Raw genomic sequence first — 61,703 nt, 5'->3', positions numbered from 1 at the left:
TCGATGACTGTCGTCTGTGTTGATGACATAAACTCGAACCTCTTTTGGGTTTCGATGATGAAGGTCATCTTCGGCGCAAACTACTGGATTCGATACAAACGGTGAGTCAGTAAGTAATGAAATTCCCAGGTAATGATAAGTAATGAGTTCACACTTACTTTTTCTTTCAAAAGATCTGTTAAGTAAAAGTCGATGAAGGTGAAGTCTCCATTCTCAATTGTAGAGGCATGTACATTTTGTACAAGATATGTACAAGATGGCCGCTATTGCTTAACCGACTTGAAGCAGCTGTTCTGTTTTTTTTGGTGCCGTTTCTCATGATGTATGTGCTTGTTGTCTGTCTTCTACGTTATTCTGTTTGTCATGCATTAGCTGTTCTGTATACCTCTCTCTCATCCAGGGAATTCCCATCAGTCTGACTCTAACTTACAAGTTATGGAATTGAAATTAAAATGCAAGAATGATATAGAGTTCAGAAAGCTTGTGCTTCAGAAGAGAAAATAAAATTATATAAAGAGGAGGGAGAGAGACAAATGCAGTTTTAGAAAGAGGAAAAACAAATGCAGTTAGATAGAGAGGAATGAAACAAATGCAAATGCAACTAGAGAAAGAGGAAAGAGACAAGCAAATGTAATTTCAGATGCAGAGAAGAAGAGAAAAGGATGAAAGGGAATTTGAACTTAGATTAAAAGAATTCGAGCTGGCAAGTGAAAAGCAATCCTCCACACTACAAATTAAGTCTTTAGGTTACTAAGAATATTAGGTTAGTACCACCTTTTAAGGAAAAAGCAGATAATTTTCCTCACTTTGTAAAAAAAATGCTGAAAATTTGAAATAGCAAAGATAGCATTGGAATGTTTTTACAAAGTAGACTTTTTGGCAAACCTTGTGACATCTACACTTCCCTGTCAGCACAGCAAAGTGCTGATGTTGATCTGGACACGGAATTTATCTTCAAGGGTTATGAGGTGGAACCTGAGGTTTATAGAACTATAAAAAAACTGGACAAACTCATGCTGAATTTGCAAGAAAAAATACAATAGTTATTTGATAGGTGGTGCTTAGTTAAGCAAGTCAGTCAAGATTATGAAAATCTCGGACAATTCATATTCGTTGAAGTTCAAGAATTGGGTCATATTGACGTTACGACTTATCTAGATGAATACAATGTCCAAACTTTAGAAGCGCTGCTCGTACAGCTGACAAGTATTCCGTAGCTCATATAGTTTCTTTTGTCAGTACGTTTTCTACTCAGCAGTATTCTGTTAAAAAAACAATTTCAGTTTAATACGAGACTTCCAAATCTCAAACTGGCACATTTAGAAATATAAGGTGGATTAGAAATCCTTATCTCTTCCTACGTGTACATATTTCAATAAAGGGTACATTTCATATTGCTACATATTGAAAATAAAGAGACAGAATCAAGAAAGACCCATTTCAAATTCTCTTACTTCTATGAGTCAAGGTCATGGTCATGTATTCAAAGCAATACTATTGTTGGGTCTTATATTATTATGGAGAATTAAGAATAAATCATTCGAAGGGTTCTATATTACTCATGGGTGATTCGGCCAATCCTAACCCTGTTAAAATTTTAAGGGACGCTGGAGCTTCTTAATCTTTTATTATCAGGGACTTTGCCTTTATCTGAGAAGTCAACTTCTAATGAAAGTTTCCTTATTCAGGGAGTTGAGTGCGATTTTCTTTCTCTTCAATGTGTAAAATGTCATCAGGCTTAGTCTCAGGACCAGTGACAGTTGGAACAGTGACATCTTAATAAATTGAAGGTATTCATTTATTACTAGTCAATGACCTAGCTGGAATTAAGGTTGCAGTTCACCTGCCTGTAAATGACAATCTTGATATCCCTGATTTATACCCAGTTTGTGCAAGTACTAGAGCTATGACAAGGAACGTTCTTGACAATGATGTTGATCAAGAAAGTATTTAAGTAGCTGACACGTGTATTGATAAGGCTTTTGATGCTGTAACAAGATAACCGGGTGGGATATTTCGGATTGACAACAGAACACGTTTTGACGACACATATATATATATGGTTTAATGTGGTGATTTATATGAGCAGTAGATTATGAAGATGTGTGCGTATTTATAATCCAGATATTGGATTTATCATAAAACGCACAGATTCAAAGATGGAAATAAAAATACGAATAAATTAGTTCAGTAACAAAAAAAACCCCACAGGATAAATGATTCACAAATGATTCAATAATGGAAAGATGAATATAGTTCACTCAAATAGTAAACGATGTAAGCTTTTTACTCATAGTAAAAATGTATTCGCTCAGGTAGCGAAATTATGTTGCTAAACACAACGGATATACCATCTATCTGTCCAGTCCTGAATGATACGCTGGGTCTTACTAACCCAAAATTAGCCTACAGCTAATAAAATACATGTATGGAGATATACTCCGTTACCCGTGCACCATATCCGCTCCACAGCTCCTACGAATCAATTTCACAACTGTCACAGACTCCGGACCCTCGGAATACTATGATCACTCGGAAAATTAGACCCTCCTGACACTCCAAATATTAGACCCTCCGGACACCCTGGTCCTTTGACGGCTCTACAGCTGGGTCACCTTAGTCACTCTTGAAATTAGACACTCCGGAAACTAGACATTAGACACTCCGGCACCTTAAACGCTCCGGACAAACGGACATTTCTACACTCAAACACCGGACACCACGGATATTCCTACCTTCAGACAACACCGGACATTCCTACCCTCAGACAGCTGAAAATATACCCGATACAATGTACTAAACTTGATACAGACATAATAACGTAAGGACGTCATACATGGTAAGTTATAAAGATTATATTATTATGGCAATTACAAAATGACAGGTTCAATAGTAAACCTAACCCTGCTCGATAAGACTATAGTAAACAATTCTTTAAAAAAAATGTAGCTTTACATTGCCAATATAAAATCCTGTACTACGTCGCAACAAGAATAAAAAAATGCACGCATTATGCTGTATAAAGAAAACTATATAACAAACATGCAAAGGTAAATATGGTAATACACTAGTTATCACTTAAGACCAAAAAATTACCTACCCCTACAGCTGGAGTTGTGCGAATCCTTTAAGCAGGCCGCTTGCTGACAAAACCATTAGTATTGTAAAGGCCCTTTACATACAGTAAAGTATTTATACGTTTAGACTTTTCGTTTTGCCGTATCGAAAGCACCTTGCACATGTGGCATAGGACGAATCGTACTCACGATTTCGAAATACAATAGACCATATACATAATCACCCTCGGGTATCGTTGTACAGCGAAAAAAACGAAACCCGAGTACATGTATTTAATGAATAACATTTACACCATTCCGTGATAGATGCAGTCACTTATACTCCTCATCTGGATCAATCAGAAGGTATTGATCAGTGATTCTCTTTTAACTACTTCTTATCGGGGTGAAAAACGACAATCACTTGACACTGAATAGGAAAAAGATCCCAAGATCTCGTTTTTGTTTCAGAGGCAGAGAAACTGAATCCACAGAAGTACCTCTTTGTCATTTTGGTAAAAATGGGGTTCTTATAAGAAAATGGAGACCACCTGAGGTACTTGATGGTAATGAGTGGTCCATGAACTATCAAAATGTAGTTCCAAAATCATAGACAGGAAATTCTTAGATTGGCCCATGGAACTCCTTTGGCTGATCATTTAGGGATCAGTAAGACTTATTACAAGATCTTGAATAATTATTTATTTCCCAAGATTTAAAGGTGATGTTTGCAAATACTGCAGATCTTGTCACAAATGTGAAATGGTAGGAAAACCTAATCAGAAAATACCCAAGGCTCATCTGCAACCTATTCCTGCATTTGACAAACCATTTAGCAGAATAATGGTAGATTTTGTCAGTCCCTTACTTTAGACTATAATGTGTGCCTCTACAAGATTCCAAGAGGCAATTCCAATGAGGAATATTAAAACTAAAGCAATAGCAAGAGTTTTTGTACAGTTTTTATAACACAATTTGGTCTTCCCAAAAATCTGTCCAATCGGACCAAGTTTCCAAGTTTATGTCTGGAATTGTTCAGCAAGTTATTCATGAATTAGGCATCCAACAATTCAAGTCTTCTGCCTATCACCCTGAAAGCAAAAGGGCTTTAGAAAGATTTCATCAAACTTGGAAAAAATATGATTAGATCATATTGTTTCAATACTGGAAAAGATTAGGACAAAGGCATTCATTTACTGTTGTTTGCTGTTAGCCTAGGGAATCATTTGAGGAAACTTTTGGATTCAGTCCCTTTGAACTAGCTTTTGGACACACTGTGCATGGACCAGTGAAGTTGTTAAAAGAAAACCTGCTTTCAAATGAAGATACAGAAATTCATCTTCCCGATTATGTTTCCAATTTTAAATACCAGTTATCAAAGGCTTGTGAGGTTGCAAGAACTAATCTGCACTCTATTCAATCAAAAATTAAATTAAGTATGACAAAAATACAAAGGAAAGGAGTTTTCAGCCTGGTGATAGAGTTCTGGCTCTCTTGCCCATACAAAAAAAAAAATACTCTTCCGGCTAAGTACAATGGTCCTTACACAGTTGAACCAATTTTCGGAATTCAGAAAATATGAATATTCTGGACCAGAATCTTCACATCAGCAGAAACAAGAATCAACTAAAACAGCGATTACTTGAATATGAGCAACTGTTTCCAGATGTTCCTGCAAGAACAAATAAAATTACCATGATGTTGAAATTGTAGATTCCACACCTGTGAAACAAGCAATGAACCCTCTCAAACAGTAGTTTTTAAAAAGACATTTTGATACTATTGGAAAAAAAATTATCGAATTTTTATATAATTGCTGAACCCCTGACAAATTTGTTGAGCAAGAAAACCAACTTTCATTGGTCAGAAAAAATGTTAGGAGGCTCTTGATAAATTAAAAGCCATACCTAAGAGTGCACCAGTTCTTTCAGTCCTAAATTTCCCATCCTTTAAAATGTTGATGCAAGTGATATTGGGGTTGGTGCAGTATTGATTCAAGTCAACGGAAATGATGTAGATCATCATGTGTGCTTTTTCTCTAAGAAATCCAATAAGCAACAGAGAAAATATTCAACAATCAAGAAGGAATGTTTGGCTTTGATATTGGTATTACAACACTTTGAAGTCTCTATTAGTTCAGCTTCTTCAGTGGTTGTTTATTGATCACAACCCCTTACTTTCATTGGCAAGAAGAAAAACAAAAATCAGAAATTATTAAGGTAGTGTTTGATATTGCAGGAATATAATATTGACATCAGGCACATCAAGGGAAACAGCATTGCAATAGCAGATGCACTTTCACATGTATAAATACATTATATTTTTTCATGTATACTTTGTGTCATTCATAAGATTTATCATATGTAATTTTTTATATGTAAATTTCACAAATACAAAAAAGAAATCTTTACTGCATAAATCTTTCTTTTTCTTTATGAAGGGAAGTGTTTTGTGTATTTAAATTGCATTGTTAGTTTTTTTTTCTCAATCATTTTTTAAATTTTATTTCATTATATGCTATTGTGATATAACAATGTATCAAGGATTTAAGCTTGTCCAAATCAAGTTTATTTTCTACTTAACCTGAATTGTTGTTTTTTAATTCTGAAAACAACTAATACATAGCTAAAATAATCTCTTTATTTATGGGTTTAATATTATTACCATTATTAATATAAGTAAACATGTTTATTTGAGTCTGGGCCTAGGTCATTGGGATTCCCCTGCAGTACCTGACATAGTCCAGGTTTGAAATTATTTTAGTAACATTCTAAATAAAACCATCAGTATTATTTTGTAAACAATAAATTTCTAGAAGGTTATTTTCCATTAGTAATTTTCTTTTTTTTTCACTGGAAAATTATCCATATGTTCTTTGTCATCCTAACAGAATCATGTTGTTGTTGTGAACAGAACTTGATTTGGAATTATTCAAATTATTTCTCTGAAAATACAAAAGTGCTCCTACAACATTTTTGGAAAAAGAGACTTGAATTTATACTAAAATTTCAAATAAGGATTTCTTCTTGGATTGGATTATTGCAACCCGATAACAGATATGGCACATCAACACTTTAGAAGCCATCACAAACACAAGAACACTTTCAGTGTTGGAGTTAATTTGGATTTCCACTAAAGTTTATTCAGAACTTAAATTATTGACTTGTGTCTGTAACCTGGGATTATTTGGGATTATATTTACAATACTATAAGTTATATTTTTATACATTTTATAATTTGTATTCTAAGGAAATAAATTATTTGTTGAACTTTCCAAAGCGTGTTGCTGTGCTTTTTCATTCTTTTCTGTTACTCATTTTAAGAGCATAGACTTTTAATAGTAATATCAAAATAACTAAACATCCTGACCTTTACCCACACACTCAGCTGATAGCAGAGGAACATGAAACGGCTTGAAAAACTGTTTCATGAGCAACTCATTTCAAGTAAAGTACTGAATTGCAATACAAGTTACACTGTTTTGCCAAATAATGAAAAATCAAATATTTCTCAAATCAAAAATCGTTGTACCTGCATTAAAGTTGTTTATTTACTCACCTGCTACACATTTAGCAAATATGTATGTGAGACCAAAAGGGAAGTGAAAATAAAGGAATACCTCAGGGATATCCATAAAAACAAACGGTGTTCAATTTCAGATAACAGAATTTATTTCACACATCTAAGCTTTTTGAGTAGCAAGATCGAGCTTATAAAGATATTTTTGGATACACCAATAACTCACTCTGCAATTCAGATAGGGACTGACATCTATTTTTAAATAGGAGTCCAGGCATTATGTTTTAATTACTAATATTACATATACTACTACCTCTCTTGAAAAACCATACCTTCAGCCAAAAAATCATGGTCTCTCATCACAGGTCATAACTATTTATAATTAATAAATATGTGTAATGACAACCTGTTCTCTCAAGACAAGTAGTCTCTCAAACCAGTAGTCTTTCAAGACAGGTTTAACTATACTACTAGCAGAAACAGTGTATCATCCACCGTTATAGCTATGGAGTGATGGAAAGTCTAACCTCTAATTCATCCAAAAGCTGCAGGGAGGAAATAAAAAACTGAATAAAAGTAAGTTGGTGTGAAAGCACTTTATTCTAAAACCATCAGCAGCAGAAACAGGTAACAGTGAAAAATAACAGCTGTAACATTAACAAGTTATATAATGAAAACTGCAAATGTAATTTACAAGTTTCAACAAAACAACACAGAAGTCAAATTATTGTACAGTAAAACTGTAGATATAATAAGTGAGTTTATTTGGTTATGGGATTACTATTGAATAACAATCTGATAAGAACCCATTTTAATAAATAAAAATTAAAATGTCAACAATTTAATAATGCCAAAAGTAAAAAGATACATAATGCATCCCTCAAAAAAAGTCTGATATAAAGGTCTCAAAAAATTAAAACCAATAGAAAATAGTATTAAAAGTTTCTAAAGTCTAAAAAAATGAATTTCAATATGATATTGAATTTTTAATGACAAAAGCATATATATTCATTCAAAAGTCTGTAAACAGTTGAGACTAGCTGGTAAATCAACAATACAGAAATGTCACCACATCAAGCAGTGTTTGATGAACGTTAGGTCATGCTTTTTGCTCAATAAAAACACATAAAGAGTGTCCCAAACTTAATGATGGTTAAACAATCAATCAATCAAATTTTTGCTGTATTTCTCGTGAAAAACCAGATGCTCCTCAATAACACGTGGATCTGTTTTGGCTGGGAACTTCATTCTGCATGTCTGACAAGTTTCCACTTGAGATGGTTCCATATGCAACTTGGAACAATGCTGTTGCCTTTCATAATTTAGGGTTTGGTAAAACTTGCGTATTTGGTTTTTCTCCTGCTTTGTGGCCTTGGTTTTTGATTTTACTGCAGGACTTTTGTCTCTAGATGTGGTACCATCAACACTACCTCTGTTTGGCTGCCAATGAGTATACAAATTTAAATTTATAAATCACAAGAATGATAGACATAGGATGAGTTGTGAGCAAATACACAAATATTTTGTCAAAATGTAGTTTTTATTGCTTTAGGGGGTTTTCAAGAAAAAAGTCTTTGATGAATTACCTGAAAAAGAGACAGTTTAACACTGGAAATTCTGTGAAAGATAAAACAAGTTTTCAACATAAAATATTAGTTTTCGGACTGAAAAACCCCCACATAAAATGTACTCTGTTTAAAAAAAAGTACATTATGCAAACCATAAGAAGTGTAAGTCCAAAACAAAAACAAACAAAAATGTTGAAGATTTAAAAGGCATTATAATGGCATTAAATAATTAGTTAACCTAAAAATTATGTAAAAACATGCTTAACAAACTTCATTTGTATATCTCATGTGGTCTTTGCTTTAATTTTTCTACCAAACAATTTGAAAAATTTGCCTAAATGGCATGAAAATCTACTTAGGCCTGAATTTCACTGATGGATCTCAGGTCTAGACTGAAATTTAAATTTATAAGTCTGACTTAAATTTGACCAATCAAAGACATGATTTATCTTGATGAGAATAAGGCCTGGTCTAAAACATACAAATCAAAACATGACCACCAAATTCCATTTGTTTACCCAACATGAATGTTCTTAACTGAGCTAAAAGTAATCCCAACAAAAAAAAATTCAAAAATGTGCAAAAAATATTTGTTATATAAATTAATTAAAAAGGCTGCAAAGTTTAACCAAGTCATCTGCTTGTGATCACAATAGAATGGGTACAAATTCATGGCAGTAAGTTAAATATTATTGTTCTACTGCACTAAAAGAGATCCAGGATGGACATACAAACAACCAGACATGAAGTAGTACTGATGGACAGCAGGGCAACACGATATCCCCTTCTGCTACTGCAGTGGGGGCATGAAACCTTGATGAAAAATATTTCTTGGAGAAATTTTAAATATATATTTTTGTATATGCCCGAGTTTATCCAGGAAAATGAAATTCCTGGTAGATTCCTCCCAGTGCCCAAATGGTTTAACATGGTTGTAATTTTAATTACTATTTTATGAAGTGTGTCAATGGTCAGGAGAAAGAGTAAATGGGAATGGCATACAGATGTCTTACACCCCTCTATATGTCTGGTTGATGCATTGAAAGACATGGTATATATAAGATAATATTACAATAGACAAAAATTCCTTACAACAATAACCTGTGCAGTGGAGTTGCTCAGTTTACAAGTATATTGTCTCCATTCATTGGTCAGACCTTTGGCTCTGTTTTGCAAGGTGTTCTTCAGCTGGACATTAAGCTGCTCTATCTGCTTGACACATCTGGATGTGTTTTCACGTTCATACTGTAGTAAAAGGACACAGAAGATCTCACATGAGTCTTCAATACATATAAAACTTAGGAAAGGTGCTTAACAACATAGTATGCTGTGGAAGTTATGACAGCACAGAACTCTTTCACTAATTAATAATTTAAAAAATTACTTTATTTAAAGAGGGTAACATAGTTAGCTGAAAAGCCTATTCTACCTTGAGACCCTCAAAAAAGAAACTTATTTATATACAAATGCACACATATATAGACACATGCATACAGAAACATATTAGCATGAACATGTATAGACAACAATATATTTACTTTCTTTCCTTTCACCGGATGGATACTCACTAATACATACTGAACCCACATAGTCAATATACATGCAATATGCAATTAGTGAAAAATAGATGGGATGTATATTTATTCATGAATACAAAATACAATCATTTTCATACTCATTTTAACTATATCTCTGAAGCCCCTAAGCACTGGAAATTGTTGTTGAAGAATCCCTAATCTGGTTTGGAAATTTTATACAGCTTGGTAGACATGGTTCACAGGTGGGGAGTATTAACAGGTAGTCTTAACTGGAATAGTGACTGTATACAGGAGCACATAATTGGATATCCTGTACATTAACTTGGCTTTTCTCAAACAGATTCGGTCTTTAATAGGTAATATTTTAAACTTGCCAGCTACGTTTTTCCTGCTTTCTGTTTGGACTGATATTAACCTAAATGCTCTTTCTGAAGGTTTGCTAGCTTTGTTATCTATCTATCATCTGAATTACCCCATACTGTATTACAGCAATCTAAACAGGGTTGTATGTAACTGTAATAAAATTGTTTTCAATGCCTTTCTGGGAGAAAATGTCTTATCCGTCTGAGAAGCCATAAAGATGAATAAACTTTCTACTAATATATTTTATGTTTAGTCCCGGATAGGTTATATATCAAAACACCAAGTAGTCTGTCACAACAGACAATTTGCAAATTTGTATATTTCCATGTTATACATAGTTAATCACTATCAAGAATTCTTCTTGCGTTGAGATAAGTAATATTTTAGTGCACTAGTATTTACTACCATACCACTGCATGTGCACCACTGTCCAGTTTTATTTAGGGCATCCTGTAAAAAAAAATTCAGTTTGTGTTTTGTGTTTTGGACGACTGACTGTTGTATCTTCTGCATAGAAATCTACAAATGAAATTGAGTACCCCAGTAAAAGTGGTAGGTCATTAATAAATAATAAAAATAGTAATGGACCTAGAAGTGAGGCTAGTGGGACTCGTATCTAACTGTTTTAGGTTCAGACAGAATATCATTTATATAAACATGTAGTGTTCTCTCATTTAAGTGTGGAGTAAACCATCTAACTGCTTTCATCACATTGGTAAATTTTCATTTTCCACAGAAGGATTTCATGATCCACCAGGTCAAAAGCTCTCCAGAAATCTACAAAAACAGACCCTATTAATCTACCCTGAATAAAGCCATTTGTCAGTTAGGGAGGAGTAAAGACAGACTCACCAGTGCTCAAAGAATTTTTTTTAGACACAGACCCAGGGCTGATGACTTTAAAAAAAAATCACAATCCTTCCATAAACCCAAAATTTTGCCATTTTTTAAATACTATCTGTCACTGCAACTGCTACTATTCAAATATAAATTCAATAGGGTTCAAAAGGGGGTTTGAAGGCAATGTAAGTGTCATTAGCGTTCATCACTAGTACACTCACTAGAGACTGGATGGTCCTGGTGTTAAAAGTTCTCTGATGGATTCTCTGAGCAAATCATGGTCAGAACCAACTTGATGTATGTAGATATATTTGCAGTATGTACAAAGAATTAATTGCCCTGACCCCATATTGTTTGTTTTTTTGCTGGTAAAACTCAATTGACTAAAAGTTCTGCACTTATTTTTGTTGTTTTTTTTTTTAATAGCTAATTGCTGCATGAATCAGCTTAAAAAATGAATCATATTTAAACACTATTCTCACAATTTAAATGATTGTGCTTTTCATTTTATATATGCAGTAAAATCTGAGTTCAAAGAAATGTTACTGCTGTTCACAAACTTGTCAAATATCTTTCATACAGATGGCTTAAATATTTGTACTCATAGCAATGATATGTAATAACTTTTGTTCACCTACAGGTATCTAGGTTCTCTTTGATTTACCTATATTGGGTTGGTCCATGTCCTGATTGTACCTTTACAAATTAGCAGAAAGGGGTGACCCACTGCAGTCTTTACTCATATCTCTCTAACTATTGTCAGCCAATTAAGTTTAATATGTGAAATGGTGGGTTATATAGGACTTAATTGCCTTTTAATTGCTGCTATTTAAACTGTCCAAAGGTTAGTTTTACATCGTCTCCAATCATGATTGTTAGCCATTTATTCATGCTACATGTAACAGGCATATACTGAAAGTGGTGGGTTTTTTCTTGCTTTTCCTTCTATTTTTGAAGATTACAGAAAACTGTGTTTTCTCGAAACGCAACCATGTCAGTAGGTTTGGGAGTATTACAAAATCATGTTGAGCGGGATGCATTGTGTTACAGTTTGATTAAAACCACATCTCCAATTCACGTAAGACAATAGTGATCTGATTTAAATCAGATTGCGCAGTGTTCTGGCAGGTATGTCAACATCTTGAGAATACATGTCCACACTTCATCAGCACCATCAAAGTTTTCTCTAGCAGATTTGATTTTTTTTATCAACAAGCCCGATGAGCAACACTCTTAGAACACAGGATGGGCCTGATCTGAAACTGGTCAGGAAGAGGGGCCCTGGGGAACAGGCTATCAGATATTTTGAGCAATGCTCACGTGAATGTTTCTGTATAAAGCCTGATAGGTTAGGGTGTAATACCGAGTGTTTGGTTAAACATGGGATGATGTCAATCAATTCTGACAAGTTTGGTAGTACCAAGATTGGTTGGTAGTTATAACACGGATCCTGTTATAATTCTAGTATGGTCATGGATCCCATTTCAATATTCAGTAACAAAACTAAATTTATTCTGCACTTCTTCATAACATTGTATCACTGTAAGACAGCATACTCTTTATGCTATGGACAGTGTTATAATGAGGAAGTACATGATAAGTGCTGGGGACCAATTCGTAAACTGGGGGATAAGGATTATCATATGACTAAGCTCTCTCAATTGTAAAATCTTTGTAAAACTTTTAAATTAGTGGGAAATGGGATTATCGTCAAGCATGGACATCATATATTCTACCCCCCCCCACCACAAAAAAGCCACGTTTGCTTTTCCACTAACAGTGAATTTTTTATAGGCAGTAACAACGTGTTTAATCAACATCTAGGATTAATTATATATTGTGCAACTGTAGGATTCACACTAATTTGTAAACTAATGTACTGAAAAATCAACTGAATGCATTAAAATTGTGCATTATATTTTCAAGCTCTACCTTTCTCTTCATTAAATCCCTCTTATATTATTTCCTTTTTAATAAATGGAGAGAAGAATATCTTCCCTTAATTCTTGAATAGACCCTGAGCACCAGTACAAGTCCCATCTGTTCTGTCTCTGCAAAGGTAGGTGGTTTCCCAATGTGTTTGCCACCTTCCTGGTCATATTTTCATTCAAGTGATATAAAGTACAAAGTACAGTGCTCCAAAATTAAACTTCCTCTAATTTACCTCCTATAACATGGAGACAAGAACCAGATATAATGTGATATCACATCACTAAATGCACTATTTTTTTTCTATACAACATGCTCTGTTATGGCACAACTGTACTGGGAAATACCTCAGTAAAATGTGACCCCAGTTATAATGAGGGTCACTTCTTTGGCTCCCATGAACAGAATAATTACAAAGAGACAGCAACATTGCAGTATTATTTCAACTGTTATAACTTCTGGTATGATCAACATGGGGAATGAAAGAAAAACAACTTGAACTTTTTAGTTTCAGAAGATTTAAAATGCATAAGACACACACAAACCTGCAGCTGTTTTCGAAGTTTGTCAGTCTGAGCCTTGTAGTTGGTCAGCTGTGTCTCCTGATTCTTCAGACTTTGTCTCAGACAGTCAATAAGCCGACCCTGATTGGCCAGACTGCTCAAGAGACGATCTGGAATGTCAAGAATATTTGACAAATTAATGTTGCTGTTTTTTTCCTTTAAACTAGGAAAATTCATTTAATTCCATTTAAAGCTATGACAACAACACAATACCTAAATTGTGGGGTTAAAATATTGTTATTGGTGTGAATTCCAAGCAGTTAAATCTAATTGTAATAAATGCATACCAATGATTTCAAAAACAGCATCACTGGCCTGTATATACTGAAGGGCTAGCTATCTGGAAACCTTTTGCTTTGAAGGTTCATTCTGTCCCAATGGTTATGCCCATGAAAGCACATCATGTATGACAGATATATTTCTGAGACTAATTTAACTGATAAGGGTAAGTGGTCATAATATCTAGACAAATTAAAATCAAATGATCAGGTTGGATTTAGTAGCTGCTCCCCTTTCATGAAGAATGACAAGATTGAGAGATGTTCACTTTACTTTATGAAATTATAACAAAAAGCATAGTAGGTACTTAGCATCTAACCGTTTCATTTTCTAGGAGGCAGGACCCAGATTTTGTTTTTCTATTTTCTCAATAATTTATATTTTCAAACTAATATATTGGACATAATTAGTTCTTTTTAACTACATGTCAGAAGAATAATATTTTTTTCAAACAATTTTTGATCCCGACTTCCCCCCTGAATTAAGTTGGCAGTCCCTTTTTGAGGCATGTGTGTGTATTATGACGAATATGGTACATTTAACTAAGATTTATCTTTACATTCACAACCATTACAAATAGGCCAGGGCCTGTATGTTGAACACATTAAACTGCTGCTTCAAAAATATGTGACTTTGACCCAAGGTTAAAATGTAGAGCAAGCATGTCAGAGAATGAACTGTTTTAGTTTCAAAATGAATTACCCAACAAAATCCATCAAGTGATTTAGGAAATATATGCAAATGAAACAACTTTATCCAAAACTTTAATGCAAATTTCTTAAACAGTGACTTTAATCCTGAGGTCAAAGGGGTAAGCATGCATGTCACTAAATGATTGTTTCAGTTTCATAATGATTCATTCCAAATATGCAGAAATTGCATCTAGGAGCTTAGGATATATAGGCAAATAAAACAAACTATAACCAGAACCCTAATACATATTTCCTTGGACTTTGATCCTGATCCCCAAGGTCAAAGGGCAAGTGAACATGTCACAATGAACTGTCTTTTTGCTTCTCGATGATTAACATGCTGCTAGCTAATATAGGAAAGCATCACCCTAGTTTTTTTTCTTCTGTATTCGTAGCATTCATGTCACATCTCTACAATTTAGCTCTGTTATTACTTACAGTACTGTTTGTGTAAAGTGTATAACATGACTTTAAAATATTTACCTACCATTTAATGTTTAAAAATGTTACATACTTTTTTGTTTATGTAATGGATGTTTTCAATTGCAGCTAAATATATAAAACCTACATATAAATATTCTTGATCTGTTCGCCTATGTGCACTCATCCCCCTACTAATCCATTAATTACAATGGGAATAATTGCTTCACTACATATATTTTCACTATATGTTGTACATTTGATGCACACATCTTTGGCATTAAATGGGGTATGCTAGCAACCCCAGTCTAACACGGACAATATGACAGTTTACCTGGAAATATGATGAAACTGTTGATCAAGTGTAGAATTTTCATTGCAGCATCAATACATGACTTCTGATTGCAACACATTTTATATATTGTAAAAGCTAATAAATTTATCTATAATGGGTATGTTTTCTTTTTTTATATCTGATGCTATATTAATGGAATTATTACTTTATAATCATCAAAAGTAACAGATTTCAAGTGCCATTGGAAATTAGCATTAATCATGCTGCAGTCGCATGACAACTCTCTCCTTTGTTACAAAGTGCAGGTTATTAAAACTTCATGAATATTCATGAACTTTTCAATCCAATCAGAGGAGATGTAAACAATTCCATCAGTGGTTGTAGCACGTTCCTATGATATTCCTACACAAAGAAATAATCCCTCAAAATTTATTCAGATTTGACCAAAAGTTTGGCAATTTAAATAAATGCATTATATATCATCAAAATTGGCATATAAACCAAATGCAATGAGTATTGAATTTGTAAAACACTGGAATCTCCCTGTGTCGACACTGTCCACCATATTTTAATTTTCTAACAGCTGAAAATGATGTTAACTTTTCCACAACTTATGTTCCAAAATTAAACTTATTAATTTCATACAAATTGGTGTGCCAGAAGAACATGCTAAGATGATTGTTTTTAGTTTTTATCATATTAATGCTTGTTGTACGGTTTAGACAGTATACAGTCACAAAACGAACACGCAAAGCATAGATTTTTGTCCACTATAAATAGGCTCAAGTAGTCGACTCTGTAAATATCTGAACTGACAAATGGTCATTGGTTTTAAGACATGTGCAACCTTACATTCATTATGTTACTGCAGTTGTTTCAAGTTTGTAATGGGACATTGTCTGATGAAACAATGATTGAAAAAACTGCAAAGTAACTAGATGCACACATAAAGTGGGTTCTCAAGTTCCCAATACATTAATAAGATTTGAAAGGATCAAAACTGTTTTCAAAAAACAAAACAAAAAAATACAATTTGAAGGTGATAAATTATTTTGCAGGTATATGATATTGAAACTTTAGTTATAAGTGAAAGATGGCAGCAATCCCTGATCTATTCTGCAAGGAGCTAAATATAACATCACAGGATTTAGAAGATGAAACCAACTTGAATCCTATTCATGAAATTAGGTCTTGCAACATTGTTTCAATGACAATTATGAATAGACATTGCATTTTTGTTGTTTTCGAAGTTGTTTTACAAAGACATGAACTATTGTTAATGTGATATATTTGTATGAAGTTAAATGTCATAAAAGTTGTGAAATGTTTATATGCTTTTCATTTATAAATGAAAATACTTAAGTCAGACAACAAATTTAATGAGGGCAATGAATTCAGCAGGAAAAATGCAATCAAAATATCAAATTTCATAAAATATCTCAACAAAAAAGAAAGTTATAAAAAAATTTATGGAAAGAACATTTTACTTCGGTTCCATGACTACCACATAATCTGAATACATTTATATAAGGCACAAATTCTAGAAATTTGTAAATAATTTGGAACTTAAAAGTTGCATAACCTTTTTTCAAATAGAGATATTTAAAAAAAATAAACTGTCTTGGAATGCTTTTAAACAGATCTATATGAAAAAATCAGAGTTTGCAGTTATTTCAATATCAGAAAAATGACTGAGGTTGCTAGGCATACTAGTCTAAGCTGCATCTTCATATACTATATTATTGGTAAAGAGTGTAATGAATTTAATAATTGCTAAGACTGCTGTACTTCATGACAGTGTTTCTGAATGTTTCCAGCCCGCCATCTATAGTTATGCAAATATAATCTAAGTAAAAGATTTTGCTCAACATACATTTTTGCTTATTTTAGGCAAACACAAAATATGAGCTTTGGATCTTCTAATCTGTGCTCAAAATGTGAACCAAAGACATTTGGTGACTGTTAAGCACCAGGGTTATTCAAAGAGAGTTATGAGAGATGTTTAAATCAATTACATAGATAATATTAAAAAAAGATAGCAATAATTTATACCTGTTCTTTTGGATTCCTTTGTGAACCAGCCATCCTTTTCAGATAGTTTTCGAACGGCATCATAAAGCTTGATTTGCTCTTTGCCTGAAACAAGAAAACACATTACAGTGAATTGATCAATTATTTTCACCAGAGATTTATATAATACACATGCAACATGTAACCTTTCTCTGAAGTTTAATTGTCATTAAAACTAAATATTTAAATGAGGGATTACTTGAAACCTTGACTCTTATTGTTCAAATAATGTGTAAATGTGTTCTTTGTATTGTGCAATATTTTGTGTTTGTATGCATGTGTTTCACAGAGAAAGAAAGCTTTAAATGCATCAGCACTCTAAGTGCAAAGGCAAGAAATTTCAAACCAGAAAGCAAACTGAGTATGCTATAATATCTAGTCTCCAATTATTATGTAACCAGGATTTATTCTTATAAAACCAGAGTGAAAATTATGCAAGAAGGATTTATTCCTATACAGACAGGGATAAAATTATGCAAGAAGGATTTGTTCCTATACTACCAGGGATAAAATTATGCAAGAAGGATTTTTTCCTATAATACCAGGATAAAATTATGCAAGAAGGATTTATTCCTATACAGAAAGGGATAAAATTATGCAAGAAGGATTTGTTCCTATACTACCAGGGATAAAATTATGCAAGAAGGATTTTTTCCTATAATACCTGGGATAAAATTATGCAAAAAGTATTTGTTCCTATACTACTGGAGTGAAAATTATGCAAGAAATATTTATTCCTATACTACCAGAGTGAAAATTATGCAAGCAGGATTTATTCCTTTACTACCAGGGTGAAAATTATGCAAGAAGGATTTATTCCTATATTACCAAGTTGAAATTTCTTACCACATTTTAATAACAGTGTGTTGTAAGTTTTTCAAAACAGATGCATAATGTTGAAAAGCACATAATATTATAGGCTAACTGTTGATTTTGTAATGGCTTAAATGTAACTTTGCATCCATCATTTCCTTTTTTTCTATTTTACCATTTTTAGTAGAGATCCTTTGTGGGCACACAAGGGGAATTTACTATTGTATGGCAGTACATAAATTCATAATTTCCACCAAATCACTGCTGTTATCAGTTTCCCTCTAATATGTGAGCCTTCTTCAAATAATATTTATTTGTTTACAAATTCTAAAAACAAACTGAATGCTCTCTAGGTTTGTATTCAGAGCTGAAAATTAAAGGGGTGAGCAGAATCCTTTCAATATAAATAAAAGTGAACAATTTTATATATATATATATATATAAGACATTTATGAAGAAACAAAGATAGATTAGCTTTTAAATGTCTTGCAAAAAAAAATCATGCATGACTTTCAGCACACTAATTGATATCTATTATTTTTAAAATCTAAATGAACCCTACAATTAAGCATCCTAGAATAGGCCCTGCTGTATATTGTAAAAGGTTTATGTAGAGTGACTGCTAACCATTGCACGCATTAGCTTGGGCCCAAACAAAAATTCCAGAATCTACCTGGTCAGTGACGGGAAAGTAGGAAGATTCCACCACAAGCTTTATTTTGCTCCAGCACAGAAATGCATACATGGGAAATCTGTAAAATTCCTTAAAATTCTGTCACAGTAAGTAGAATCCAATTAACCTGGCAAAAGATTTAGGTGCTAACTTGAATACTCAACTTTGACAGAATCCAATCAGGAAACTTATAGCCTGATTGAATATGGTATTGAAAACTGACTATTTCTTGAACAGATTTTATAGTGTAAACTTTTGCTCTTTGGTATGTGATATTTTTCGTATTTGTTTAAAATAAGACAATTTCATCACAATTACTCTTAAAATTAATAACGCATATTACGAAAGTAAATAACAAGCAAAACAACTATAATTCTATTTACTATTTAATATTCAGTAATTTAAACCTATTACATCCTAACCAAAATCGGAGGTTTGTAATCTTGGTGTGGGATAAATATTGTTTTATGTTACATGATTTGGCTCTAATAAACAGCAACAAAAGAAAGTGAAAACAAGAAGCTTTGAAAGATTCAACAAATAATTTATTTCCCTGGGAGAAAAAAACAATGTCAAAATGAAAAAAATAAGAACTTACTGTTTTAAGAAATCAAATCCAAAAATAATCCAAGAATTATCCACAAATTAAATTTTAGAAGTCCCAGTAATGAAATGTTCTAATGAATTCAAGTTTGAGTCCCGACAAAAATTCCAAAATGGAAGGCAATGACGTATACTGTAGCCAGTATAGTGCTGATGTGTTTACAGTTCTTTGTGAACCAAAGAAAATAACATTCCGGTGTTCGAATTCCGAATAAAATTTAAAGAAATGTCTTTGTCCAAGAATTCTGTATGAGCACTCAAATATTTCCAGGAAAACAAATTAATCATTTAGAATCCAAATAATTTGAATAAAAATTAACATGTAATTCCAAACTGGTCACAAACACTCTTCTAGTGTCCAAGGTAAAAGCCCAGACTGAGAAATATCTCTCTAAACATCATTAAATCCAAATATTGCACAATTTTGGAAAACCCAGAATTGCAAAATAAAGGCAGTTACATCTAGGTATGACCTTAATAAAAACCAATCATTTTACTCTGAGAATAAAATAAAAATAGAAAGTTGTTTACTTGTCTCAGTGATTTCTGAATCAAGATTGGAAATTAAGTCAAAAGTAGAAACTGTATTTCTATTATTAGGTGTTTATGAAAAGAGTCAGGTCAAACTGAATTTTGTGGAAAATATCAAATTCCTAGTAAACAAAATGACATTATTTTGACATATAATGAAATTAAAAATAAAAACATTTTAAAACTTACAAACAATTAAATTAAATCAGATATACATAACAATTGACATGGCTAATATTACAATGATTTTGACTGCCAACATCAAAATCAGACCTGACAAGCTAACACCAGCCAGCACCAACACTGTATCAACATTATATCAAAAACATATTTACAGTAGTCAACAAACAAGATTTCATATTAGGTTTGAAAAATGAGATTTATAGATATGTTTTTTTTCTGGACATGGTATATAATATTCAACAATAGAACTTTTTTTCTTGATTTCATAGCAAGACCTTTTAATACAGTCACTATCTTAAAAAATAAGAATGTAATTATTTTTGGATCAAGTTAATTTTTCAACTTATTTAAAACTTTCTTCTCAAAATTAAAACATTTTAATAAGTTATCTGAAGAAAGGGATGCAAAGAAACTGTACTATTTATCTACTGCAGAACCACTGATTCTTAGCCTTATAAATTTCATGTGCAAACTTGCTCATATTAAAGATATATTCACTATGGCATGTGTTATTTATTTTGGCTTAGCAGTATGACTGCTAAAATGACAGAATGAGTTTAATCTAAACTTAAGTACCGGTATATGTTTTACTGTCAATGTAATTCATATTACCTCCATATCATTCTTTAAGGTAGTTTAGTGGATTATAATTCTGGAGACAAATGTAATTCATATTATCTCTATATTGTTTTTTAGGTAGTTTAGTGGATTATAGTTCTGGAGACAAATGTAATTCATATTATCTCTATCTTGTTCTATTGGTAGTTTAGTGGATTACAGTTCTGGAGACAAATGTAATTCATATTATCTCTATATTGTTCTTTAGGTAGTTTAGTGGATTATAGATCTGGGGACAAATGTAATTCATATTATCTCTATATCATTCTTTAGGTAGTTTTGTGGATTATAGATCTGGGGACAAATGTAATTCATATTATCTCTATATTGTTCTTTAGGTAGTTTTATGGATTATAGATCTGGGGACAAATGTAATTCATATTATCTCTATATTGTTCTTTAGGTAGTTTTGTGGATTATAGTTCTCGAGACAAATGTAATTCATATTATCTCTATAGTGTTCTTTAGGTAGTTTAGTGGATTATAGTTCTGGGGACAAATGTAATTCATATTATCTCTATATTGTTCTTTAGGTAGTTTAGCAAAAGTCCTTGAGACAAATAAACAATTTCTTCATAATGGTGTTTTGGATTCTTTGTGATGAGTTAGTTTTAAGATCAGATTGTATTTAATAATTTAGATCATAAAGCAATTTTCTACCCATGAGAAAAAGGTTTATCATATGAACAAAAAATGATGTTAATGATGACACAATAGAAATAACAACAACAATAATAATAATAATGACTTTATTTAAAGAGGGTGACACAAATAGTTGCATGGAACTAATCCTCCTTGTGGCCCTATATCATATGCATATTTACATTATCAGATTTTACCATATATATATGGTGATGATGAAAGTAAAACATCAGTTCCATGTGATCTAATGGTAAAATATGCAAAAATTCCATTCAAACTGCATACAGAACATGCCAAATGCAACAACTGAATATCTGTGTCTGCAGAACCTTCTTGATCAATGAGTATAGAAATACATGTACGAATGTTTAACTTTTCACTAATTTATTAGTCAAAATGTATTTATGACCAGTCATACCAACCAAAATGTTATTGATAGGGGTGCACCATGATGCCCAAAGTTCCAAGGGAGTACCCAATCATGTACATCTGTAATATTTATTTAATAGACCAAAGATTAAAACTTGCTTGATGCATTATAGTGTTAATATGATATATATTTGAACACCCTTGACAAGGCAAATCTGCAATTCCTAATTTTACCTTAAGGTTTTGAGTCAGACCATAATCAACTCTGAAAAGATGAATCCGAAATGACCAGTATTGGAGTTAAACATAATTCCTAATATGAAGTCAAAACAAAAATATTTTAAATTATCAATATATGTATGACACATAATTCAATGGTCAAACAATTTCATTACCTTTTATATTACTTAACTTCATATCCCATTCTCCATTTGATATTTGAAAGGATAAGAGATGCTTTTTCAGTTTTGTTAGATTTTGAAATAGCTTATAAATAAACACTCACATTGATCTTTCTGTGTCATGGCTGCCAAGAGGTTTAGAGTTTGAAATTTGTGGCAGCATTCAAAATTTTTACACTTTTAAATTATTTTTTTTATTATCAAACTTTCTTTTAAACTCACTCATCCCATTTTTAAAATTTTTGTTTGATTCCCATCCTAGGTCAGGCAATTAACCTAGCTTAGAAATAACAATAACGTGTTCCAATGACCATTTAAAAATCTTAAAATTTCTGTATTTTTTTTTATTAATCTAAAAGATGAGCTCAAAATTACTTGTACAAATTTGAACATATTAAAGTAACAACACATTTCATCTGATGAATATTCATTTAATTGAAGGATTTATTTTCAGAACCATTGATGGGTACTGATCTTCCTAAATTATGCACAAGAAGATGCTGCGAATCATGAACTCTTAAACTTTTCTCTCTTTTCTGCAGATTCCTTGCATGGTTGAAGAGTTAATATCATTGAATTATGTGAATACAGAGTTTTGCATGTGACATCCTTAGCTTACTGTGTAAAATGGAAATGAAAATGATCAGCTGTCACTCATATGTAGGAGATTAACATGACATAGCCAGCTTACTGTGTAAAATGGAAATGAAAATGATCAGCTGTCACACATATGTAGGAGATCAACATGACATAGCCAGCTTACTGTGTAAAATGGAAATGAAAATGATCAGCTGTCACATGCAGGAGATTAACAAGACATAGCCAGCTTACTGTGTAAAATGGAAATGAAAATGATCAGCTCTCACATGCAGGAGATTAACATGACATAGCCAGCTTACTGTGTAAAATGGAATACAAAAATGATCAGCTGTCACATGAAGGAGATTAACATGACATAGCCAGCTTACTGTGTAAAATGGAAATGAAAATGATCAGCTGTCACATGCAGGAGATTAACATGACATAGCCAGCTTACTGTGTAAAATGGAATACAAAAATGATCAGCTGTCACATGAAGGAGATTAACATGACATAGCCAGCTTACTGTGTAAAATGGAATACAAAAATGATCAACTGTCACACGAAGGAGATCAACATGACATAGTCAGCTTACTGTGTAAAATGGAAATGAAAATGATCAGCTGTCACATGTAGGAGATTAACATGACATAGCCAGCTTACTGTGCAAAATGGAATACAAAAATGATCAGCTGTCACATGAAGGAGATTAACATGACATAGCCAGCTTACTATGTAAAATGGAATAAAAAATGGATCAGCTGTCACACATATGTAGGAGATTAACATGACATAGCCAGCTTACTGTGTAAAATGGAATACAAAATGGATCAGCTGTCACACATTTGTAGGAGATCATACATGACATAGCCAGCTTACTGTGTAAAATGGAATAAAAATGGATCAGCTGTCACACATGTAGGAGATCATACATGACAGCCAGCTTACTGTGTAAAATGGAATAAAAGATGGATCAGCTGTCACATATATGTAGGAGATTAACATGACAAAGCCAGCTTACTGTGTAAAATGGAATAAAAATGGATCAGCTGTCACACATGTAGGAGATCATACATGACATAGCCAGCTTACTGTGTAAAATGGAATAAAAGATGGATCAGCTGTCACATATATGTAGGAGAACATATATGACATAGCCAACTTACTGTGTAAAATGGAAATGGTAAAGTAGAAATGCATCCAGGCTTGTTTTCAAAATTTGAAGGGGCACTTAATTCACAAAAGGGCTCCCAAATATCTAGTTTTAGACCACTAGGGCTGCTGCCTGTGTCAGAACAAGTTGATGTGCAACCAGCTTTTATTCATAAATTTAAACTGATTGATTTTGCAAAATATACTGATATCACTTATGACATTGCAAGTTTCATCGTTCATGACTTGCATCCATACAATGTTGCATCAAAAAAGAGATTTTTAAACATGGCATTCATGGCAATCACTGACAGGTCATTCTCTTTTCATTCATTTTCCTTCATTTTATTTTTTAAATGCATGCAGTCAAAATCAGAAACTGGGTTCATCACCTAAGTTTTGTGTGATATACAGCAAATGGAAAATAAATATGAATTTGCATCATACTAAAAATTGAAGTGGGAATGTCACAACTGCACAGCCTACATACATCACTGCAAAAGGACAAGCTGTCACTTACATGTAGATTATACATGACCTCCTCAGCATACAGTGTAAAATGGCAACAGAAAAGGACCAGTGGTCACTTATATGTAGGAGATTTCACATGACATATATTATAGTGATATAATAAAATGGAAAAAGACCAATGGTCATTTACATGTAGGAGATTATACATGACAACCTCAGCTTACAGTGTAAAACAGACACTGAAAAGGATCAGTGGTCATTCACATATATATACAGTATAGGAGATTATGAGATTGCACATGACATCCCTGGCTTACATTGTAAAAGAGATATTGAAAAGAACCAGCTATAATTTTAGGTGTCACTCTACAGTTTTGTAATTTGCATAGGGTTCTATTTTTAAAGAAAAAGTCATTCCCATGATGTCCTCTCCAGGCTTTTAAAAAAGACCTTGTATTTTCAGATAGTCTTACAAGAACGTTTTAATTCCCTTTACTTTGGTGTATGACTGATTTTGTAATTGGGGTTACAGAGTATACTGCTTGGCCTTATATCAGATGTATACCTATAAAAAAACTGCAAGTTCCACTTGGTCTTTATCACTTCCTGAACTTAATTTTATTTATTCATTGCACTCTCAGAATTCAAACTAGTATTGTATAGTCTGGCAAAACTATTTTTCCCTATTGAAATAACTGCTAAAGATAGTATACTTTAAACTAATTCAGGCAGATTTTTTTATTACAAGGGAGCTGTTATTTTGATTACCTGTTTAGATCACATACAATTTCAACAATTACAATGTACAAATATTTTTTCAGCCACAGTACATCAAAGTAACACAGAGGTATGCCAACATTCTTCCAAATGTACATGTTACAAATGCAAACAACTTCACCTTGCACCATACAATTTCCCATAAGTATGTAATATTTGTAGAATGCCCCCTTTCATATAGGAAATTACAAGGCAATCTCAGCTTACATTTTTAAATGGATATTGAAAAGGACCAGCTGATTACACCTGACAATCTCAGCTTACAATGTAAAATGGAGATGGAAAAGGACCACTTATCATTTACATGCAGGCCATTGTGCATGACAGCCTCAGGTGACAAGAAATAGTTTTGTAAATTTTGGCCCCTGAAAAATTTGATGCGACTTTTTTTTCAGATATTATTGTTCAGTAATTAAAAATATAGATATATTTGTTAATTAGGTGTTTGGGGCTTGTGCTGTTCTTGAAACTGATATAAGTCATGTGCACCTCCCATAGTTACTTCACAGTACAACTGTTTTAGCAAACTAGAATCTTGTGGAAGCTTATTTTACAGTGAAGAATAAATTTGATCAATCAAATGGAATAATTCTGCAGTTAGTTCTACATGGTGTAAAAACAAGCATTCCTTTGGTCAAATAAAGTTAATGAGGAAGTTGGAAAGTTGCTGCAGCAACTTAACCTGTACAATATAAGAATCATGACATAAAAATCGAGACTAAATCAGTTGATATTTTAAGTGTTTTAAATGTAAATTTTGAGAGCAAAAATCTTTTCAAGTTCCATCTTGCAAGTACTGATTACAATCTGATATTTAAGGTATTAAAATGTAGATGTTTTCTTTTCATTATTCACTAATCAATGTCAGGTTACTGATGATGTTCTATACAAAGGAGATTTCCTTTTTATGTTGGAGAGTACAATGTTTTGTATTGGTTTAACATAAAAAAGGTCCACAGATTTTTATTTCTGCAGTTATAACTGTCAGATTTCTGCTAAATTCAAGGTCGATTTATTATCTTGCATATGATTCCTGCTAGGAAATTTTCTGTACCTTCTGGCTGGAAAAATCTTCATATGCCACCTCATTCTGAGGCTCATTCATGCCACATTTTAATGGATTCCATCTTGAATTTCATTCTGGCTGGAAATTTCTAAATTATTCATACATGGAATTTCACAGTATAACCCCATATACTTGAATCCTGCTATGATCCAGTTGGATTATTTTGTTCAGAGAGTATCACAGAGATGCACAGCAACTCAAGCCCGGGCCCCTCTGTCATCAAAACGTTACTCAACACCAAATCTATCTGACCAATCAAAACAATGCGTTTGTTGATCTAAGTCTTCATTAACATTTATTACTCAAAATGTTCGGTAAAGTTTTATGATGGAGGGGCCTCACTGAACTGTGAACCACTAAGTCAACTCACCATCCTCCTTGACGAGGGCAGTGAAACCTTGCTCCTGGAAAGAAAAGATAATGCTCTCAATGTCAGGTGTGCTGACTGCCTCAGTGTCAGGTGTTTTGACTGCCTCAGTGTCAGGTGTGCTGACTGCCTCAGTGTCAGGTGTGTTGACTGCTTCCAGGTCAAGTGGTTTACTGGCCAGATCTTTGGCTGTCTGTACCTTCTGCTGAAAAAAAAATGACTGACATCTGAATAAATATATTACAGTAAATGCTAATTTCTATGATCTGATTTTTATTTGCTCATGAAATCTCTCTCAATGTGTTCCTTGAAAATTTAAATTCACTAGTAATTTAATAGTGATTATCCAGTAAATCAATTTTCTATACAAACACTGTCTCTATGTAGGTCTTGATGGTGGACAATGTCCTGTATTGGTAAAAATAACATTTATAAAATATTGACTGATTAAAGTACTTAAAATGGGGAACATGTTGTACATACAATGACACATGCAAAATGTCACCGGTTTGTCGGCTGTTGCTGCTGTTTAATAGTCTACATTCAGATTTATTCAATGTTGATAAATAATTGAATGCTACCTTTTAAAAATTAAATAGTAATATTTAATATTTTGTAATTAATATCTTTAATTTGATGAAAATTATCTGAAGCCCCCAATCAGCACACTCTCTAAGACAGCTTAAGTGTTATATCCCCCTGTAATAAGTCAGATTACACTTGGAAATTATGCATCACTTTCAATGGGATGTTCATTCAAAAGCAACAAAAAAATTAGACATTTAACCCATCTAGGAGTAAACAGCAATTTTACAAAATATAACTGAACTTCTCTAGTTTGATAGTACAGCACTCCTTCTCTAAATAGTACCTCATTATAGCCTCTTATAATTCTAGTATGGTCATCGATCCCATTTCAATATTCAGTAGCAAAATTACATTTATGTACTTTTACAAAAACATAATTATAACATTGTTTATTTTAATGTGTACTTGACAAAATTGCTTCTAAATGTAGACTGTTTTTTCCCTAATCTGATCTTAGGAACTTAACTCTACATCTCATAAAATGTGTAGTTAGTTTATTGAGAGGAAGGATTCTCATACACAATGTACTGACTTTAAATGTCATTTAGAGAAGCCTTAAAATTCAACATGTTCAGACTGCCTATTTATACTATGGTACTGGCTATTAGCTATGATAATGAGCTATATTTTATGTAAGATCACATTACAGTAAGTTATAACTTGTGTTTGCTGAACCTAGTATGTTATCACGGTCGATGCATTTACGTATCACCACTATTATCTGATGTATGAAGACTATAGTATTTGCACCCCCTGCTACTGATTTTAAATTTAAAAAATGCATCAAGGATATAAAAATTGCACAAAACTTAATCATTTCAATCATCAATTTTTTTTATAACTTTTAACCTGATTTTTAACAGTTGTTGCCCAACACTGTCAACCTATTGGTATTCTGATTCAAGAGGGAGTTTCCTTATTAACACAGCTGTCATTTTTGCATGGGTGAGACTGTTTTCAAGCAGTATATGTAATGTAGTTCACCACCTTTGATAATCTCAATAATTCTGTAAATTTTGGAGTTATATATCTATGAATACATTTATACAAGAGTTCCTTGTTTTTTATTTGTTCAATTTGTTTTATAAATATTAAAATAATATATTGCAGACAGCAGTTTTTACTGAAATGGACTGTTTTAGAAAACAGAAAAGAACAGTGAATAGTATATTTGCTTGTTTACATTGAGAGCTTCCATTTGGTTCAAAATGTCAATAATTTGACAGTATTTGGGGGCCCCTGGTGACAATCCGGTTAGAAATTATAAATTGACGAATTAAATAACCAAGTTTTGAGACTTTTTCATAACCTTGATGATTTTTATTCCTAAAATCAGGAGTGAAGTACAAAAAAATGGGAGAGTGTGTGAGAATATCATAGCACAAAACTTTAACAATTTTGACACCACTGCCAATGGAAAAGTCACACACACACACATGCTAATGCTGGTCAGACAATAAGCCAATAAGATTTTTGGTGAAATAAATAATCATTTTGAAAATTAAAATTGACTATGTTAGATCTATAAGATTCTGCAAAATGAAATAATCATTTTGAAAATTAAATTCACTCCAAAAAAAAGGGTTCATTCAAAGATTGTGTTGTACAAGGTAACTTACAGTGAAGGGTCAATGTCTGAGGCTCTGTTATAATTAAATCATACCTGTTTGTGTGCTGATTGAGCAACAGCAGCTGCCTTCAATCCTGAAATTTTTGCTTGGAGCATCATGTTTTCCACATGGGACTGGTGGAGACAGCTTTCAAGAAAAGACATGTCCATGATGACCTCTTTGCTCTCCTCTCTCTAGTAAACATACACATATAGTTTATCATAATCCCCAATAAAATAATTATTATACATTATACAATGAAATAAATACTCAAAACACCATAATTCCATAAGATTAAAATTCTTGTATGGTCCCAAAGTTTCCTTCTTTAATATCATCATGTTTTCCCAGAAAACCAAAACTCATCTACTTAAAAAAAAAAAAAGTCTTAGGTCCCAAATTACAACTGTATATTTTAAAAAAGAGTACCATCAAGCCAAAACCCACTTCAAACTTGGAAATATATATTAGCTCCTAAATTGGGGCCCCGAGTGGCCGAGTGGTTTAAAGCGCTCTCCGTTACGGATCACTGCCATCTCACCTCTGTCTGTGTGGGTTCGAGTCTAGGATTCGGCCAATGTGGGTATGTGAGAAGCTTGCCAGTAGCTTCTCGTGGGTCAGTGGTTCTTCCCAGGGTTTTCCCGGGTTCTTCCTCCACCATTAATACTGGCCGCCATGCATAGCCTATCGTGTGCTGAAAAATGGCATTAAACCCCACAACAACAACAAGAAGCCCCTAAATTCCATAAAACATTTGTATTTATGGTACAGCATGTGTCATGAGTTAAGTAAAATACACACCTGATATTCTGGACTAGTTGAATTTACCATTAGCAAACAAGGTAGTAGGCTTTCAGGTGAGTCACTGTGTCCAATGGGCATGCAAGACAGAAACAATATTTGACATGCAAACCAATAGTGTGTGTGTGATTAAGATTTTTAAGGTAGCTTTAACAATTTTTCATATCGCTACGATGTCTGCAGTGTGGCAGTTTATAGTGTTGTCTAGCACTGGGGCATCATGCCACAGACATGTAGCATGATGTCCCACCCAGTCACATTTTCCTGACACCAGGCGGACCAGTCCTAACACTAACCTCTTATTGCTGAGCACCAAGCGAGGCAGCTGTTAGTACCATTTTTGTAAGTTTTTGATATGACTCGGCCGGGGTTCGAACCCACGATCTCCAGCATCCGAGGCAGACGCTCTAATCACTAGGCCACCGGAGCGGTCAAACTGATAGAGATTAAGTGTGACTATACGCAAATCCAAAGGGTCTGCACCTTAAGAAATGGCCAGTTTTTAATGTAACTTGCTAATAACTAAACATGTGTAGATAAATGACAATTAAGAAAGATTGTATGCTTATGATCTCATTAGTTTTGATGCTCTTTGTTTCTTTAAATGATCAATAGAACTTTTATATAAATTAAATACCCAGTCTTTAATAATCAGGCTGGCAGTCTCATTCTTGATACTTTGCCAATGGAGACTGGCCAAAAAAAGTATTCTAAAAGTCAAATTCACTCAATTGGTTTCATTAAATTTAAGCTACCATTGTAGTTGCTTGTTGTCTTTAGATGTCAAAATGCCAGCTAAGCATTATAGGGCTGAACTATATTTACAGGAGGAAATGACTGATCAAATAGTATGAATCTGTGACAAAAACAACATTGCAGAAGTAGAGGAAAAATCTGGCAATAAAGTCTTCACAGTACTTCTATTTATAAATACATGTAAAAATATGTATTTTTTATGTTTGTGAAACTGAAAACCTCTCAAAACTGAAAATTTTATTTGGTTCCAAGGGATTTTTATTTTGAGGGATTGACGTTTACTAAGTTCAAACATGTGAATGTGAATGATTCTGAAACCAAATTTTTGTCAGAGCAATCTCAGAAATGAGATGGGGGTGTTTGCAAGTCCAAGCTTTTTTAAAAACTCAATCACCTATTTCAAAATAATTTGAATTTTGAACTAGATCAAGTTTTAACAAATATATTGATTTGAGGTTAAAAATAAATTAATGGGCCTCAGCTCTGGAGGGAATTTTTTAAAGTACAATACAGCAAATTTCTGGTTTAGACTCAGATCTTTGGACCAAGGATTAGATTAATGGTGTATTATAACAGATTTTGTAGTCATTAACCTTATTATATAACAATAATCAGAATGGGTCCACATGATACAAATGTCCATATCAGCCAGGGGCCAAAACTATAGAAAAGCTTGCTTGAAAACAATGCAAATCAAACTTGACCTAGATCTTCTCTACCAAATTTGTATTAAAGTATTCTTCACAAGTTACCAAGTAGAAATGAAAAGTGAAACAAACATAACTTGAAAGAATGAGATTTGATGAGATGGACGGGCTTGGGTAAACATTAATGGCCCTCCACAAAAGGTACAGCTGGCATAAATAGGGTCATATTAGGATTACTGCCCCTCCATAAAAGATGACACAGCTGGCATAAAGACTGCATCAGGACTATGGGTAATACTTTATTGCCCCTCCATAAAAGATGGTACAGCTGGCATAAACAGGGTCATGTTAGGACAATGGGTAATAGATTACTGCCCCTCCATAAAAGATGGCACAGCTGGCATAAAGACTTGTGTCAGGATTATTGGTAATACTTTATTGTCCCTTCATAAAATATGGCATAGCTGGCATAAAAAGGGTTATGTTAGCACTAAGGGTAATGCATTTTTGCCCCTCCACCAAAGATGGCACAGACAAAAGAGTGGATATGTCAGGACTATGGGTAATACTTTATTGCCCCTCCATGAAAGATTGCACAGACAAATAACGGGATATGTCAGGACTATGGGTAATACTTTAATGCCCCTCTATAAAAAATGTCACAGACAATAAAAGGGTTATGTCAGGACTATGGGTAATACTTTATTGCCCATCCATAAAAGATGACACAGATGACAAAAAAGGGTTATGTCAGGACTATGGGTAATACTTTATTGCCCCTCCATAATAGATGACACAGATGGCAAAAAGGTTTATGTCAGGATTATAAGTAATGCATTATTGCCCCTCTACAAAAGAAATGGCACAGCCAAAAAAGGGGATATGTCAGGACTATGGATAATACTTTACTGCACCTCAATAAAAGATGGTACAGACAAAAAAGGGTTATGTCAAGACTATGGGTAATACTTGATTGCCCCTCCATATGACACAGATGGCAAAAAAAGGTTATATCAGGACTATGGGTAGTGCCTTATTGCCCTTCCATAAAAGATGGCACAGACAAAACAGGGGATATGTCAGGACTTTGGGTAATACTTTATTGCCCCTCCATAAAAGATGGCACATGCACAAATGGGGATTGTTGACTTTAAAATATCTACTTTACAAGTATATTTAAATCAACATACAGGTCAACTTATATTTTTTGTCTTCACAATTACCTGATTAGTATTATTCAAAGTACTCAGCTCTTTCTCTATATTATGAACCTTTCTATGGGTCTCTTCTAAATGCCGAAGAAGAAGCTGTACAAAAGATTTGGCCATATTACAGTTGGGGCAGACAGTACTGGAGCTTGTGATGCCAAGCAGGAAAGATTCCGGACCTGGAAGGATAGACAGTTTTGTCGGGTACTCAATTGCTTGCACTGTAGAGCTGCTCTTCACTGCACTGCCATCCTGGATCATTTGGATCTAATTGAGACAAAATGAATATGATAACACTCAGATAATGCAATAAATCCAGCCTGGATGTTTTGATTAGCTGTTCTCTAAGCAATGACCAATGTTGCATTAAGTCCAAGTATGAGTGAGAAGATCTTTTCATAACTAGACAAGGATGATAGCTTTTGTCTTAGACAAACAGTGTAAACCTTTATAATATAGACAAACCATTGTTCCACAGAAACATTCTGCAAAGAGCTTTTATATTTTTTTCTGGTCAATTCTTTTACATGGGTCTCTCAAACATATTTTGCATATATATGTAAAAAAATTATATATGAAAAAGTGAATAAGTTCATGTGATGTTTCATATATAGAAATAAGTTTGCAAATTCAATAGGTTATCATCAGTTTTGTTCATCCTTGATTCATTCAAGTGTTTCGTATCATCATAATGGTTATTCCTCAAGTTGAATACACTTAAAAAATATTTTGTAAATAAACAATCTGACAGATATATGAACAACATAACATTTAAACAACACTTTCATACAAAAACACATTTGTAAGACCAAAAATGTAACCAGCAAAAAATCATTTGCTGTCAAAAGCAAATAAACAAATTTTGCTGACAAAGCTGGGTTCATTGAGACACCATGGGCAGACTGAGTCCTAAGAGTACCAGTACATTTTCTAAAAAATCATCAGTCATTTTAATGAAAATTACTTCTAAACTGTACAGAAGATGCTTCTAGAACCTTCTAAGGTCTTAAGGCCAAAACAAAAATGTGTATTTCCTATTTCACTGATTTTAAAAATTAAGGTAGGTAGGTAGGTAATTTGTGTTTTTTTAAAACATTTACACATTATATATAAAATAATAATTTGTATATATAATGTACTAAGTGCTTCAAGTACACAGGCAAAACCAGCTGAATTAGATGTAGAAATCAATTTTTGGGAATTTATTTAAAATAAATTTACACTAGGGTTAGTGCTAGGGTTGGCAAAAAAATCAGATGGTCAGCCAACCAGAAACATATTTTTTAGGTGGTGGTGCTAAACAATATAAGGTCTTAAACTCAACCTAAATGAACATCAAATGATAACTTACAAACAAGACAAAAATCATATACACACTAAAACTCATCTATCATGGACAAAAGTCAAATACACAATTCAAACCAAATATATATATATATATATATATATATATATAGAGAGAGAGAGAGAGAGAGAGAGAGATGGATGGATAGATAGACATTTACACCTAAAGTTGTTGAGCATGATGACAAACAGTTTTGCTAGATAGGGGTTGGCAATCCACTTTGATCCAAAATGTTGATGTCTATCTATCTATAAATACGATGATGCAGTCACACTTGACTTTTAAGCAATGGGTATGTGAAACAATGTCAACAATGTCAGTCAAGTTATAAATCAAGTTTTCACAAGCTGAAAAACCTAAAAAAAGTTGCAAACAAAATAATGATGGCATGAAATAAAACTTGTCTTAAAAGGCCACTGTTATGACCAGATTCTCAATGAACAAATTTACTGATTATATATTATGAAATCATGATTTTTGCCTGAATGGGGTGGACTGTTTAACAGAAGATATTCTAATGTAGTATATACATACTAACACCAAGGGGCTTAACTCTTAAGAAACAAATCAGAGAATGTCATCAGAATGAAAACACACATGTTTACCTCATGGCAAAAATATCTTCCAAGCTGCAAGGCCAGTGATCAACAGGTGTGAGACTAGCTGCATACATAAGAGTTATCACCTATATTGTAACGAATATTTAAGTGAACACCAACTAAGACAAATATTTAATGGAATGTGACATGTCAATAAAATCTGCCAACTTTCAGCAATTTCCATGAAAAGATGTTATAGTAGTTGCACATACAAGAATTTTGTGATATACATTCACCAATGTAAAGGATGGATGACATACTATATGCCCCTGCTATATTCATAATGGATGCATAACAAATTTGTGAACAGCTGAAAGTAGAATGAAAATAGGAGATTTGTCAACTTTATCATTGTGGTTGCAACAAAACAACAAAATTTGTACATGTAAACAGTAAAATACAAAGCAAATTTTTAACCATTCAATTATAAAATTCACAAATTGCCATGTGTTATGTATATTTAATTTAATTTATATTTGATTTGATTTAATTGTTTGTTTGTTAGTTTTAAATTTTATTAAATTTCATTACATGCTATTGCAATGTAACTTTATTTACTGGATTTGACATTTTCCAGATATTAGTTTGACCTGATTGATTTTTCATAAACACCTAATAATATAAACTTTGTATCTAATTGCTGACCTAGTTCCTGACCTTGATTCAGAATTAGTGAGAGTGAAGTAAATACCTTTATTTTTTTTGGGGGGGATGGGGGTATTCTTTCTAGAGTAGATTCATAAAGTTAAATCAAGGCCATGATGTTAGGCATGTAAAGCATCTATCTGGTTCTAGAAACATGATCATGTGACCCTCATACGGGAATCATTTTTTGCATCTTAAATTAGTGTATAACTCTTTTCTATAGAGAATTTAGTCAGACTATAAACCATTAACACTTAAAGGTGTTTTGTTGTGACCAGTTTGAGTTGAAATTCTAGTTTATGGAAATATTTAAATGCTGCTATAGAATTCTTGGACAAAGACATTTATTGAAATTCCATTTGAAATTCAAAACTGGAATATTATTTTCTGTGGTTGAACAAGGAACTGTTGACACATCAGGACAACACTGACCACAGCATGTCATTCTCCTCAATCATGGATTATTTTAATCAGGTCTCCAACTAAGATTCATTTAGGACTTTTTCTTACTAGGACTTCTATTTTTTTAAAATATTCTTTGATTAATTTTGGATTTGATTCGTAAAACCATAAGTTCTTTTTCTCATTTTTACCTCATTTTTCGAGAGAAATAAATTATTTGTTAAATTTTACAAAGTTTGTTGACTTCATTCTTTTCTTGTTGCATTTATTAAGAGCCAAAACGTAACACATGAACTAATGCTTGGTGTAGTTTACAGAGATTAGTAAACTGTCACTATAATGGTAGTAAATATTATAACAAATTTCAAATCACAAGCAAGGTATAGGGCTTTGGTTTCTGAGCAAAATCATTCAAGTAATGTCATGCATCTGAGATATTCATATTTGAGAAAGGGAAGTTTTATGTAACATTCTGATGAATCAAACTCATTATATTTGCAAACTGTATAATTATAACGGTCAAGTACATGTAACTTTATACTGTATTGTGTAGGCTTGTTCATCAACTTTTATTTACAGATATATAAAGAAATCAAAGATAAAAATTCCTATATTGTTTTAAGAAAAGTCTGGTGTCATGTGATCTGCATGTCTGGAAATAAATGTCTCATGCATGCATAATGCTGTTTAAAAATTCCTATATCATTTCAGACAGAGACCTGAAACACTGAAACGTGATTAGCTATGGTCTGTATATCAGTAGGACAGATTTGCAGCTTTGATGCACCCATCTAGTAAAGGGTGGAGGGGGAAGTTGATGGTGGTGGATGGGCACTTTTGCCTGTATATAAATACATATTAATTTCAGGAATTTAAATTATTGCACAACTTGGAAACTGGAAAATTTAGACAGGATGAAAAATTGTATATAATTATGATACCTTGTTTTCTCTTGCCACATCAAACACAGGAATGACTTGATTGCGGATTGGAATTACAGCCTTTTCATTGTTTTCTTGGTACTCTTGCATTGCAGGGTGAACAAAAATGTTCTGCATATTATATGCCCATCTGGAGCTTGCTTGGCTGGCATCAGTGAGAGACTGATGATCTCTCATCACAGTCAACATTTTATGTTTTCTTTTACAAGCCATACTTTGAGAGTGAAGTGTTATTTTGGGTTTCTTGAGCCTGATGTTTTTTGCTTTCTTAGCCTTGATTTTAATTACATGGAAAGGATCTAAAAGAAAAGAAATTTTGAAAACATTTTATTGTAGTGAAAGATTTTCTTAGGTGGATATGTAAATGAGCAATATTCTGCAATAAAACTGTTTCCTGAAATCAAGGCAAAATAAAGTATTTTTCATCAAAGTTTTATTTAAATAATGGTGGCCTACCAGGTTGATTTTATTCACTACAGATATGAAACATGCACCAAACCACTTATGCTGGGTTGTTTATGAAATCTCTCTCTCTGGCAAGCAACAGCCAATAGGAAAGAAAATATAAATATATTCAACAGGAATTTCCCAGCCAGCCAGTAGATAGTGAATTTTCTACCTGTTTTGTTGTTTCATTTCAATATGGCATGTTTCAAACAAGAAAATACCCCAGAAACAAGTAAAATTGCACCATTGTTAGCATCTTTGATTCCAAATTTTCTGGAGATACATGCACACAGACATCCTTTGCAAAGCTGCTAATTTTACTTTGTAGTCTACATGAACAGCCATAGATTCTTAAAATAGGGATGCCTCAAATCAATTACTGTAATCAATTGCTCAGCATATTCAACTTGACCTTTGTTTAACCAATCATAGCATATATGTATCATACTGATTTTATAGAACAGATCTCATTGTTGTTAAATTAAAACAGCATATCTCTGATTTATGTATTTTAAGTTTCAGTTTTATCTTTATCTGCAAAAAGTTGCTCAAATAATATAAAGCACAATTAAAAATCAAACCTCTATATCTCTTCCCCCTGGGTTTAATTTGGTCTGTGGACTCCAAAATTGGTTCCCTCATCAAGATATCAAGATGGAAATTTCCAATTTCATATTCCACCTGGACATGAAATGGTGTGCTGACTCCCACGATGTTATCACCATCAGAGAGGTACAGAAACTGGTACTGAATCTGTCTATCAGGTGACACCTGTTTTATATAGATTTACAAATAAATTCATTGCTTTTATTATTTTATGTCAAATGTACTCAGAATTATATCATCTTATAAAATGAGAGCATCAATTGTTTGTATAAAATTAAATTCACTTTGTATTCTAAGGAAATAAATTATTTGTTGAATTTTCCAAAACTTTTTAGTTTCCACTCTTTTCTATTACATAGTTTAAGACCATAGAGTCATAATAGCTGTCTAACACCCTCCTTACAAAACAATAACAAAGAAATTTCTCTTACAGACACCTGTCCTTGTCCTGGATGAATAAGGAGTCAAGAGACTGATCATTGACAAGTATAATGCAAATTATTTATTTTCATTTAATAATAATAATAATAATAATAATAATGACTTTGTATAGCGCCTAATCTTTAGAAGCTCTAAGCACTTTACAACATTAGACAACACCTATAAGATAAAAAACATAATGATATGATTACAAAAACAAACACCATGAAATTAGAAAACATAAAAAAACATGCTGAGAATATTTAAGGTAGGAAACATTATTAGGTCTTTAAATTTGTTTTTGCAGTCGAAATAAGTGAGTTTTGAGAGCACTCTTGAATGAGATCACCGTGTCTTTGTGTCTGAGTTCAGTGGGCAATTCATTCCATGTTGCTGGGCCCTGGTAATGCAAAAGAACGCTGTCCATGTGACTTTATTTTCATAGTGTGAATAATGAGTATACGATTGTCAGAAGAGGCTTTTTGTTGTTGCTGTTGTTTTAGGGTTTAATGCCATTTTTCAGCACACGATAGGCTATACATGGCAGCCAGTATTAATGGTGGAGGAAGAACCCGGGAAAACCCCGGAAAGAACCACCAACCCACGAGAAGCTACTGGCAAGCTTTCTCACATACCCACATTAGCCGAATCCGATACTTGAACCCACACAGACAGAAGTGAGATGGCAGTGATCCGTAATGGAGAGCTCTTCAGACCACTCAGCCATTCTGGGCCCCTGTCAGAAGAGTATCTTGCTGGTGTGTACATATGGGTGAGGTCGGATAGGTATGTTGGACTAGAGTCTGACAGTGAAATGTAGCACAGAGAACAAATTTTGTGTTTGATTCTGGATCGAATGGATAGCCAGTGTAGGATACAGAGCAGCAGGGAGGTGTGCTCTGATCATGGTACTCTATAAGTATGATCCGAGCAGCTGTGTTTTGAACTTTTTGAAGTTTCTGGAGTAGATATTGAGATGAACCAGACAGAATTGAGTTACAATAGTCCAGTCTTGAAAGTACTAATGAACACACAAGTGTTTTAGTGGCATCAACTGAAAGATATTTGCAAATTGAGCTGATGCGTCTCAGCTCAAGATATGCAGCCTTGCATATGTTCATGACATGTTGGTGCAATATGAGAGTACTGTCCAGAGTAACACCTAGGTTTTGTACTGATTGTGTGAATTTAATGTTGGTGTTGCTGATATTTATTGTTTGAGCTAAAGGATTTGAACGAGAAAGTCTTTGTGTTGTGATCAGAATGGCCTCAGTTTTATCATCATTCATCTGCAGCTTGTTACATGTCATCCATGATTTCACATCAGAAATGCACCTCTCTACACCTTGGATGGTAGCATCAACTTCAGTTGGGTGGCTAGATTTGTATATTTGGGTGTCATCAGCATACAATTGGTGAGACACTGGATGATGATCTATGACACTTGATAGCAGCTGAGTGTATATAATGAAGAGAACAGGTCCAAAAACAGACTCTTGTGGGACACCACAACATAGATCAACTGGGCTGGAGTGTATTCCATCTGCAGATACAATCTGTGTCCTGTTGACCAAGTAGGACTTGAACCACAGTAAGGATGTATCATGAATGCCAAATACATGCTGGAGACAGTGAAGTAATATATCATAGTCTATTGTGTCAAATGCTGCAGACAAATCAAGGAGGGTGAGGACTGTAATCTTTTCGCTATCCAACGCAGAGAGAATGTCATTATCTACTTTTAGAAGAGTATAAAAAAGTGTCAGCACAGTGGCAAGGGCGATATGCAGATTGTACATTGCTAAAAAGACTGTTTGAATTCAGATGAGATACAAGCTGGGATAGAACAATCTTCTTTAAGATTTTTGATATGAATGGGAGATTAGAAACTGGGTGGTAGTTCTTTAAATCCTTATGGTCTAGTGTTGGTTTCTTCAGCAGAGGCTTTACAATGGCAGTTTTGAAAAATGATGGGCATTCCCCGGATGAGAGAGAGGTATTAATAACATCAGTTAGTGATTCTTATTATAATGGCAAAACTTCTAGCACATAAGCCATCAAAATCTGCATATAAAAATGACTTTTCTATTTCGAACTTATATTAGCTTCGCTCTTGTTTTTGAACCATTGATTAATTACCTTGAATTCCTCTGATGTGAACAATACTCCTCTTCTTGCTGGATTCAAGGCATCGTGTGGCTTTACAGGGGCCCATTTGAAGGTTATGTAGTCTCCAGTGTCACGCCAGCCAGTTTGGAAAATGCCAATCCAGTCTCCTTTCAAGGGTATCAAATTCTTTCCGAGGGTATAGATGGCAGCCACATTCCTTCCCCAGGGGTAAGAGTTTGGTATGTTCTCAAAAAGTACTAAATCAAGCAGTGGATTGATTGCATCAATATCAAAGTCAAAATTATCGGACATGCTAGAAGCCCTGCAAACAGACAAGAGTCATAAATGTCATAAAATTATGTTTTAGGAAAGAAAGAGGAAAAATATTAGTCTAAAACAAAAATCCTCAAAACAGTATTCCAAAGAAAAGATTATACCACCAGTATGCCACCAATCATTAAGGAAGATTATGAAAACCATACTGGTACCACCATGTTGGCCAATTCTGCGAGTCAGGTAATTCTGCGCAACGATACGTCATTTCTGTAAACACTGGATCACGTGTTATTTTGGTTCAAAAATCCATTTTGTATCAAGAAAGAATGATAGTACTTTAATAAAAAAAGTGATATTCATAAAGTGTACAAAAATATCCCACATTTAGACTCGAAATGCACATGAAAATGTGATTTCTAAATGGCAACGTGAGACCCACTCCATGACCTTCCTGAACCTGTAAACCAGAAATTCCGATTTACAATGCATCTTTTGGAATCATACAAATAAATACATTATATAAAAGATGAAAATGTGTACCTTAAGACAATACTGCATTTTAATCCAAGTTTCCAATTTCGCAAGAAGTTGTCCCACATGTACAAAATCGTCTGCTACCCAACATGTCAACTTGCCGCTAGAACATAAATTCTCAAGAAATTCCTCAGCTTAGTCTGTTTCTAAATTCTGTAATTTTTCCCCATCAACAAGACGTTGTAAACACATTGCGTCCTATTCATTGTTGTTTTTCTTCCACATAATAGCTTATTTTTTAATAAAATGTTGAACTTTACTAACTTTGTTACAAGATCGGTCTAGTTTACTTAATATCTTTTGCCATTTATTGGCATTTTTACGCTGAATTTCGTAAAACTAAATATAAACCTCACCTAATTACTCGACTGAACTGCTGACAGAAACAATCCAAAGTAATATATTTAATTTCTATAGTCCGATGGATAAACATTACATCTTTTCAAACGTGTGCGCAGAATAGGCCGACATAACACGAATCAGGAAAACACCGGGGTGGTATCCGTGTCCAAAATTAATATTATTTTGAACAGAATATTCTGGTGACAACTGCCTCTTTTCAAATGGTAAACATTGCTTTATTTTATTTTCGTCAATCGGTCGAATTCGGTATGTGTTCTGCTTCAATATTGGTGACGGAAAGCTTAGGTGCGCAGAAATGTCCGACAGCATTGCAGCACTAAGAAAAATAAAAACGGCGGAGGGGGGATAACCCTAGAATTTGACGGTAAAATGGTAGTAATAAAAGAAAAAAATTCCTTTAAAAAAAAATTCTGTCACATATTTAAGTGTACACACACGTTACTGCAAGGATATTGGAAATGTACATTATCGATCTTTCGACCTAAACCCACCTCACCCCATCCCCGCCTCCTTTCATTCAATATGATGCTCAGTATAGTACCAAAATTACTTAAGTTTTCCTTGTTGCTTGAACTAACTGCTCTTCTTTTAAAAATATATATATATATAAAAAACAGAATATTGCACTTTTGAGTACTGAAACTTAAACATTTTTGTGCTTTGTATTAAAAAGTAGAGGAGGCAACGAGACGATAATCTTACCTGTTTGGATTTCGCGGCCTCAACGGTTGTCAACTACGTCACACTATTGTTAGAAATGTTTACAACCAGCATATGTATATTTTTATAAATAGGAATAGAAACTGTACACCAGTCTTGTTTTAATTTGTTGTGGGGTTTTTTTAGGTATCTGGTACCGAGAACTGAAATTAAACTACGTGTGACAACCAAGACCAGAAACATAAATTACATATTAAGCTATACACGGGTAAATGTCAATAGAACTAAACACGAGCAGTCTAATGTTTTTGATTATGGAGATTGTGGAAAGTGCTCATGGTACTAACACTTAAACCTCTCTCCATCACTTGCACAAAACGTGATACAGTTCTGTGCGGACACTAATGGCTACTCTCGGCACAAAATCGAGGTATGATCTGTGTGTGTGTGCGATTCGGATTTTTAACAGTCATGCAGTTTATAGTGATGTTTAGCAATGGGGCATCATGCCGCAAACACGTAGCATGACGTCCCACCCAGTCACAGTATGCTGACAACAGGCCGACCAGTCCGAACACTTACCTCTTAATGATGAGCGCCAAGCGAGGGATGTTAGTACCATTTTGTGTAAGTCTTTGGTATGACTCGGCCGGGGTTCGAACCCACGGAGGTATGATTCGTAAGATTGACCTCGAAGTTGCGAGTGCAATGGACCTTCTTTTTCTGCCATAATAAAACAAAATTTAAAAAAAATGCGTCATACACATGTCTTGATGAGCAAAACTCGTACCCTACAGTCTCTGTCCCAGATCCGCCTCAATAAATAGTGAACTTACATGTAATAATAATAATAATAACAGTTGATTTAGTACAGAGCAAAATCTTTAAAAGCTCTAAGCGCTTTACAATATTACAATACAAAACGACAAAATTCCAAAAACATTCACATAAAATTACAAGATATGTCAATATTTAAGGAATTAAATATTATTATCTCTTTAAATCTATTCTTGCGGTCGAAATAGGTGAGTTTTAATAGCACTCTTAACATCTTCACTAGCCAAGGTTCCGATATCTTAACCCTATCTACGCCTTGGCAGATCGAACAGATATTTCATTAGGACTGGCAAGCCACCGCATGTATTCAAAATCAATTTGTTCAAATTTGAACACTTCTACTACGTGATCAGACAAGTGGAACACACAACTTGAATGGACTCATAAATAAGCAAATTTCCATTGCCGGTCCGTGTTTACACAAATACCTTTCACTCAAATAAACGTGTAATGACTTATCTCTGGTATGTAGTCATACTTTCGATGTTAAACTTACAAAGTATCCTTTTGAAGTCAATTGTCTCCATCATCTTCGGCCGATGTACAACGCACAGCTGTTACAAGCTATTGGTTAATTGGCATTATATAATATGGGAGGCAACTCATGAAATCCAATCGATGGGGGGGGGGGGCGAGGTCAGATAAGTATATTGGACTGGAGAAAGTTAACGAAATGTAGCATAGTGAACTGATTTTGTGTTTGATTCCGGATCGAACGTGTAGCGTAGCTGATGACTATTAAAGTGCAGGGGGAGTCGTTCTAAGGATGATCCAAGCAGCGGTGTTTTGAACTTTATGGAGTTTCTATCGTAGATACAATGAGAAACCAGATAATAGTGAATGAATAAAGTTATGTCTTGAAAATACTAAGGAACACGGTGTTTTAGTGGCATCAACTGAAAGAAACTTGCGAATGGAGCTGATGTGTCTAAGTTTCAGATATGCAGCCTTGAATATATTTATGACATGTAGGTATAATGAGAGCGTGCTGTTGACAGTGACATCTAGGTTTCGTACTGACTGTGTAAATATAATGTTGGTATTGCTGATACTTGATGCTTGAGGCAAAGGATGTGAATGAGAAAGTCTTTGTTTGGTGATCAGGATGGCTTCAGTTTTATCATCAATCATCTGCAGCTTGTTACATGTCATCCATGACTTCACAACGGAAATGGACCTCTTTACACCTTGGATGGTAGTCGCAGCCTCAGTATGGCAGCTAGATTTGTATATTTTAGCGTACAACTGGTGAGACGCCATATGTTGATTTTTGACACTTGGAAGCAGCTGAGTGCATAGAATGAACAGACTGAGGACAGAGCCTTGTGGCGAAAAATATCAAACGGGATGGAATGTTTTCCATTTAAGGACATACTATGTGTCCTGTTGACTAAGAAGGACTTGAAATATCAAACACATGTTGGAGACGGTGAAGTAGTATATCATGGTCTATCGTGTCAAATGATCTTTATACCAGCCAAAGGGCAAGAATGTTGTTAACTAATCTCAGAAGGGCAGTTTCAGTACTATGGTAAGGACGATATGCAGACTTAAAAGACTTTTGAATTCGTATGAGATGCATTGAGAAACTGAACTTTTGTTACGGACGAAAGTTTCAAACAGGTCCGGAAGTTGGAAGTGGTGTACATTTATTCCTTGACATTAGCTTGTTCGTAATCTCGAAGAGCTCTTTGCAGCTGAATTTTTCAGTGATCTTATTACTGTAGAAGGCTGAAGTTTTGCTGCATGAACTCTGTAACATTCTTCTTAGCAACTTTATAAAGCTGCTAATGAATAGCGAGGCTCGTGAAAACCCAGATCATCTCAGCCGTACGGTGTTCTTTTTTAGCAGTGCGTAGCTGGTCCATAACACTACTACACAATAGAGAACATTTCACTCTGCAATTGGTTACTGAGGCATGTTGGTCAAGCAATAAACGCAACCACTTTTCAAGTTGTACTGCTGTAAGCGGTAGCAGAGTTGTTAGATTAGTTGGATTTTATTTTTCATACGGAGGTTTCTTTAGTAGGAAACAGAGATTGGGGGTTAGGGACTGATACGTTGAGATGGCGTTTGATGCAGAGGTGATCTGATGCAAGGTCGTGGGAAGACTGACATCAAGTCCATGAAGAATCCAGTCTAAAATGCGACCATGTTTATGGGTAGATTGGCTAACCGACTACGGTTGAAAATGTGAACAGAATCTAGGAGGTTTGATGTGTGTGGGTTTAGAGGACAATCAAAGTGAACGTTGAAATCTCCAAGAATAATCAGAGTGCCATAGATCGAATTTCGATACTCCAGGAGGTTAGGAAACTGCTCCAGACAGAGAGATTCAGAGAAAATAATTTAATAAAGATAAACCATAGGCGACTGTATATAATATTATGTAGTGTATTATTACATAGCCCTAGGCATTACTATATGGTGGTACTACTTCTTGAAATTATACGATTAATGAATATCAGATCTTATTTGAATACAAATTACACCAACGTCATTCATTCGCTCTTGTCATCTTTATCCAGATAAGAATTTTTTTTAGCTCAAATTACATCAATCATTCACGCTTGAAATAACTATGTACCTGAAAGTGGAATGCAACGATCTAAGATATTTAGTCTGGTGCTTAAAAGCAAAACAGACGAGTGCTGCTGGGTCCACTCCTTATGGAGTAGGAATAGAAATGCGAGATTGGTATTAGCACTGCACGTTGCATTGCCCACTCTGTGTGTGTGAGTGAGCAGCAGAGAGGGCGATCAGACCACTTAAGGGAGTGGTCACCCTTGTGTTTGGACCAAAAAAAATAGTGACCCTTCATAGAGGTCAATACCACGTCTACGATTATTGTTTGTCCCAAACAGAATTGTAGACGCCCCCTCTCTGCTGCTATTCATGTTGTAAAAGAAATTTTAAGTTTGATGAATATTTTTCTTTTCATCTGAATCATGGGAATCTTCGGAATCTTCGGAATTTGTTCTATGTTTCAAGTAATATTCAAGTTCTGATGGTGGTTTTTCTATTTTTGGATTTATGTTCTTTCTGTGTTTATAATATATCATCAAACTTCTGTATCGATCTCCACCGCAATTTTTACAAATCTGATATAATCCTCTAACGCCGTTGTTACATCCAACACAACTTCGTGGACCAGCATGAGGATTTTTCTTTATAAGATAATTATGTTTCTTGCAATATTCTCCACGGCCTTTTTTATCACATTTGTTAGTGGTTCCTTGACGCAGCCACGCACAGTTGTTCATTATATGAATGATATCTTTTTAATTAAATTTACACTCCTTCTGCTGATATTAATTAAAAGATTGTTATGTTAAAAAATAATGGTACATTCGGAATCTCATACTGCAAGAATAGCTCGAGAACGATTAGAAGCAATTAAAAAATTTCTTCCTGTCAGAGACTCATTCAGAAGAAATCTGCAAGCGCAGCAAGAAGCACAAGTTGAGTACGAAGAAGACACTAAAAAACTGTTTAAGCCCGTCACTGCAGCCACTAAGAAAGTTAGAACTGTCATCAAAAAGGATCTTCTTCCGGTATCAAAACAAACTGCAGCGCTGACTGAACAGACAATGGAGATTTTACGAAATCTTCCAACTAATATAGCTGCAGCTCAAATAGCTGCAGCTCAACCTCCACCTGTTGGTGAGGAAATACCTGAAGAAATTGGAAAACTTCGTACTGAACTCGCCGACGTTCAAAAAGAACATGTATCTAAACCCAAACCAGCAGGAGAAAACTTAGAATTAATTGCAAGATTTAACGAAGGGGTTGTTGATGTTATTAGAAATACTGAAAGAAAAAAATTACCTGAGATGATATTAAATAACATATCTGATAAATCTAGTATTTTAAAAGCCCGTCATGAAAAAATAAATGATAATAATTTCATTAAATGGATATATCGCGTATATTACAACAAAAAACAAGCTAGAGGTCTAGAATACGAAAGTCTTAATAGAGAAGTAAAAAGACTTTATAGAGAGAGACTGAAACAGCAAGAACAACTCGCCCAGCAGAAACTTCCTCCACCTTTACAATAAATAGAACAACAGCAATTGATGTTAAAACCATCTAGAGAGAAAAGGAAGCAGATGGCAAGGGAAATGAAGCGAAAAGCAGAAGAAAAATGGGAACAAGAAGAGGAAATATTTAGAGATATAGAAACTAAACAACGGGAGAAATTACGTTCACTGGATAAAGAAATAGATCCTGACGATGATCCTCCGAGCGCTGTTGGAAGTGGTTTTCTGACTACATCGGAAGAAAACAATTTTGTTTGCCCTGATAATATCATCAATGACGTGTCACGGTTAGAAGTTCTCATAGGAGGAAAACGTGCTGGAAATAATTCACCAGAAATAATTAATGAAGCAGCTGATATTTGCCAGCGATTATTTCGCGACGGCATCATGGATATCGGCGTTTACCGAGAACTTATCGATGAACTTGTTGATGACTAGTTGTTAGATAAATAGTAAATAAAAATAAGATGATAATACATAATAATCATCGCAAACCTGTACAGGTCAGAGCGGTAAACTCACGATTACCAATCTATAGAGCTACTTACGGAGATGGACTTGGTGATGTTATTCATGGATTATTTTCAAGGATAGCTCCAAAAGTAGTACCCGTTGCAAAACAATTATCGATGAAGGCCATTGATATTGTTCGTGATAAAGCTCCTGGTGCAATTGTCAATGTTGCTGGTAAGGCTTTCTCGGCAATCAAAGAAATACTAGCACGATTATTGCGACGAAAACAACAACCACTAGTAAAATTACCAAGTACTGAAATTATGCCAGCAGATGTCAGCAGAATAATAAATCAGGCTGCAAATCAAAATCTAGCGGAATTATCTGAAGAAGCGGAACAAAATATAACAGCAAATTTAATAGCAGGAAGCGGTCTTCGTCGACGATGATCACCATTTGGAAAAATGGTAATTATAATAAAAATGTTCAAGCGCGAATCAGACCCAGCATTTGATATGGAGGCACCTGTCCTTAAGTATGAATCTGTACGTGATTATCAATTTTATTCCTATGACGCAAAACAACCATATCAGCGGGGGAGAATCGAATTACAGGTTCATGATACAAGTAGATATTTCTTGCCCGCTGAAGCGTTTATTGAAGTAGAAGGTAGACTTGTAAAGGGGGATGATACGGCATATGGTGCCAATTTGCGTGTTGGTTTTGTCAACAACGGGATTATGGCGTTGTTTGATAGCGCCACATACATGATTGATGGAAAAAATATTGAATCAATTCAGAAGGATGTTGATGTTGCTACAGCAATAATTGGTCTAGCGAGATATTCTGACGACTTTACAAGATCGGCCGGTCCAACAATGATGTTTGCTAAGGATATTACTGACAACGCTGATCATATTCAATATACTAAAATACGGACACCACGAAACACTGCATCTGATCCACAACCGGTTGCTGATGGCCCTGAGTACGCAGCCAGACCAGCTGATGTTTTTGATATTATAGGAAGTGTCAATGCGACTTACAATCTAGGATTTGCAACACGCCGAGCGGCGTTGTCGGGAAATAATAGAAATTTTTCATGTGCAATTCCATTATCTCACATCTTTGGATTTTGCAGAAATGTTAGAAAGGTAATCTTTGGAGCTAAACACACAGTTGTGCTCGTAAGAAAAAGTGATGATAATGATGCAATCTGGCGAGGTGCTGGTGTTGCTGATGCTGGTAAAGTAAATATAACAAAACTTTCATTGTGGATGCCAGTAATGACACCATCAATTACTGAGGAACAAAAATTACTCTCTTTTATGGATCAAGGCGGTAAATCATTGCTATCATGGTTAACAGTAACCACAGATGCTATTCAAAGCAATGTTAATGGTTTATTTACATGGCATATAGCATCACAACAGGGTGTTTCTGCACCCCGACATATTTTTTATTGCGCTGCAAAATAATAACCGGATAAATAATCAAGAACGTTCACATATGATATTTGATAACCTTGGAGTTAATGAAGTTTCCTTGAGGATAAATGGACATCAAGAACCGGCTGAGGATATATTGTTAAATTTTAATCAAAATCATGTAGCGCGTGCATATCATCGTTTGATGTCATTTATGGGACGTGATCAAAATATAGATACCGGTTTGCAAATATCACAACTAGATTTTACAGGTCTATAACCGATTTATTATTTTTCGCTGGAGCATCTTGATTTATCCAAGCAATCTGTCGTTGATATACACTTTCGAGCTTATGTTACCAACCCTCCTCCTGATATACCTGGTCCACCACTTGTTCACGGCTTCTACAGAGCAATCGCGGTCATACTTAACGATAAAGCCATGTTACTTGAAGGTGGTAGTGGTCGAATGAGAGTCGTTGATGCACCAGTGGAAAATCTTTAATTATTCAGAAAAATATTATTTATATAAAAATGTCGTATAGTCATGTTAATGTTACTCTGACTCCTGGTCAGGTCAAAAAGCTTCAATCAAAAACCGCCAACAAATGCGGAACTAAAATATCACTAAAACGAGATCAGATTAGTGGTGGTCCAAACAAATTATCGTTGACAAATAATCATATTAAACATTTCAATAAAGCCCTGGAATTAAAAACTGGAGTTCAAATACATCTTTCTCCGAGCGCCATCAAAGACATGATTAAAATAGGTGGATTTTTCCCACTATTAGCTGCAATACCAGCACTACTTGCAGCAAAAGCAGCTGCGGTACCTGCGATGGCCGCAGCTGCTGCACCGGCGCTAGCAAAAGCTGTTGCGTTAGGTGCTGCTGGAGCGGCGGGTAAAAAAGTTTTTGATAAAATTACTGGTGGACGATATAGCAAAAAAAAAAAGGGACGCGGCTTAAGATTGCCAGGATCTCGTTGGGGGAGAGGCCTAAGGCTTCCAGGATCACTTCGTTAGACGTTCCAGCATCAAATTTTGATTACTTAATGCTGCTAAAAAATTAAAAATAAAAGCTTTTAGAGGTGTTTTTATGCGAGATCAATTACCGAAACAACCAAACAAACTCGAAACGGGTATTATTAATCTCGACGAACGTTCCGGACCCGGTACTCTTTGGGTATCATACGCGGTTGATCCACGTGGAATCGTTTATTTTGATTCATACGGGTTAGCTCCAACCGTTGAATTTATCAAGTATGTCGCACCACTTCACGCAAGAACCAGAGTTTGGTATTCAACGCTACCCACACAAACAATGACAGATCCGCCAATATGTGGCCGTGAAGTAATTAATGTGCTCGACGCTATATCAAAATCATCCAAACCACCACATAAAGTTGTGCATGATTACACAAGTAACCAATTCGTTGCGCGTAAAGCGTTTTAAACAACAGGTCTTATTATAATGGATGATATTTAAGGAAGATCTTCTACCAGTAAGAAAATAAAATCCGACGTTGATCTGTCGAAGTATGCGACGAAAGATGACCTCGCTGATATTATGAACCTGGCTGGAGTTGACCCAGATGAGGTTGTTATTTTTCAAGATCGATATGGTAAACTAAAAACCAGCAATATCAAATGGAATGATATAGTTCGGCGAGTACTTGGTGCAGTTACGGATAATATTCCCGTGTTTACTGACAGCGGCAAAATCAGAGATTCAAGTATATCATTTGCAACAATTAGAAATGAAATTGCAAGAAGCGTTGCTAATCGCATGAAAAACACCGGCGACACAATGACGGGTGAACTTAGCATCAACGGAAATAAAATAGTAGTTTTAAGAGATCCAACATCTGACGAAGACGCAGCAACAAAAAAATACGTCGACGTCAACTACAACACCGTAGATGGTAAATTATCCACGTTGCGGGCGGAGTATGATGTTCACGTGGGCGCTTTTGCAAGATTTCGAAGAAATTTTCAAAAAACCGACGAATCCATTGATAAATTCTTTGGCACTCCGCACGCCATTGATATAAAACTCGTTGATATCAAAACTAACCTAGACACGATCAAACAAACACAGCAAAACATCGTAGCGGGAATTCCTGAGATTGTCAACAAAACCAAATTGATTAAAATTCCAGCTGGAATAACTCCCGGGCATATCACAAACATCGCATACACTGTATCATCGGGTTTTGCAACATGGTCACAGCAAAATAAAACTATCAAATATATCGCAACAGTCACTGGCGTGTACAGGCTGTCTGTGTTTAGTGCTGCAAAATTTGAAATATTTACAACGTTTCCATGGCGTCATTCCACCGACAGGTTTTCCGGGGTTGTATCTGTTATATTAAATAGCGGAAACGAGGAAATATTTATTCTGGAAGCAGCTGATGAGAAATTAACCGCAACATCTTACTGGTGGTGTTTGGAATTTGTGGCTGAAACACCTCAATTGGTTACTGCATAAAAATATATGGACGGTGCACAATACAGGTACAATCAAGCGCGTGAATGGCAGGCGGCGCTAAAAGATCAAGTCGATCAATATACAGTAAAAGTAAAAAAATATCGACGACGATTAGTTATCGTTGATGTGATTGTTTATTCAGTATCCGCTGTTGTTGCTGGAACCGGTGTCATATTATCAGCGGTGACAATGATGGCACCAGCAGCTGTAACTATTTGTATTTCAGCAGCAACAACTATTGCAGGTGTGCTTAATATTATCGCAAAAAAAATATGTACTTGCACGAACGAAAAATTATCCGATTACAAAATAAAATTACACACAGCGACGGTAGCATATTCGAAATTATCCTCGTTGTTATCAGCGAGTCTCAGTGATGGAATTATATCTGATTTCGAGTTTTCAATGATGACTAAAATATACGACGAAAGTATCGGTATTAAGGATACAAGTATTAATAATGACATAATTACTCCAGCAGATCGTGACTAACACAACTCCGCCAAAGATAACGATGATCTCGGTAAGTTCATCTAATCCTGAATTTAGTATTAATTTTCCTACTGCAATTCTAGTAAAAGAAATTGCGTTAGCTCAATTACGGGTATATTACAGCTGGCCAAATATCAGATCAAAATCATTTCATGGTACACCAGCAAATAATTCGCTTGTATTTGCTAACAAGAACAAACCCGATGGAACACCTGACTGGGTTGTTGTTGGAATACCAACTGGCAGTTATGAGATCGAACAAATCAATGATGAATTTGCGCGTAGAATAAAATCAATAACCGGAAAAGAAGCAAAAATATCAATTAATGTTCATGAACCGACTCTGTCCTCGACGGTTGAGATACATTCTCCTGATTATGCCGTTGATATCTATCAATCCACGATAAGATCCGTGCTAGGTTGGCCTGATATCATGCCAGAATATCATGGACCATCACAACCGAAGTTAGGTGAATTTCTCACGGATGAAGCAAAACTTATAACAGTTCCAGGATATCGATTTTCTCGCCAGTATCCAGCATGGAGAGATTATGTTGCTGCTGCTGGTGGAAAACTTATTACACCAGTATTTCCTCATTTTATTGTTGTTGATGTGACAGCTTCAACTACAACTGTTGGTGAAGAATATGTCAAGATTATATCCGACGAAATTAAGACCGAGTTTACAAATACATTAACGACATTAACACAGTTGTTTAAAAATTATATCCTGGAGTTTCCTAATAACAATCTGAAAGAAAAAATTATTAAAAAAATACAACATCTGAATCAAATTATATTAGATCTTAAATACGTTAATCGATATTTTATTGATGTTATAAATGAAAGCATTCTTCCGCTTAAGACGGGTAAAAGCACTAGACAAACCTATCTTGATCATTATAAAATAACTGAAGCGGATTTATTAGATTTTATACTACCAGGATTTGCCACCGACGACTTGACAAAATCACTCAAGGATCTTATCAATGAAAACTTTCCTAAAATAATCGATGCATGGAAAAAAATAACTCCACCGGAGTTTATTCTTAGATATGATAATGATCCACATGGCGGCGGAAGACACGTATCTCCGGGAATCGTTAATATAACGCCGACGGTCGCGGTCAATCTAGTTTGTGACGTAATCGATGGCAGCTATCAAATAGATCTCGGAAGATCAAATCAGGCTCAACAAGGATACATCCTATACACATTTACACCACAAGTTTCCCCTGGAAGTTTAATCGTGCAAGAACCAACTAATCCTGTGTATCTACGGTGTCACAATAATATGTTAACACGAATAAATTTTAAGCTCACATACCACCTTAATCGCTTAATTGACATACGTGGAGAAGAACTTGTGATAAATCTGTATGTGAAATCTTAAATATTATGTAATGGAGGGTTTTTATACACGAGGATTTCTTAACAGTTAGAAGAACATTTGTAACAGAGATCAGACTTACTGCTGTATTAAATTCGATCAACTTAAAAAAATAAATAAATAAAAAAAATATTTTATTATTACTGGTACAAATTAATCAGATTGTGTGTTTGGTACAAATTAATCAGCCTTGCAAAAAAAAATATTTTTTTTTCTGAAAATTTAATTCTAGCCCACACGTGGTTAGCATTGACAGGGACCCCAGTTACCAAAACTTTCATTTTCATTATCACTCTGGATCGTTTCACCAGTGACGGGGTTACTTTGGATCGTTTCACCAGTGACGGGGTTACTTTGGATCGTTTCACCAGTAACGGGGTTACTCGCTGACATAATTTTTCTTAATTGTCTTATACGAGTACTAATCGTTTTCTTTGCCTCGTACTCGTGGGATAACACGATTTAATTCTTTCTACGGCGGCAGAGAGAGGAACGAACTCCTTCACTTGATCATCTTCTACGGTAGTTAGCGACTGAAACATTGCCGCCTGAATCCGTTTCATGAGCTTGTATTCAGATGATAGTGTGTGTGTTCCCTGGTTTTTACGTTCTTGTAAAATCTCAAAATCAGAAACTATTTTTTCAGGATTTAGTTCATCGGATATATTGATTCCATCTTTTTTCAATTTTTTAATAGCAACAATTACATCATTGATATTTTCATTGTTCATTATGTAATATATAAATCTTTAAAATAAAAAAAATTATCCCTATAGAACCCCTATCGAGTCTTTAGCGAGTTCGTCGGGATGTTTCAAGGACAGCACAACATATACAATGAATGAAGAGCCCCTATCGAGTGTATTAGCGAGCTCAGATTATGAATGAAGAGCCCCTATCGAGTGTATTAGCGAGATCAGATTATGCTTGGACGGCACAAACATATAACTTAACTAAGGACAGTACAAACATACACGCTCAGCAAAAATCCCACCCACAATAATTAATCCAGTGGGTGATACGAAAATGTATCAACCACCAGTCAATATTGTGGTTGAATTTTGCTGAGCGGGGGCTTTTGCGGTTCCCCCATTATTATAAAAATCGCAATTATGCGCACCACCGACAAATTGTCAGCCATGGGGATTCGATCCTGGACCGCGAGCGTCACAGTCCAATACCATACTGATTGAGCTATCGAACCTTGTTACGAACATATGTTTCGGAAGTTAATATATAGCTAAGGAACCAATATTTACACTAAAACAGCGGCTTCTGAATAATAACTACTTCTACATTAAAATAACGGTTTCTGTATTATAACAACAGTTTCTGAATATATAAACAGCGTTTTTCCTAAGCAGACTGCAAATACAACCTGCGAATCAATAAGCGGCATGAACACACCTGCAGATCGATTTATACCATAACAACGGTTTCTGTTCTGTACCTATATTACAGCTTCCTTACGGATCAATAACATTATCCTGATTTCTCGTAATGTTGTATGATGGGAAATATTTAAAAACCATAAATAATACTTCCACGAGTAATTAATTACGTCGTAATTAGTTAAACTGACTAATTACGATCATAAAAAATCAAAAATCTACCAAGAAAACTATATATTAAAAAGTAATCTCCCTTTTATATAATCAAAAATTCAGTAGTATACGATCAAACAGTACTGGGTCCCCTCAAATAATAAATGGTTTTGTCTCGTTAACAATACTGAAAGGTGATTTTCTGTTTATATTTTTTCGAGAAAGCGGTTTATATATATTTTTTGCCACTTTTTGTACTGAAGACGGATTAATATCAAAGTATTTCGCAGCTGAATGCATGGAACGAAATATAATTACTTCACCAGTTTCTGTGTTTGTGGAATTTACCGCCCTTCTAGAAACTGTCTTACATCTTCCTGTATTACCACATGCAGAGTTCACGCTTTGCGTGACAATACGAAGGTTGGATAAATTATTGTTTTGAGGATTCCCATCAATATGATCAATAACAAGACCGTCATTGATCACTCCGAAGAAACATTCATACGTGAATCTATGACAGAAATAATGTTTATTTCCTCCCTCGTATGTGAACCTTAGATAACCAGAATTACTAACATTACCAACTGGTCTCTTCAACCTACAGTGTCTGATGACACCATTAATATTTGATTCATAGTTTGTTATGACAGGATGTGGGACAAATTTATTTTGCTCCATTATAATAATATTATTTGTTTAAATCATTGTTTGAAGGAAATCTTGATATATAATCATCCACGGATTTTATAGCGTTTTCACCATTATTATTTTTTTTGTCATAATATCTTTTAAGTTCTCTGAACCGTTTTCCACCGCACTTTCCACATAATCCTGTTTTTCCTCGCACTCCAATACCACACCGCAGACATGGTATTGGTCCTAGACTTCCTCGTCGTATGTTTTGTAAGTGCATCCAACAAAATTCCTTTCTGCAGGATTTGTTGCATCGATTTACTGAGCCGATCATCAACCATCTGCATTGAGACATTGTATATACATAATTTTATTTTAAATATTTGTTTTAATTATATGAATGAGTTTGAGAGATTATCCCAAACTAGGCCTGTTAAATATAAACTCAACCTCGACAGATTATCTCCAGACTTGCCAGTGCGAGATTTGGTTGATCCGAAAAATAAAAGTTTGATCTCGAAAATTCACGACGCCAAGAAGGAATTTTACACGGATGGTGCATCTCATACATGGTCAACGTTCAAGATTATACACGACACTGACTTTGTCACGGACGCCACAATGAACGACAAGCGAGCGGCAACTATCATTAACTACATCGCTGAATACGAGGGCAATCAAAAATATTTCTTCAGAGTAAAATTTATTGTATTAACAGAAACAGGTAGTTGGATTATCCGTGACAAATATGATCCTGTCCTTGGCAATAATAAAACTGTCATATTAAGTAAAAATTCCAGACCGGGTCTACTGACGGGTATTGACAAACCGTATTATGAGTGAGCGTATCCTGTAACAGCAGTTATTTATGGAATCTATGAGATAAATAAAAAACCCAACGTTGATAAACTAGCGCCGATGAAATTTTCAAGGTTAAATTGTGTAGCCGAACGAGTAATAGAACACTTTACAAACGCGATGCGTGGAAATGGATTAACTGATTTAAGACGTGAAAAAATAAACTCGTGGGCTGATTCAGTTAAGGATACCGGTGCTACAATAAAAGATGTTGCTGAACTAGGAAAACTATTAAAATTTCCAATAACCGTAGCGACAATAACGGGAGAGGTACTGTACGAATTTAAATATAAATCGAAAGGAGCTCCAATAAATATTATTGATCATAACGCGCATGCATGGACTAACGCAGTAACAATATTTCCACGTGATCGAACTGTTAGATTTTACCCCCCCCCCCCGATAATTCTGGGGGAGGTAAGTTTGATTTTATTAACGAAATAAGTAAAAACGATCCTGTATCGGTATGGTTATTTAAAAGTAATGAGGAAGGTGAATTTGATCAGTTTGTCAGACCAAACGGTGAAATATATCGAACAGAATCCCTCCATGACGAGATGAAAAATCTTGCGGAGAAGTTTTTAGAATGCAAGCACGCGGAAGATACTGACAAATTACTAACTAATTGTTTTACCGTTCCATCTGTTGCGGCTCATTTCGCTAGAGAAAAAAATTCATGGAAACCAACACGATTTGATCTACTCGAGGACATACGCGCAAGTTGAGTCGAATATGGACACGGCGGATTGTGGAATACCAAATATAATTACAATGATGTTATTTCGGTTGATATGGTTGCATGTTATCCAGGAAGTTTTCTAGGATACGGAGATTGTTCTGTGTACTTTAAAAGATTCGGTCACCCTACAAACGAGATGACGCGAGTGGCAATTAATGGACCATTACCTGATTTTGATCTGACTGGATTCGCCTGTATTGAATCATTCGAGTTTAACGAAAATCTTCACAAGATTTGTTATGTTTGGTTTGGTAGACATTTTTGTGAAAAACGTTGGATGCCTATAGTTTTATTACGATATATGCTAGATTGTGCGGTACTGACATCGTTGGTGGTTAGTGAGGCAATTATATCATATCATGCACAGACCGAAGTTTGGTTGCCCATGTCAGATTCTGAAGTTATTAGCGAGTTTAAGGATGTTTCCGAAGATGATATTCCTAATAAACTCAAAACCGCAAAAGATCTCGGTAGAAAAATTATTGGTAAATTTACTCAAGGTGGTGCATATGATTATAAAAGACATCACGCACGATTAATTCTAGATGATGCCGAGTACGATTTTATAATCGCTGATACAACAGCAAGAAATATATTTGTAAATCGAGAAAGTGTTTATTTATCCGACGGAACAAAATTGGGTACGATGGTTAGTTACATAAATGACGTTTCCCCACAGTATACTCATCTAAGATCTTCCATGTTGGCTTATGTTTCCATAAATTTATTATCGATGATTAATAGATTTCCTGAGACCGCAGTCAGAGTCGCAACAGATTCGTTTTATATTTCAAGTAAATATTTAGAATCTGTTATGAAATTTACAAGTAATGATGAACGATGGGGTTCGTGGAGAATAAAAAAGGAACTATTACACAATTATACAGAATCAGCAGATGTTCCAATGAGAGATTTTTATCGTAAGGGTAATAAAATATCAGAAATGTCGAAAGCGCCATCGTTGAGTGATCCAGTAACTAGATATAAGACAGTATATCTCAATGGACCTGGTGGATGTGGCAAAACGACTCGAGCAATTAATGTTTTTAGAAATTCAGATATTATCGTGCTGACACCCACACACAGACTCGCACGCGAGATGAAACAGCGGCAAGTACAATCGTGCACGTATCATAGTTTCTTTCGGTGGCGTGGGGATACATGGACTCCTGAACGAATGGGAGAAAAATATATACCTAAAATAATTATTTGGGATGAGATATGCACGGTGTCATTGGATACATTAAAAACTTTTCTTGATTGGTTGTTGACGAAAAATACCGCTATAATAATGTGTGGCGATCATGGTCAACCGCCGCCTTTTGTTGGACCATCTCCACATGATTGGTTAAAAAATTTCGTTGATTATTATGAAGAAATAGATGATGATCATAGAGCTCTTGATGCAAATTTAAAGGAGTTTAAAAAATTAATCAGATTACATTCAAACAAAATTGAGTGTGAAATAATACGCGGAGTAATCTCAGAGACCTCAATGAGTGATTTTTTAAATTTATGGAGACCCACCGATTTGATCGTAGCCAGTAGAAAAATAATCAGAGACGCTTTACAGCAGCAGTTATTTCAACTACATAAAGAAAAATACTCAGAATTACCCGTACCGTTGTGTTATAGACCATCAGATACACGAAAACAGAATATTAATGTTGATATTCCAGGACAGACTGAAAAACAGAATCTCGTATTAAATGATATTGTCGCCGTTGATATCAGTGTGGTCGAAGATGCATTACGCGCTGACAAATCTCCATGGGTGTTGGGATACGCTATGACGATCCACTCGTCTCAGGGATTAACTATTTCTGATACACGAGTCTGGATTGTAGACGATCGTATTGAGTGGTCAAATTTAGTTTATTTAGCGGTATCGAGGGTCAGAAAAATATCTCAATTACGTAGAATTATAATTCCTGAAATCGTTGATAAATTTAACATCATCGATGATGATATAATAAGAAAAAAATTAATCGGATACAAACAATCTGATAAAAAAATAAACGTGACTTTGATCTTGATGTTGAATTTATTATTGAGTTAAAACTGCAGCAGAATAATCATTGCGCCAGTTGCAATTGCATAATGCTGTGGAGGCATTCGAGTAATGATTCAAGACAATTTACCGTAGATAGAAAAGATAATAGTCGCGGTCATATACGAGAAAATACCATGTTGACCTGTCTTGAGTGTAATCGACGTAGAGGCGCCAGCGCCTTGGGTGCTAGTTAAGTGATCGAAATCACTGAAGTGATTTTGGCGGTAGTTGTGTATCCTCGGGAATTATTTGTAGTTGTTCACGTACAAATCCATGTTGAGGAGCAGTCGAATCTAATCTGTAGATTGCAGGTCTACCTGAGGATCTTGTCACGGTAGATATTTTGTGTGTGGTAACACTCCAAATAGGATCAGTCGCTCTCGCGCTACCACCTTCAAGTTCACCAGGCTCATATAAATATCTGACTGTAACATCACCCAATATTTTTTGTTTTTCAACATCTTTTCGTTGTGTTGGTATATTTTTTTTTTTGTAATTGCATTAATGGGTTTCATGTTGGTTGTTCGTGTAATCTCATTATTTAATGCAGCTATCACGCTTGGTAATCTTGCAATCCATTCGCGAGATCTTTTATCCTGAATAAATTCCCTCGCGTATTGATATCCAAATAACCGCTCAGCGAGTGTTCGATTAAATCGCTCAACAATTGCTTGATCACGATGAATTGCAGTATGACCTCGTCGTATTTTGGTATTATGTTGTTTCATCAACGATGATACTGGACCAAAAAATTCCTTACCAGGATCAACCTGTAGTAGCTGTGGCCATCGCAGACCACCTCGTTGATAAATTCGTTCAAACGCATCGGCTACTTCAGACGATGTTTTCGTTGATAGAGGTTCTGCATCTTTATATCTACTTGCAACATCAACTACGGTTAACGCGTATTTGTATGTTTTTTCACGCACAGTATCATGCGGTAAAAACAGAATATCAGCTTGATGAACTTCATTAGGAACACTGACATCGAAATACGCGTACTGAATTCGTTTCGGTGGTGGTAGATAAATTTGCCATATTGCTTGTTTGGATAACCACGTTTTAGCAGTAGAATGTTTAACCGCTGCTGCATCAGCAAGTTTAGCAATTGCTGCTTTGCCTCTCCAGTATCCTCTTGGTGAATAATAAATCGATTCCATTATTAATTATCAGCCCCAAGCGCTAATTTACCTTTCATCGCGGATCTTACTAACCAATTAGCTAATGATTCTCTAATATTTTTATTTTTTATGGAATTTAATGCATGAATTAATTTCACATCTGCAATATGTCTATCTTGTAGATTTTGACTTTTATAAGCTACATCATGAGCATGAGAAGCTCGATCAATAGCGTTTATTGGTTCCTCGCCTGGTTTTGGTTGATCTTGATTATCGAGCCTGATATCAAGTCTGGTACCAGGACCGCAATAATTATATCCTGGTAGATGTTTTTCCCCGCTGTATTTAGCCCATGGAGCACCTGGAAACTTTGACACCAAATTAGCAATATCACCACCGTGCTTATTAGGTATAAACGAAAATTTCTTTCTACCGCATACAGAACATTTTCCACCATACGCTATATTTTTATTTTTTGTTGTAACCGTAGCTAAATCAGTAGTTGGAGTTTTAACTCTACAACGTAAGCAATATAAATTCATGACATAATATATATATGGATATAATTGATTTCTCAGCAACAAGAAAACGAGAGCCAGTTAAACACCACCCTGCGTTACCAAATTCCATCAGAATGATTATCATAGGACCATCTGGATCGGGTAAGACGCAGTTATTACTTAATCTGATAATGAGATGGTTGAAATGGGATAAATTGTATTTAGTAGCACCATCCGCTGATGATCGACGATGTTATGATGTACTTAAAGATTTCAATGAAAACGCGCGATTACTGGATGAAGGTAATGATGTTATAGAGTTTATAACCGATATTGATGAAGCACCATCCGTAGATTCCATAGACGGATTTATTAATAATTTAGTAGTATATGACGATGTGATGCTAGATAAACAATCAAATCCAGCCAGAATATTTTCCCGAGGTAGACATAAAAAATACAGACGTGATCTATGTTACTCAACGATATACACAAATTCCGAAAGTGATCAGAGACAACTGCAACATTTTAGTTGTGTTTAATGGCGTAGACACACACACACTTAGAAACATTCATCAAACTTGGTGTGGTGGTGACATGGATATAATTAAATTCAAAAATTTCTTCTCACGAGCGCAAGCTACTCCACATGGATTTATAACAATAAATTTGCATGATCCAAGAACAAGATATCGTGTGGGTCTTGATAAAATATTTGGGTAAATTTAATTAAAAAGATATCATTCATATAATGAACAACTGTGCGTGGCTGCGTCAAGGAACCACTAACAAATGTAATAAAAAATGTCGTGGAGAATATTGTAAAAAACATAATTATCTTATAAAGAAAAATCCTCATGCTGTCCACGAAGTTGTGTTGGATGTAACAACGGCGTTAGAGGATTATATCAGATTTGCAAAAATTGCGGTGGAGATCGATACAGAAGTTTGATGATATATTATAAACACAGAAAGAACATAAATCCAAAAATAGAAAAACCACCATCAGAACTTGAATATTACTTGAAACATAGAACAAATTCCGAAGATTCCGAAGATTCCCATGATTCCCATGATTCAGATGAAAAGAAAAATATTCATCAAACTTAAAATTTCTTTTACAACATGAATAGCAGCAGAGAGGGGGCGTCTACAATTCTGTTTGGGACAAACAATAATCGTAGACGTGGTATTGACGTCTATGAAGGGTCACTATTTTTTTTGGTCCAAACACAAGGGTGACCACTCCCTTAAGTGGTCTGATCGCCCTCTCTGCTGCTGAGTGTGTGTGTGGGTGGGCTCAGCCAAGTAACAAAACTCAAATGTACAGAAGCCATGGCGAAGAAACAATTCGCCAATTTTATTTGCGACCTGCCGGCAACGAAATAAAGGTATTTTACCAATGATAGGCACCACTCGGTTAGAAATAACGTATGGCTTGTAATAGAATGCATTCAGTTGACCGAGTAAAGGAGCTGCTTAGGGTAAGGCATATAACCGAGAGCAAATACGATAATAGACTGGAAGTAATAACGACCAGGGTTAGACTACCAACCATGAGGGGAAAAAAGCTACATGCGCGAGGTCAGGTCTCACCCAGCAGACGCGGACCACCACCAGAATGCCCATTCGTTCCATGCCAAACCTCCAAGCGTGAGCTGTCCAAAGTCATTCTCCATGCGCCAGGGTGGGCTGTCAAACGCACTCACGCAGATGGGGTGGTGGTACCGAGTCTCTGAAAGACTACCGCGCATAGATGCCCACCGGGCATATCTTTGAGC

General features: G+C 34.7%; 1 protein-coding gene across 5 annotated transcripts; it reads right to left on the bottom strand.

Moving 5' to 3' along the window:
- Positions 1-7,156: 7,156 nt before the first annotated feature.
- On the bottom strand, positions 7,157-41,413 carry LOC149791890 (uncharacterized). Of its 5 annotated transcripts, none has more exons than XM_089970396.1 (11): positions 41,377-41,413; positions 39,532-39,823; positions 36,948-37,137; positions 35,920-36,218; positions 32,003-32,254; positions 28,629-28,769; positions 26,381-26,582; positions 17,115-17,198; positions 13,359-13,486; positions 9,236-9,388; positions 7,157-8,015 (listed from the first exon to the last, which is right to left on the bottom strand). In XM_089970396.1, the coding sequence occupies exons 2-11, from the start codon at positions 39,811-39,813 to the stop codon at positions 7,737-7,739; spliced, it is 2,010 nt and encodes a 669-aa protein (XP_089826522.1). In that variant the 5' UTR covers positions 39,814-39,823; positions 41,377-41,413; the 3' UTR covers positions 7,157-7,736. The 5 variants fall into 5 exon arrangements, with proteins under 5 accessions (XP_089826522.1, XP_089826524.1, XP_089826523.1 ...); XM_089970398.1 differs by having other exon boundaries at positions 9,245-9,388; XM_089970397.1 differs by having other exon boundaries at positions 26,381-26,579.
- Positions 41,414-61,703: the final 20,290 nt, after the last annotated feature.

The sequence above is a fragment of the Sinohyriopsis cumingii genome, chromosome 9 (genome assembly GCF_028554795.1).
Source record: "Sinohyriopsis cumingii isolate HCF-2022 chromosome 9, ASM2855479v2, whole genome shotgun sequence".
NCBI classification, from domain to species: domain Eukaryota; kingdom Metazoa; phylum Mollusca; class Bivalvia; order Unionida; family Unionidae; genus Sinohyriopsis; species Sinohyriopsis cumingii.
Note: the sequence above shows the minus strand (reverse complement) of the source record. Positions and strands in the feature narration are given on the sequence as shown.

What these genes read in the sequence shown, in the direction of transcription:
- LOC149791890 (XM_089970396.1), bottom strand. Translation starts at nt 39,813, where the DNA reads ATGTCCGATAATTTTGACTTTGATATTGATGCAATCAATCCACTGCTT. An exon ending in CAGGGGGAAGAGATATAGAG is followed by an intron (nt 36,219 to 36,947) that starts GTTTGATTTTTA and finishes CTTTTCTTTTAG; the next exon opens with ATCCTTTCCATGTAATTAAA. An exon ending in ATGTGGCAAGAGAAAACAAG is followed by an intron (nt 32,255 to 35,919) that starts GTATCATAATTA and finishes TGTCTCAATTAG; the next exon opens with ATCCAAATGATCCAGGATGG.